General features: G+C 41.6%; 1 protein-coding gene and 1 pseudogene across 2 annotated transcripts; both read left to right on the top strand.

The window, feature by feature from the left end:
- Positions 1-8487: 8487 nt before the first annotated feature.
- Positions 8488-9372, top strand: LOC308640470 (vomeronasal type-1 receptor 90-like; the record flags this gene model as incomplete). The annotated part of the gene is made up of 1 exon (XM_081312365.1): positions 8488-9372. The coding sequence occupies one exon, from the start codon at positions 8488-8490 to the stop codon at positions 9370-9372; it is 885 nt and encodes a 294-aa protein (XP_081168491.1).
- A 13094-nt stretch (positions 9373-22466) lies between these two features.
- On the top strand, positions 22467-58124 carry LOC308640471 (vomeronasal type-1 receptor 94-like; annotated as a pseudogene). Its single transcript has 5 exons — positions 22467-23381; positions 44562-44728; positions 51276-51404; positions 51979-52098; positions 57837-58124. The product of its transcript is annotated as a vomeronasal type-1 receptor 94-like (transcript).
- Positions 58125-71348: the final 13224 nt, after the last annotated feature.

The following is a 71348-nucleotide window of genomic DNA, read 5'->3' on the forward strand; positions in this document are numbered from 1 at the left end:
TATTGATAAAGGTTCTGCCTTCCAATGTTACCTCACTATCAAGATCTGAGGGTTAGAACTTGAATGTAGAAAGTTTGAGAGTACATGAGCCAGACTGTGACACTGGGTGTCAAACCAAGAACTGACATCAAACACTACCTCTAACAAGTAAGTGTTATTTTTTGAATTTCACAATTTTTTGTGTGTGAGACATTTATTCATGCACATAGGAAAGTAAAGTCCCATTCATTCTATTGTCTTCTATATTCAGATTGCCCCTCCCTTTTCTTAATTCCCCTTTGATGAATCCAATGTACTTCCATTCTTTCCTACCCAGCACTTATTGTGAGACAGCATCCGCATACTAGAGAAAGCATTGGGATTTTTAGTTTGGAGGACTGAATAACTTCAGTTAGCATGACAGTCTCCTGTTCCATCCATTGACTGGCAATGTGTATCACTCCTATTTGTTTGGGTATATTCCATGTGTGTATGTAGCACATCTTTTTCACCCATTCATCTGCTGAAGGACACCTGTGTTGGTTCCACAGTGAGCGATTGTGAATTGAGCTGGTGTGAACATTGATGTGACTACATCACTATAGTACGCTGATTTTAAGTCCTCTGGGTGTATACTGAGGAGAGGGGTAATTGGAACACATGGTGGTTCCATTCCCAGTTTCCTGAGGAATCTCCACCCTGCTTTCCACAGTGGCTGCACCACTTTACAGTCCCACAGCCATAGATGAGTGTAACTTCTTCCCCACATCCTCACTAACACTTATTATTACTTGTATTCTTCATAATTGCCACTCTGACTGGGGTGAGATGAAATATTAGTAGAGTTTTAGTTTGCATTTCTCTAATTGCTAGAAAAACAAAAAAAAACTCAAAAATGTTGAACACTTTTTTAATATATTTGTTGAACATTGGTGTTCCTTCCTCTATGAAGTGTCTACACACTTTCTTTGCCCATTTATGGATTGGGTTATTTGTTTTTGTGGTGTTCAGTTTTTTGAGTCATATCCTGGAGATTAGTGCTCTGAGATGTGGGTGGCAAAGATGTTCTCCCATTCTGTAAACCCTCTCTCCCCATTCTTGATCATTTCTCTTGCTGTAAGCAAGTGTTTGAGTTTGGTTTCATGCCATTTATTTACTCTTGATTGAACTTTTTGCACTTTAGGAGTTTTGTTGAGGAACTTGGTTCCTAAGCCAACATGAGGTAGATTGGGGTCTCTGGGTCTCTGGTCTAATGCCTAAGTTCTTGATCCACTTAGAGTTGGGTTTTGTGCAGGTGGAGAGAAAAGGGTTTAATTGCATGTGGCTACATGTGGATTTCCTGTTTTCCTCACTTAATTTTTGGAGAAGTTATCATTTCTCCAATGTGTGTTTTTAGCACCTTGTCTAGTATGAGGTTACTGTATTTCTGTGGATTCTTCTCTGTGTCTTCTGTTCTTACCATTTGTCTATCTGTCTGCATGGTGCCCATACACCATGCCGTTTTTGATACTGTAGCTCTGTAGTGTAATTTAAGGTCTGGTATTGTGAGGTTTCCTGCTTCATTTTTCTTGCTCGGAATTGGTTTGGCTATTCTGGGCCTCTTGTTTTTCCAAATGAATTTCATGACTGATTATTTCTATTCCTGTGGAAAATATTACTGGGATTTTAATAGGAACTGCATTCAATTTGTGTAGCACTTGTGGTAGTGTGGCCATTTGGACAATGTTAATTCTGCCTCTCCAAGATCATGGAAGATCTTTCCATCTCCTAAGGTCTTCTTCAATTTTATTCTTTAGGGTTCTGTGTTTTCATTATAGAAGTCTTTTATCTCTTTTGTTAGATTGATTCCCATTTTTTTTTTGAGGCTACTGTGAATGGGGTACTTTTCCTACTTTCTTTTTCAGTCAATTCATCACTAATGTATAGGAATGCAATTGATTTATATGTGTTGATTTTACATCCCACTGCTTTGCTAAATTCATTTGTTAGTTCTAGAAGTTTTCTAGTGGAGATTTTTGTTTCTCTAAATATAGAATCATGTCATCAGCAATTAAGGATAGTTTGAGTCCTTCTTTCTCTCTTCATATTCCTTTAATTTTTTCTTTTGTTAACCTGCTATGGCTAGAGTTTCAAGATGATGTTGAATAAGAAGTGGTGACACAGGGCATCCTTATCTTGTACCAGAATTTCAAGAGAATATGCTTTCAATCATTCCATTTAGGATGATGTTGGCATTGGGTTTAGCATATATAGCTTTTACAATATATGTTCCTTATATCCCTGGTTCTTCTAGAATTTTGAACATGAATGCTTACTGTACTTTATCAAATTTTTTCTGTATCTATTGAGATAATATGATTCTTGTCTCTAAGTCTATTGATGTGATGTATTACATTTATTGATTTCCGTTACCTTGAACCAAACTTGCATCCTTTAGATGAACCCCTTTTGATCATAGTGCACTAGATTTTTTAAATGATTTTGTAGGCATTTTGCCAGAATTTTATTGAGAATTTTTGCACATAAGTTCAACAGGGATATTGGTCTGAGGATTCTTTTCTTGATGTGTCTTCATCTGGTTTTGGTATCAGGGTTATACCAGCTTTATAGATTGAGTTTGAAAAGGTTCCCTCCTCTTCTATTTCATGGAATAATTTGAGGAGTGTTGGCGTTAGTTCTTCTTTGAAAGTCTCATAGAATTGGCTAAGTCCTCTGAGAACTCAAAGATGTTAATAAGATATGATTTTATTTTCAGTCAGCTTGGTTTATTTTTGGCTTTTAATTTGAATTAGTTTGTTCTTCCCTTCCTTTGCTTGTTTTTCACTTACATTTTTTGTTTCTTCTTCATGAAATATTTTGAGTATATTTGTAATGCAGTCTTTCTAGTCTTGTGAGTTTTTTTTTTTTACCTTATGTTTGTCATGAAAGGTTTTTATTTAAGCATCAATTCTGAGAGTTTATTATGCTGGGTATTGTATTCTTGGCTAGCATGCACTTTCTTTCAGAGCTCAGCATATATTATTCCAAGACATACTAGTTTTCAAGGTCTTGGTTGAAAAAATGGCTGAGATCCAGATTGATTTCCTTCTAAATGTGACACGTCATTTTTCTCTGAAAGCCTTTAAAATTCTATCCTTATTTTGTATGTTAGGCATTTTCATAATAATATGCCTTAGTGTGCAAATGTTTTAGTTTTGCATATTTGAGGTCTTATAAGCCTCCTGTATTGATTTTCCACTTAATTAGTTAAGTTTGGGAAATTTTCTGATATTATTTCATGGAAAAATTGTGCATTCCTTTGGTTTAAATCTCTCTACCTTCATTTATCCTGATAAATCTTGAATTTGGTCTTTTTGTGTTATCGCATATTTCTTGGAAATTCTACTCACATATCTTATAACGTTTTCTCTGCAATGGTCAGATTTATTTTCAAATTTATATATTTTGTCTTCATCACCAGAATGGATATTTTAATATCTTAATATCTTTCTTAACCTGAAACAGAAATGCAAACCTGAAACTGAGTTTGGAAACCTTAGGAGACATAATACCCCAAACCACATGGTCATTATGAGAGTGGACCAGGGTTGACAGCCTCACATTTTAGGGAGATCACCCTCAGAGCCACTAGGAATGCGTGGGAGATGTCATTAACAACTCACCCCAAGGGAGAGACATTGCAAAATATGTGGAATAGGATTGAGCTGATTTGAACATGGTTTTTTTTAAAAAAAATGAGAATATGGGTATAGTTCACATGACTGGGAGCTGTGAGATCCTCACATGAGTGTGTCCAGGGACTTGAGAAAAGTTTTGAGTTCGACTCTCCCCCAGTTTCTATTATCCAGCAAAGACTAAAGTAAAAGTAAGAGACATGTTCCACTGGGGAAGCCACAGTTCTGCCTTCCCAAGTGGCATCTTGTCACCTTCTTCAGATGCTAAAATTAAAGGCCTACAGAGAGGTGAATTAAAGACATGCTTTCCTTAAAACGGTGCAGGATCCGCTCAGGTCTCCTGACTCCCCACTCTACCTGCCCAGGTAAGTGCTTTTCTATTCCTAAGATGCAGCACGAGTGTGTGAGTGGGCTTCTGTGATTGTGATGAAGAATTAAAATAGTCAAATTGTATGTTAGGTTATTTGGCAAATCTGAATTATGTCCTCAGCTCTAATCTAATCTAATCTAATCTAATCTCAACATCTCAGAGGACTGTTTTCTCTAGACTGCAAAGGGAAATTCTCTTCTTACTACAGTTAGCCCTTTACTTTGGTGACTCATGGATTTTGTTAATTTTTAATAAGAAATGACTATCTCAAGTAATTCGTTTCAGGTTCTCATCTATTTCTCAGATACAGTGAGTTTAATGCATGGCTCTATCAGATCTCAAAGTTCATGTTACTAAGTTGTCTTGCTATCTTCTGCTACAATCTTACTAGTTCATATTAATATTCACCAAGGAAGAGAATTTTATTTTACAGGCTTGATTTTCATTCTCTTGTCTCCATAAATCAGTTCAAAATATTTTTTTCAGCATTTAGTTTTACTACCTGAGATAATGACAGAGAAAGTTATACACACTGAAGTGCTTTTCAATTAATCAGAATGAAATGATGTTCTCTGTTTGGATCATTGACTTATACAGGGAGTTGAGCCTCACATTCCTACAAAACATCAAATAGCATTGTCTTATGCTGAAGTATTTTGTCTCAGTTTTGACCTCACAAAAGTAAACCCATCATGCTCTAGGAAACATCAAAGAAATATTTTGAACTGATTTATGGAGACAGGAGAACAAAAAATCAAGCCTGTCAAATAAAATTCTCTTCCTTGGTAATATTACTATGAACTAGTAAGGCTGAAGCAGAAAATAGCAAGACAACTTAGTAATATGAACTTTGAGATCTGATAGAGCCACACATTTAACTCACTGCCATCTGAGAAATAGATGGGAATCTGAAGTGATTTACTGATATAATCATTTCTTATTAAAATACTAACAATATACATGAGTCACAAGAGTAAAGGGCTAAATCCAGTGCCAGGGGGTTCGAGCTGGAGCAGAGACCAGGGGCTCCAGTTCCTTACTATTAAAGCCAAGTGGTAAGAGTAGCAATTGCCCCTTCCTGGCTTCCAAAGGTCCCACGGTGTCCCCTCAACAAGACATCAGGGAGAACAGAGATGTTAGTGCAGAAGTCATTATTAACTTGATCTGAGTGAAACAAAAACCAAATATGCACTTTTTGTAGCTAATGCACATCACTAAATGAAAACATGCATCCCAGTTGTTACAGGACACGTGAGACTGTGTTCACCTTGCACCCGAGAAAACAGATATGTTCCCCCTCCCTGCAGCCTGTGTCTCTCCACACACAGCTGTGGCAGCCCCAGCTGGTGTGGGGCTCTGCTGAGAGCCTCCTCCTCATCCACTGCTGTCCTTGCCAATGGCCAGGCTGCTCCGACTTTGTTATTGATCACTAGTGTCTGGCCCATTTGTTAAGATAGATCAATAGATGATAGATAGAGAGATAGATAGACAGACAGATAGATAGATAGTCAGACAGACAGATGCAAAATGTTTAAGTGACGTCTTCCCTGGTCAGGGCAGGAGAGGAGTCCCCACTGTGCTACGTCTCTCTCAAAGGGACCTCACTCCATCAGCTCTAAGGGACCCTAGGGATGATTTCTTAAAGAAACAAACCTCTGTTTACACTTTTTTCTCCACTTAGGTTTCATCCTCTAATCTGCCCACTAAGTTTTTCTTGTTCCTACCATGGTGAGCTCTTCAAATGAGACCTGTTTCTCAACTTCTTTTCCACATTATCTTTCTCTGATGTCTGTCACTTGTTCAGAACCTCCAGTCTGAGGATGCCTTGTTTCCTCCAGGGTTCAAGTCATGACCTGGGGCTCAGCACATCAGGGAAGCCAGGAGCTGCTGCAGCCCCTCTCTCCCTAGAGCTCTGTTTGAGGAGAGCATCCTGGGCCATCCTGATGTGGGACAGGCCCTGTCTCTGCATCCCGATTTCCTAGACTATGTGGTCCTGGCAGATGTGAAGAAACCTAAACATCTGTCTATGTCTTCTTACCTTTGTCCACTTTTAAATATCATTGTTAATGGTGGTTTTTAAAATCCTAAAATGTTATACATAAACCTCATGAAGATAGTCTATTTTATCTAAGTAAATAAAAATACCAACCTTCTATTTCTTTTTATTTTTGGATACTCCAACGTTCATTCTTTTATCATAGGAATGAATGAATGAATGAATGAATAAAGAAATAAAGAAATAATACTTGTTGACAACTAAAATTTTTTTTTAAAAAAGCAATTCTTGGGCTGGGGCTGGGGCTCAGGTTAGAGCACTTGCTTGGCACATGTGAGCACTGGGTTCAATCCTCAGCACCACACAAAGATAAGTAAAACAAAATAAAGGTTTATAGAAAAAAAGAGTTATTTTCTTTCAGAAGTTGAAAACTGTTGTGCATGTTTACTCCATCTCCATGATCTCTGAGGAGAAACCCACTGTAATTTCAGGAAATAAGGTTTCCAGCTCTAACTAGGAAGTTTCTCCTATAGAAAAAAGTCTTCCACTGGCTTTCAGGTAACGCTGCTCTGAAAACACAGCTCCCTTCCCTCCTCAATCCGTCCCTCCCTCCCACAAAGGTGCCAGCAGGGCTGCATCCCCTGGGCCATGCTGAAACCCAGTCCTGAGTCCTCCATACACAGAGAACTCCAATACGCTATTCCTCCTGGTTTTCTGATGCTGTACATTTTATTTTCTTGAACCAAATTAAAGAAAATTTATATTTCATAACATGATAGAAGGGAATCCTAGTTATTTCATTTTCTATGATTTTTAAAAGACATCTTCAAATGTTATATATCCAGTTTATGTTGTTTTAAGGGACTTTGGGGATCAAAATGTGTATTTCTTCAAATACACATCCAGAAATAGGCATTTCTATAATTAGCTACACAGAAGTCAGACAAACCATGTAGCACTGTGCCTACTAATAACCATCCGTGACTTTTAAAATGTGGACTCCTAGACCACTATATTAGCATTTTTCTTTTGTTCTCTTGAGCACACCAAGGGAGCAAATCTCATTTTGCTGAAGATGTGAATGGAGAAATATAAATACTTTTTTAATAATTTAATCATTGGGAAGAGCTGTAATTTTCCTAATATGACAACTTAATTTTAATTTTAGACAATGGCACTTCCTCAAAGATTTCAAAGCAATTATTTAACTAGGCTTGAAAGACTTAAGTTGTCTGGACCCTTTGACATTTTTGCTCACCCTTAAACTGATTTTTATCCAAATATAACTTTCTAGGTAGCTGTGAAAATAACATATACTCTTGCCCTCTTCTTTTTCAGATGATAAAATGTGGCAAGATGTTACGAGTCTCAGTGTAAACATTAAAACTGAAATAAAGTCAATACATTTTCTCTATAGGAAAATATTTCATAGGGATGTCATTACCAAATTGTCTGGTATAATTTTTCCTCTCCCTTCTTTGGATAAATATCATTCCTAACTAAGAGAAGATATGAAAACTTGCTCTCTATAGAAACTCCTCTCTCAGCGTGAGATTGGATTTCCATCTTCTAATTAAAACACTGAAAATTATGACCCCCAAACATACTGACATTGTACAGGAGATAGTGGCACAAACCTGTAATCCCAGCATTTTGGGAAGCTGAGGCAGGAGGATAACTGATTCGAGGCCAGCCTCAGCAACACAGCAAAGCCCTAAGCAATTTAGTGAGACCCTGACTCAAAATAACAAAGAAAAAAGGACTGGAATATAGCTCAGTGGATAAGCACCCTTGGGTGCAATCCCCGGTACAAAAAGAAAGTATTTAAATTGTGATTACTTTGTACCCTTTTTCCATGTACTAAAGAATGGACAGAAAAGAAATTTTAGAATACGATCCTGCTATTCACTGATGGTTCTGCTCACTTAGATGTGTTTTTTTCTGGTATAATTAAATATATGTAAAATAATATAAGTGGTTAAGCAACCTTGGGTTCAGTCTCTGGTACCAAAACATATATATCAGTCAATAAATGCAAGAAGTCGGATTGCAGAGCCAACATTTTGAAATCTGGTCTGTAAGCTGGTGACCAACAACCCAAACACTGGAGGGACAGAGCCGTACGAGGCTGTCCCCTTGACACCCTTTCCTTGAGAATTCTCTGTGAACATCCCTGCAATCTGCCGCACTGGAGTCCCCTTCAAATGCCACATACTCAGTTTGGGTCAGCTCACTCCATGTGCCCAGGCAGATCCATGGTGGCCCTGGCCATGAAAGCACAGAGACCCAGGGGAGATGCTGTGCCTGAGTGCTGAGAGGACTGGGGAGGGGGTGTAGGGACCCCCATGTTTTGAAGCGGGCAGTTTAAGGGGTCGGGATGTTGAGGCTGGTGATGGTTCTGAGGAGGAGTTGACCTTCCTTTTATTCTAAGGTCTTGACCATCTGCTTCTTCTCCCCAGAAAAAAAAGATGACCCAAAGCAGCACACTTTACATTTTTCTTGCTGTAAGAAATATCTTTTGTTTCCAAATTGTCATCGGGATCACAGCCAACGTCTTCCTGCTTCTCTTCCACGTCCTCACGTTCCTTGTCCAGTGCAGGACCAGGCCTATGGACGTGGCCATCGCTCACCTGGCCCTGATTCACCTGCTGATGCTCATACTCAGGGCGCACCTGGACCTAGGCATTTTGGGGGTTCAGGACTTTTGGAACGACATCACATGTAAAGCCGTCATCTACCTGCACAGGATGATGAGGAGCCTGTCGGTCAGCACCACCTGTCTGCTGAGTGTCCTGCAGGCCACCACCCTTAGCCTCAGAAGCTCCTATATGGCCAAGTCCAAGCACACATCCCCACAGTGCAGTGCATGGACTTTGGTTACTTTCTGGGTGTTCAACGTGTTCTTCAATGTCTGCCTCTTGGTCTCCATGGGAGGCCCCTCCGATGACACAGCAGCTTTCAGGTTTGTCTCTGAGTCCTGCACTGTTGGCCCCACGGGTCACTACTTCATGACCTTCTTCTCCCTGATGGGAATACTCCGGGACATCTTCCTCATGGGGCTCATGGCCGCCTCCAGTGGGTACATGGTGACCCTCCTGTGCAGGCATAAGAGGCAGTGCCAGCACCTCCACAGCACCAGCCTGTCCACAAGAGCCTCCCCAGAACTGAGAGCCACCAGGACCATCCTGCTGCTCATGGGACTCTTTGTGCTCATGCACTTTGTGGACTGTGTGTTCTCCTCCTCTTTGGGAGAGATGCACAGGGAGGATCCCACTCGCCTGTGGGTCCAGATGCTGGTGGGCAATGGCTATGCTACCCTCAGTGCCTTGATACTCATCTGTGCTGAGAAATGAATCATCAATTTCTTCCAATCCACACGGGGGAAGGAGAGGAAATGTTTACACAGTGCCAGATAACCACTTCTTTTCTCACCTCCCACTTTACTTCTGAATTTCCACAAATGTGTTTGAGAGGCTGAGGCAGGAGGATTGCAAGTTGTAGGCCAGCCTCAGTAACTTAGCATGGCCCAAAGCAACTCAGTGAGACCCTGTCTCTAAATAAAATAGAAAAAGGGATGGGGAAAGGTTTCCGTGGTAAAGTGGCCCTGGATTCAATCCCTGGTATGAAAATATTTTTAAAAAAAGACTAATTCACCGATTTAGTATGCATGACCTTACTAAGCATCACCAAAATAGATACCATTCACTGTCCATGGATTACAAAGTGTGCTCACTCTTGCCTGGAAAAATTCATGTTGGAAGAATTATTTTGCTTTATCATAGAAAGAGAAAAAATATGCATAAGTACAACTCTGTGTACCTTTATATAATTAGTGTTTTGATTCTTTCTTTCATTAGAGCAACAAATATCAACTAAGATCATCAATTCCCTCAATGTTAACTTCACAAGTTTTTCAAATCACAACTGTCCCTTTTTCCTCCACATATTTCTTTTCATTCACATTTTCATATATTAATTTTTTCAACATGATTTTATTTGCTCTGAACAATAAGCCCATAGTGAGCGTAGGTAATCAGGAGTCTGAGTACAGGAGAGAGTTCAGGTAGAAAACAGATCTCATTTACATCCCAGTTCTTTTTCTGTGGACCTTGCAACCTCAACCTATTGGCCTCTTTCAGCCTCATTGAAGACTTCAGAGATTAGCCTGGTGCCTGCATGATGATGATATGCAAATGTATGAAGCAAGCCATGATAAAAAATTAAAGTAACAGCTAACTTCTGTGTGCACACATATTACATGTATATATTAACTCTCAGTGACCATAGTGAGGCTCTGAAGGTATTAATATTACTGTCCCCTCTTTACATGAAGGAAATGAAGACACAGATAAATAAAGTCAGTGAATTGTAGAGGAAATAGGTGGAGAAAATCAGGATTTGATTGACAGTCAGGCCGCAGGTCCTGGGCATCAGCACCTAGCCAATGGTATTTCTGACAGAACAGTGACGTCATGTTAAAGTGGCACACGGGTATCATAGCAATTGCTACAGACAGCTGGGGACTGTAATGCCAACCCCCATCCTGCATCTGTCTAGCTTAGAAATGCAACTGGATTCCAGGTGGCCGTGTGTGACCTATGGTGACACAGCATTAACCAAAGAAATCAAGCTGTTGGATTGAACACCAAAAAGTCAACGTGAAAGCTGTTCAGTGATGTAGTTGGTCAACCCCTGGAGGAGACCCAAGCCATCACCTTCCTTCTGAAATAGCATGTGGAGATTTTAGCTACACTTCTGGGGCTGCTGTGGAGACTCCCAAGGACATGGGTCCCAAAGGCAGGAAGAGACTGCTATTTCTCCTGACTCCTGAAAAATTTACTTTAACCAAAGGAAGAAGGTATCGGGTGGATTTCTTTTTGTCTTCCTCAATATTAGCTACAAATTCTATATAGTAGATGATATTACATATTGGGTTTTTGTTTTGAGATAGAATCTTGCTGTGTTATAGAGGCTGGTCTTGAACTCCTGAGCTCAAGTGATCCTCCTGCCTCAGCCTCCTGAGTAGCTGGAACCCCAGCTCCGCAGTGCTGTGTCCAGCTCAAAGATTCAGATTAGTGCTGAGACTACAATGTTGTCTGTCTTTTCTTATTGATTTTTTTAAAAAAATAAATGACAGCAGAATGCTTTACAATCCTTATTACACATATACAGCACAATTGCTCATATCTCTGGTTGCATATAAAGTATGTTGACACCAATTCATGTTTTTATACATGGACTTTGTATTAGCAAGGATGGTGGAATGTGCTGTCTGCCTTTTGAGCAGTTTATTCTAACATAAGTTCAACAGACTGTGACACCATCAGGATGTAGGTGAAACTGTCACTATCTATGAAGACAGAAAGTGCGAGTGTCTGCATCTGGATCTTGTGTGACCTGGACAGTATTTACCCTAGGGACAAGTTAAGATCATTAAAGGAAAAAACAGCCACAATTGTCTTCCACATAGTGTTGAAAATCCTGGGCTGCGCCAAGGAATCAAGCAAGTGTTTGGAAGTAGCCGAGCAAGGTGAACTTGGCATCTCCAGAAGGGTGTGCCACCGAACACACCTGGCAGGAAACTTGCATGCCAGCCTCATGCGCTCTTGGGCAGAGGGCCCACCTGTGTTCACCCCAACACAGCACTGCCCCCATTCTGATAGGAGGGGCTCAGGCTTACCCCCCATGCAACTGGCTGATTTTGACAATGGGGAGGGCAAATGCAAAAGCTATTGTTAAACTGCCCATGACTGGACCTTACACCCCAATGAAGGCTGAATCTTGTGTTCTGAAGATAGACCCCTGACTTTATATTTCACACAAGCCCTACATTTTTGTATTTTTAGACCTATTGGTCTTCTTTTCACTTTGGCTCTTGCACCCATTCTCAATGCCAGGCACCCAAGACATATTGTTTTTATGTTGAAATGGCCCATGGTTAAGGATTCTTTCCTTCTGAGCAGTTTGGATAGCCTTTGTGGTGATCAGGAGCACCTGGTGAGGGCCTTTCCATCTCCGGTGAAGCTTGTCTCCTTCACAGGTCTTGACTAAAACCCAGTACCAGGCTGGATGTGAATTGTGAACTCCAGAGCAGGTGTCAGGGCAGCAGCTCATCATGGTCAAACCAGCCAACAAACCAAAAAATAAATCAAGTGCACCTGTGCAGGAGGTGAGGCACACCTGTAAGTCTCAAGTTGACTCAGAAGACACTTGTGACTCGAACAGAGATTTCTGTGTTATTTATGAGGCATTTCTATGTAAAAACCCATCCAGTGTACCCTCCCAGTTTCACTTACTTTGGAAATGACTGACCCAAATGTGCATCTCAAGAAACAATAAAAGGATGATTGTCTCATCTGTTAAATGCCCACGTATGGCTGAGTTTTGGTCATACTCTCCTGCCAGGTGGCTAAAACCAAGATATCCATTATAACAAATAGAAGGAGAGTCACAACTTAAATGAGAAAAGAAAAATCAACTGATACCAAAATGGACCTTTTCCCTCTCTACAGTTAGAGCCAGCAGGGGTTTATAAGGGATCAATGTCGGGAGTCTATGAGAAGTTTTGGCTCCTTAAGCTTTTCCTTGACCAGTTGTGCCACCTGCCAGGGTGGGTTAGGGTCTTGCTGACCACAGGTGGTTTCTTATGGTAGCAGGAACAGGGCTGTTTCCTTCTCCAGTGACATTTCTTTCTGCAGCATGTGCACTGGTTGGCTCCCTGTTTTCTAGGGTCCTTTTAGTCCCTGTGATTGGGCAGTCAGGTGACTCACAGGAGTGGTAGGGAACTTAAAGGATCCCATTGTTCCCTGAATCTTGCCTGACCTGAGAGGCCAAGGAACAACATATTGCTTTTCTGTCTTTAACTTTGGACTCCATGTTTTTGTTTCAAACATCTATAGCCAGGGAGTTCCACCAGTCTTGAAGTAGGAGCACTGGTGTTAACCTCCGTGTCTATAATGTTATAGTGACCCCTTCCGTTTAAGTGAGGTCACTGTTTGTGCTGGAATTCAGTTTTATATTCTGTCTGTCGGTTCTGTAGTGATGACTTATTGTCTCAACCTAACTCAGGTTGGTTTATTAGTAGTAGTGCTTCTTCCAAACACCAAGAAGTGACAGTTTCAAAATTGTACAGGGAAATTACAAAATAAAGTAAACATGAGCTAAAACGAATTCAGTTTGTATAAGAACTTGAACCAAAGGCATATTTTTTTATCCCAAACTTTACTTAGATGTATTGAATCCCTGTTTATTTTGAGATCACAGTCAACTTTACAACAACAACAAAAAAATCTCTTTTGAACATTTTAAGGGTGCTTCATTCTGGCCTGTGTTGGAGCCATCCTAACATGGAGTCAGGTGAGAGGCAGAGACTGACCTCAGATTAGCTGGGGCTCTTGATTGATTCTGAAGTTGATCTTTGCCTTTTACTTAAATATCATTTTATAAAATTCTGTCACTTCCTGAATCTATCTGAATATCAGTGAACATAATACAATCTTATATCTGAAACAGGAATCAATCTGAAAGACTAAGATGGCTCTCAACATACACAAATCAGACTCTCCTTGTTACCTCCAAAAATGCATTTAAATCATCATCCTAGTATAAACAGTTAACACAAAATTTTATATGTATATATTCATATGAATAAAACTTATGTAACATGAAATCATACATATAACATATATCCATATATATACACACATACATACATATATCTATATCTATATTTTTATCTATATCTATCTATATCTATATCTATATATATAGATATAGATATAGATAGATATAGATATATATCTTAGATTACCTTTATCCAGTTACAAAATATTAAATGACATAATTACCAACCAAATTGATTGTCTCTGTATAAATCTGAAGGTGACAACTGCTACAAACAATTTCATTTTGGAGAACTCCAACTTGGTACAAATGTTCTAAGCTCAACATTTTAAACGTCTTGTACACTTGAGCACCATGAGTACATCTAATATACAGAGAAGCCAGTAATGATTTGGGTCACAGTTAGACAGATGCCCTTATTAAGTTTATTAACGAAGTTTAAATTCTCTCTCTTTTGTGTGAGTATGCATGTGTTATGTGTGTGTGTGTGTGTGTGTGTGTGTGTGTGTGTGTAGAAATTTATTTTTTATATATTTTTTAAAATAAATAATAAAACATGAGACATCCATATAGAGTCTCCCAGAAGGAGAGAATACATGGAGAATGGCTACAAGAATATTCTAGAAAATAATGACTAAAAGCTTTGTAAATTAGGCAAAAGATTAATGGATCCCAAATTAGACCAATCAATGAAATCCATAGCCAAAACATCATAACTGAACTTCTGATAACAAAAGCAGAGAAAATTTTTAAAAAATCTTGAAATCAGACAAAGAGAAATGAACACCCTTGAAATTACAGTGGATTTCTTCTCAGAAATCAAGGAGGTGGAAGGAAATGTGCACAACAGTTTTCAACTTCTGAAAGAAAATAACTCGTTTTTTATATATACCTTTATTTTGTTTTACTTATCTTTGTGTGGTGCTGAGGATTTAACACAGGGTCTCACATGTGACAGGTAAGTGCTCTACCCTCAGCCCCAGCCCCAGCCCAAGAATTCCTTTTTTTAAATTTTTAAGTTGTCAACAAGTCTTATTTATTTATTTATTTATTTATTCATTCTTTCATTCATTCATTCATTCATTCATTCATTCATTTTTTTCCTATGATAAAAGAAGGAACGTTGGAGTATTCAAAAACAAAAAGGAACAATAGAAGATCAATATTTATATTTACTTAGATAAAACAGACTATCATCATGAGTTTATGTATAACATTTTAGGATTTTTAAAAACCACCATTAACAATGATATTTAAAAGTGTACAAGGGTAAGACAGATGTTTAGGTTTCCTCACTTCAATTACATTAGTAAAATATGGATACTGGGAGACTGTGACCAGTCACGTATTTTATAATGTGACCCTCAGAGCTAACTCTGTGAAAATGATACAAACAGAAAAATTCTTAAAGTGTAAATGCTCCTAAAACATGGAAAAGCCTTGTCTAAGTTTTGTTTGGTTGGTTGGTTCTGGGGATTGAACCCAGGAGCACTCAATCACTGAGCCCCATCCCTAGCCCTATTTTTGTGTTTTATTTAGAGACAAGGTCTCACTGAGTTGCTTAGGGCCTTGCTTTTGTAGAGGCTGTGTTTGAAATCAGAAGCCTCCTGCCTCAGCCTCCCACAGGAAGTCAAGTAAAAAGATGTAAAGGACACATATCCATCTTTACAGGAGAAACGTTTCACAACTAATGTATGTTGAAAATAAAAAAGATGAAAAAATATTTTATATACTTTTTTTCAGTTGGAGACAGACACAATATCTTTGTTTATTTGTTTATTTTTATGTGGTGCCGAAGATCGAACCCAGAGCATCACTCATAATGTAAGGCCACTGCTCTATCACTGAGCTACAACCCCAGCCCCAAAATATATTTTTTTAAGAAACTAAATTTAAGGTTTTCTATTAAAACTTAGAGCCTGGCACGATGGCCCACACTTATAATCCCAGCAGCTAGGAAGGATGAGGCGGGAGGATCACGAGTTCAAATCCAGCCTCTGCAAAAGTGAGGCACTAAGCAACTCAGTGAGACCCTGTCTCTAAATAAAACACAAAAATAGGGCTGGGGAGGGAGCTCAGTGGTCAAGTGCCCCTGGGTTCAAACCCCAGCACCCAACAACCAAACAAACAAAACTTAGACAAGGCTGACACAATTCTCAGATATACACATAAGAGTTGTTTATTTAACCACCTATGAAGTAATTATTGAAGACTTTAGGGCTGGGGCTCAGTGATAGAGCACTTGCCTCGAATGTGTGAGGCACCGGGTTCAATTCTTAGCAACACATATAAATAAATAAATGAATAAATAAATAAATAAATAAGTCCATCAACAACTAAAAAATAAACTTAAAAAAATTTTAAAAAAAACTTTAAAAGCAGCACAGAACCTAATCCCTTTCAGATGTAGTTTCCATAAGTAATGAAACCTTACTGACACAAGAAATTATCTTGACAGATAAAAGCAGATCAATATTTTAAAGAGCCCTTGTTTCTAAACATAGAGAATCAGCATATTAAAGGTTATAATCTTACTTAAAAAAAAAAAAAACCTGAGTAACTTTGTGCTTAATCACATACACGAACCTTTTGAGATTTACCGTCCACAAACCTCTTGCAACTTTTGTAGACATTCTACATCTTGTTCACATACCTAGTTTTGTCCTCTCTTTCATCTTGGAATTCATCCTGAGAAGATCACTTTATCATTCAGAAATGGGATCTCTCTGCTCTCATTCTGCAGGTTGACTTTAATTCTATTGGAAAAAATACCAAGAATTGTAGAGCTGGTCACATGGCCACTCCTTTCCTAGGCTTCTGAGGAACCTCCATGGTGATTTCCGTAATGGTCGAAGCGATTTCAAATCCCATCAGCAGTGGGTAATTCATTCCCCCTGCACCTTTGCCAGGTATTTGTTATCACTTATATTCTTGATCCCTCCTAACAGGGATGAGATGGAATCTCAATGTAATTTTGACTTGCATTTTCCTGACTGCTAAACTCTTGAATATCTTTTCATGTATTGCAGATGGTTTGAATTTCTTCTTTTTGAGAAACGTCCAATTAGTCCATTGGCCCCATTGATGGTTTGGATTTTTTTCTGGACCCTTGGACTCTGGATTTTGACCTTCTGTTAGAAGAGTAACTTGCAAAGGATTCTATTCCTTTTGGTAGGTTTCCTGTGCTTCCCAGAAGGTTTTTAACGAGAGCCATCATCCCGTTGATGAAGACGTGGTATTTTTTTTTCTGAATGTTAGAAGTCTTCCTGGGGAAGTCATTGCCCATACCGACATGATGGAGTGTTGGCCTTATGCTTTCAAAGTGTCCTGGTCTGATTTCTGGGTCTTTGATCCACTTGGAGTTGACTTTTATGCAAAGTGACAGAAGGGGACCAGTTGCCAGTGGAATCTAATTTTCTGTCCTTTTTCTCCAAGCTGTGGTTTGGGAACCTTTGTCTATCACTGAGGACTGTATTTGTCCCTGAGTCTTCTACTCTAGGACTTTGGTCCCTGTCAGCTCCTAGGCCAGTCACATGTTTTTGTGGTTGCTCTGTGGTGCAGTTTGAAACCCATGTTTTGAGGCTGTCTGCATTGCTCTTTCTGCTGAGAACTGCTTGGGCTCTTTTGGGGTCTTTTATTTTTCCATACAAATTCTAGGATCGCTTTGTATTAGTCCTGTGAGTGAGGTCACTGGGTATAACTGTTGATTCTTAAATTGACTTTTCAATTTCACTCACATCTTAAAAAACTCAGCTGAGAGTGTGCAAATCCTGGACAAAGAACTCACACTACTTCAAGGGGGAGACCTGGGAGGAGGGTGTCCCCATGCACTGCAGGGAGAGGACCCTCAGAGCCACTGGGAGGTGCCAGGAATCTCCCCCTCCACAGTAGCGAACCACACACCATTTCACTCTAAGACCAAATAAGGGACATTGGTCCTGGGTCAGTGGGACATGTCTGGTCAGTGTCATTGCTCCTCCAGATATCAGATATCTCCAGGGAAGGTAGAGAAAAGTTTTGGTCACTGATCTCCCCAGGTGGCTCTCACCCAGAAGAGCATAAAGTGAAGCTGAGAGACAGGTGGAATGTGCCACCAGGGACTCCATCTTCACCTCTCCTCAGTGGCCTCTTGTCACCTTTCTGCGGGCCCTGAAATTGCAGGCCCGCAGAGAGATGAACTAAACATGTCCTTTACTTAAAGCCGAGTAACTTCTTCTCAGGTCACCTGGTCCCCTCCGTGTCTGTCTGGGTAAGTGCTTTTGTGCCCTGTAAATGCACAAGGAGTGGAAAGGGGGTTTCTAGGAAGTGACTGGGAGGGGACAAATTGAATCCACCAGACTTGGTTGGCCCCAGGATAGCCACGCTGCAGTAACAGGCATCCACAATCAGAGGACTGTTTTCTTTAGAATACAAATAGAATGTTTGTTCTCAGTATATTTAATTTTTGGGAGGGATACCAGGGATTGAACCCAGAGTCTGTTGGCCCCTGAGCCCCGTCCCTAGCCCTTTTTGTATTTTATTTAGAGGCAGGGTCTCCCTGAGTTGCTCAGGGCCTCGTGTTGCGGAGGATGGCTTTGAACTCATGATCCTCCTGCCTCAGCCTCAGAAGCCACTGGAATTACAGGGGTGTCCCACCATCTTGCCTGGACGGTATATTTAAATTTGATAACTCAGAAGTAATTCATTACTTTTTAACCCTAAGAAATAATTTCTCATTATTTTCTGAATTAAAACACTTTGCTTGACTTGCACTCCTATGTTACCAAGGTTTATGTTATCTAAGGATTTTAAACATAAACCTTATTTAGGCAGGTCATCAGGAAAGTGATAAGTCTTGGTTTCAGATTTTAAAAACATACTCAGCTTTTCTTCTCTCATCTTCAGAACCCAAACAGAATGGTTCTGTGACTTCTATAGCTCAAAAATTGTGAAATATTATCTCAGATTCTTTAGAAGGAAATAGCACTGTTTGTTCAAAACTCCATCTCAGCTGGGTGTGGTGGTGCAGGCCGGGTATCCCAGCAGCTTGGGAGGCTGAGGTAGGAGGATGGCAAGTTGGAGGCCAGCCTCATCAACTTAGTGAGGCTCTAAGCAACTCAGTGAGACCCTGTCTCTAAATAAAATACAAAAAGGTCTGGGGACATTGGTACTGGGTCAGTGGGACCTGGCTGGTAAGTTGTCATTGCTCCTCCAGATATCAGATATCTCAAGGGAAGGCAGAGAAAAGTCTGGGGACAGGGCTCAGGGGTTAAGCGTCCCTGGGTTCAATCCCTGGTGCAAACACACACACACAAAAAAAATTCTCACCAAGGGCAGAGGGCAACCTGGCAGGCTTATATCCCTGAAAAGCAGCTACCCCTATTTTTACCCCAGTTCATCAGGAATAGCCACCATCCGTGGACCCAAGCCCTCTCCAGGGTTTTGCTCCCCCTATTCCTGGGATTCCCTTATTCCAGAACAGGTCTGCACACAGCCCTGACATCTGCATGGCAATGGCCCTGCCCTCTCTGGTGAACCCACCATTTCTCCCCAGTGCTCTTCCTAGTTTTCCTCCTTGAATTGCACCAAAAGGTAGAGCTTGGAGCCCACAGTCCCAAAGCCTCCTGCTCCTTTACCCTGTTCCGGGCATCTTCTCACTGGACGAGAGGGAGCCATGCATTCACGAAACAACCAGGACCTGTCTTGCTTCCTGCATCCCTTCTATCCATTTTATTTTGCAAAACTTTCCCCATTGTACTCACCAATAGGATTCTAGGCTTATGGTAACTGCTACCTCATGTATGTGTTTTATTGGTCCTTTTTAGTTACACAGGACAGCAGATTCTGTTGTGATATCTTCATCCAAGTATGGCATATATCTTATTCTAATTAGGACCCTAGTCCTGTGGACATACACAGTGGTGAGACTTGAGGGGGAATCAGGGACACTTACCAGGGATGAATGTCAGGGGCACACAACCCCTGAGCCCCGTCCCCAGCCCTATTTTGTATTTTATTTAGAGACAGAGTCTCACTGAGTTGCTCAGGGCTTCACTTTTGTGGAGGCTAGCTTTGAACTCACAATCCTCCTATCTCAGCCTCCTGAGCCACTGGGATTTCAGATGCACTGTGGTGTATTCACATATGTACAGGAGAGTTCTGTCACATCCATTCCACTGCCTGTTGTCCATTTTTGGCTTAGTATCCAGCAGGTGACGAGACTGAGGTTGATGGTGACAGTGAGTTAGCTAATAATGACCAAGTGAAATACTATTTATTTCCATGAAATGTATTTTATTGATATTAGCAGCCCCTCCCTAAGGTCAGAAGCACCCGAACCTGCACTGGGTTCTGCTGAGGGGTGTCCTCCTTCCAAGCCTCTCTCCATCTCTCTCCTCACCACCACGTCATGGTCCCTGATCTGAACAGGAACTTTTGATTACATCATGCGTCAGAGGATGGCTGTGATTTGGGGAACTACACACCTGTGCAACATCTAGAGTGACTGTGTCCTTGATGCAGGTAATTAAAGGTGTCCCAAAGATGTAATGCATCTTTGGAGGATGTCCCGGACTTTGCCTTCAGATTTAGCAAGTGAATGCTCAGATTTCTCTTAGATACTTTTAAAAATATTTTTTTTGTATTTGTGGACAGACAGAGGCCTTTACTTTATGTGGTGCTGAGGATCAAACCCAGGGCCTCCCGTGTGCAAGGTGAGCACTCTGCAACTGAGCCCCACCCGGCCCCCTCTTTGTAATGGATTTCTCCACATATGTTTAGCTTTTCCTTATCTGCCCACCTAATCTGTCACTCCTCTTCCCCACCATGGCCTCTCTCAATCTGAGCTGATTCAGAAATCCATGTCACTTTCCCTGGGCTCCATGTCCTTACAGACAGAATTTCAGGTCTCTTGAGAGTAGCTGGCTTGCCCTTGTGTGTAAATGCAGATAGTTTTGCATGTGAACATTGGCCACCCAGGCACTGGGTCAGCATTGGCACTGCCAAGACAGACCTTACTTGAGGAGCATCCCCAGCTCCTCCTGCTGAGGGGAGAGAGCCTCTGTCCTATCTCCTGGTCTCCAGGACAGGCTGGGTGGGCAGGTGTGTCAGGAGGCGTGGCTGAGAGAGGTCACACCCAGAACATGACTCTTGGCTTCTTTCTCTGAAGTGCTTGTAGCCACCAAAATTCCTTTCAAAAAATAACATATCACAGACATACCTATATTCCATCCTTTATAAGACATAGAGTATAATATTTAAGAAAATCTAAATTATATATATATATATATATATGTGTGTGTGTGTGTGTGTGTGTGTGTGTGTGTGTGTGTGTATCTATACACACACACACACACACACACACACACACACACACACACACATTAGTACCAGGACTTCAACCCAGGGGGACTTAACCACTGAGCCACATCCCAGCCCGTGTTGGTATTTTCTTTAGAGACAGGGCCTTGCTGAGTTGCTTAGAGCCTTGCTAAGTTTCTGAGGCTGGCCTCCAACTTGCCATCCTCCTGTCTCAGCCTCCTGAGCCACTGGGATGACAGGCATGCGTCACTGTGCCTGCCTTGTATGTATATTTCAGTGATACAGTTGTCAGTGATCTAAAAGGGGGACATGGGCTGGGGATGTGGCTCAGTGCTATCTGGGTTCCAACCCCAGCACACGTGCATGCACACACACACACACACACACACACACGAAAAAGAAAAGACCAACAAAATGGAGACCACTAGATGGCCAGAAAGATCTCTCCTGACACTACACGAAAGACACATGGTGACTGTCAATGCACTACATTGTGACCCTTTTCTGATCTGTGCCCTGGGGGTCAGGGATTAACTCAAAGAACAGCTCCATCCAGATGTATTCTGTAAGGACATCCTCACCAAATTTTCTAATATAGTTTCTATGCGTTACCTTTTAAGTGTGAGGAAATACCTTTGCTTCTACAAGGAGAGGTGACAGTTTAGAGTCCCATGGAGTCCCATCCTTCAGGGACAGTTTGGACACTTGTCCTTTTATTAAGATGTTAAAATGGAAAGACCCTGAATCTATGTAAAGTAGGTTTCTTTTTACCATCCCAGTTCCACGTGCTGAAATAGGGAGAAAAATTGAAATTTCTGCTTATATTTGGTAGACTCCACTCTCGAGGGAATTATCCTGGCATGATAATTATGAATGAGTAATATGCGTAGCTACCTTAGAGCATTCAAAGGAAACACCTGAACACCCATCAGAGTTCTCTCTACAGAGATTGCCAAAGTACTCTCTTTTGGTAATATTTTATTCTCTATGTATTAAGATGGGAGACAGCTGAGCGATTTTTACAAAGAAACACATGACCAGGTGCAGTGGTGCACACCTGTCATCCCAGCAGCTTGGGAGGATGAGGCAGGAGGATCCCAAGTTGGAGGCCAGCCTCAGCAACTTAGTGAGGTCCTAAGCAACTCAGGGAGACCCTGTCTCTAAATAAATATTAAAAGGCCTGGGGATGGGGCTCAGTTGTTCAGCACCCCTGGGTTCAATCCCTGGTACCCCCCCAAAAAAAAACCCACTGTAATCAAGACAGCACTGATGTACCCTAACCTATGCAAGTCTGATCTATATAGACTCTGATCAAGGGGCCTCCTTTCCACTGGTCTGCAATTCTCCTCATGCAAATCCACCAGAACTTGTAGAGCATGAACTACACAGTTGTGCAGATAAAAATCCACCTTTCCTTGAGGCGAGCGCTCTTGTTCTGACTGACGAAGGTCGCTGTCCTTTTCATGAGGAATCACCCTTCCATTTCTCCCCAGACCCTGACAAACTCCTTCCCCCCCCCCATAAGATGAGCAAAGGCGGCCTCTACAGAATTCCTGCCCTGAGTAATGCCTTTCTGTCTGAAATTGGCATGGGATCTTGGCCAACACCATCCTCCTCCTCTTCCATGTTTTCTTGTTCCACCTTGGACACAGGCCCAAGCCCACGGACCTGCCCATTGCTCTCCTGGCCCTGACCCACCTGCTGTTGCTGACCGTCATGGGCTTCATAGCTACAGATGTATTTATGTCTCTCTGGAGATTCTGGGACGACATCACCTGTGAAGCCGTCATCTACCTGCACAGGCTGATGAGGGGCTTCTCCATTTGCACATCCTGCATGCTGAGTGTCTTGCAGGCCATCACCCTATGCCCCAGGGGCTCCCCCTTGGCAAAGTTCAAACCCAGGTCCCCACAGGACAGCCTGAGACCCCTCCTTTTCCTGTGTGTCTTGTACATGTCCATTAGCAGCCACCACTTAGTCTCCAACGTCGCCACCCCCAATTGGACCTCAGGGTATCTGATGTATGCCACCAAATCCTATTCCATTTGGCCCATCAGTTACTGGATCCGGCAGATGGTGTCCACCCTGTTTATCTTCCGGGAAGTCTTCCTCATGGGGCTCATGGCCCTCTCCAGTGGGTACATGGTGGCCCTCCTGTGCAGGCATAAGAGGCAGTGCCAGCACCTCCACAGCACCAGCCTGTCACCAAGAGCCTCCCCAGAACTGAGGGCCACCAGGACCATCCTGCTGCTCATGGGACTCTTCATGCTCATGTCTGTGTTGGACTACATCATCTCCTCTTCGAGAATTATATGGAACAATGACCAAATTCTTTATTGCACCCAGATCTTTGTGGCTGATACCTATGCCACAAACAGTCCTTTGGTGTTCATCTGCACTGAAAAATGCATAATTAATTTTTTCAAGTCCCTATGGGGAGGTATTTAAATGCTTAATTATTCAGGCAGGAATACATTCTGGTAAGATCAGCTAATGCCACTGGCTGCAGAACAGTTCATCAGAACATGTATGTATATGCACATATTATGTGTATATATACACCATATAGAACATATGTGATGTGTATGTGTATATATCTATATGTAAATAGCAGATCACAAACACACACACACACACACTCACATACATAAATATATACCCACACACACACACACACATATATATATATATATATATATATATATATATATGTACATGCTCTTTTTGGGGAGGGATACTGGAGATTGAACTCAGAGGCACTCAACCACTGAGCCTCATCTGTAGCCTTATTCTATATTTTATTTAGAGACACGGTCTCAGTGAGTTCCTTAGGGCCTCACTAGGTTGCTGAGGCTGGCCTCAAACTTGCAATCCTCCTGCCTCAGCCTCCCAAACTGCTGGATGACAGTCATGCCCCTCCCCAATGCCCTTTCTGGACATTGTGTTTTGGTAAAATTCTGATATGGAATGTGCTGTTTGCATTTTGCTGATTTATCTCAATACATATAGATGACATAGACATCATGAGTAATGGAACCACATACTGTCACCTGTCACACAAACATTTGCATTTCTGAATGGGTCTTCAAGGGAAAACGGTGAGTTGGATCTCAACTGGGCACAGCCTGGTTTAGCACAGTGTGATACTTGGGTCTGGAATGCCCCATGCCCAGGTGTTGAAGGACTCATGTCCAGCCTGTGGCACTGTGGGGAGGAGTGCTGAGGACCATTGCCAAGTAGGAATGACGCATCGAAATTTCCTTGCCATCGTACCCCATGTTAAATGGACTTGCCTTGGAAATTTGCTGTGACATTGCATGTGTGTTTGAGAAAGTTGACCCTGCTCAAGGACGAGGGTGGATCCAGGTTTAGGGTGTATCCTGCAGGTTTTCGGAAGTATCCTGGTTTAGGATAATTTGGGTTTAGGGCGTTCCCGGTTTAGGACAATCTGGATTTAAGGCAGTTCCAGGTTTAAGGTTATTGCTGCTGGGAATAGGGCGTATCCTGCTGCCTGAGTTCCCATTGAGATCTCATGGAATGGAGAAAGTATTTGGGACGTGAATTGTTTGGCAGAACTTGGATTTCCCCAGAACGTGTGTAGAGGCTGGTGTGAGTTCAGGAATAAAGAATTGCTGTTTAAATCTACAAAGCTGTGAGTGGCTCGTGACCTTGTGCCCAGCCAAGACTGTGGCATTTGGTGGTCTGTACGTGGAATGTCTGAAACTTGGAGGTAAGTGAAATTGCTCGCCCCTGAGGGAAGGCGAGAGAATGGGTGACCATTTCAAAAAAAAATGTGTTCTTGTTTTGATTTATTTCGTTTTTGTTTCAAGCTGCCTATCCCTAGAAATTTCTCAGGCAAACTGGGAAAAATGGTTGGCTCAAGGTTTGAAGTTTGTCCGCCCTGAGGAAGAGAAATTTGATACAACGATTTTTTATTCAGTTTTTGTTTCATTCAGTTTCGGTTTTGTTTTGTGTTATCTTATTGGGTTGCATTATCTTTATAGTAGATTAGAAATTAGTAAAAAACAAACCGAAAAGGTGTTAAGTAAATTGTTGGAGGTTCAGACCATGGAGAAAGACATTTTAGATCAGCAAAAGAGAAGGTCTCTCGAGCTAGTCAGACAGAGGAAGAAAATTTAAAGGAAAAGGGGTTATTAGGAAAAAGGCCACAACAGGAGGCTGTTACTAACTCTGTTTTATTACCAGAGGGTGTAATTCAACCAACAGCCCCACCGATGGAGACAGCTGAGTGGCCCTCAAACCCCGTAGTTGATAAGTGGGATCCTGAGACAGGACCTCAAAGACTAGCATGCCCTGTACTTGAACAACTAGGAGGGCAATGAATTCACCATGCTTTAGATTTTAAAACAATGAAGCAGTTAAAGGAGGTTGTAACAACCCATGGTCCCCAAGCTCCCTTCACGGTAAGCATGGTCGAGTCCATTACTAACTTGGACATGACGCCAGCAGATTGGGCTAGCATGTGTAAATCTGTGCTCAATGGAGGACAATATTTGTTATGGAAGGTTGCCAATGAGGAATTTTGCATGGAGACAGCTAGGCGAAATGCAGCAGCCGGTTACCCTCAAAGAAATCTAGATATGTTGTTAGGAAAAGGACCTTATGAGGGTCAACGGCAACAAATTGAATATGATCCTGCTATATATGCAAAAATTGCTGCAGATGGAGTTAGGGCATGGAAGACTTTACAAGGACATGGAGATTTATACGGTCAGCTATCTAAGGTAATACAGAGAGCTAATGAACCTTACGCTGACTTTGTAGATAGGCTTATTCAAACAGCTGCCAAAATTTGGGGGGATTCAGAACAACAATGCCATTAATAAAACAACTGGCTTATGACCAAGCAAATAGTTGCTGCAGAGAGGTTATTAGACCATGGAGACATGAAGATTTAAACACATATATTAAATTATGTAGAGATATTAATGAACAAGGGCAAGTCTTAGCAGCTGCAGTACAACAGGCTTTAGATGCCAGGCCAAAAACATGCTATAATTGTGAACAAACAGGACATTTTAAAAGGAGTTGCCCCATAGGAGGAGGGTTTAACAAAGCTAGGTATCAAAGGAATAGAATACTGGGTATTTGCCCATGATGCCATAGAGGGAGACATTGGGCTAATGAATGCCGTTCTCAAACCACCATAGAGGGTACTCCCTTATCAAAGAATGGACAAGGACCAGGTATTTACCCATGATATCATGGAGAAAGACATCAGGCTCCATTGCCAAAAAACGGACTGGGGGGCCCAATGCTCCAGGGCCCACAACCACAAATATACGGGGCAGTGGAGGAACCCAGCAATACCATCAGGGTGGTGCCCAAGACACATGGTCCACTAAATCCTTCATCAGACAAACCCAAGGGAGTGCAGGGTTGGACATCTGCGCCTCTGCCAGAGCAGTACTAACTCCAGAGATGGGAGTTCAAATAATTCCTACAGGAGTAAAAGGACCTCTTCCCCAAGGAACAATAGGCTTATTATTGGGACATAGTTAATCTACATTAAAAGGACTTATGATAAGTCCTGGGGTAATCGATCCCGATTATGTAGGTGAAATAAAAATTATTCAAATTGATGAGTTAGCTAATGAGTTAAATACTTGGGCAATAATCATGTGTAAATCTAATGTTTCATTTGATAATCATTTACCATCTAATCCTTTGTTGTCTTTTTGGTCTAAGCATCCTGTAGTTTTTCCTAAAATGACAAGAAAAACACCTATCATGAATGTTCCAAATATATTCACTGATGGGTCTAATAATGGTACAGCAGCAGTAGTTACCCCTGATCAAACTTTTACATTTTTAGTACCCAAACAATCAGCTCAAAAGGTAGAGCTTAATGCAGTTTTACAAGCTTTTGTGATGTTCAAAGATTCTGTATTTAATTTATTTTCTGATAGTCAATATATAGTTAATGCTATTATATCCCTTGAAGATGCTGGTAGGATTTCCCCTTCCTCTACCGTTTTCTCTTTGTTTTCCAATATACAAAGTCTAATCTGGGACAGAAAAGATCCATTCTTTATAGGACATATTAGGGCACATACAGGATTGCCTGGAGCCCTTAGCTTGGGCAATGATTTAGCAGATAAAACGACACATGACATACATATTTTCTCTACACTAGAAGAAGCTACAAATTTTCATAAAAGGTTTCATGTTAATGCTAATACTTTACAAAAGTGTTTTAAAATAACTAAGGAACAAGCCAGACATATACTAAAACAGTGTCAAAATTGTGTGACCTTTTTACCACAAGTTAATCTTGGAGCCAATCCTAGAGGACTGATACCTAACCATATTTGGCAGATGGACGTCACACACTTGCCAGATTTGGAAAATTAAAGTATTTACATGTTACAGTTGATACTTCTTCCGGATTTTTGATGGGCTCCCTTCATGCCAGAGCAAAAAACTAAAGATGTTATAGCTCATTGCTTACAAAATTGTGCCACTGTGGGTGTTCCTAAACAGTTAAAAACAGATAATGGTCCTGGTTATACTTCTACCTCTTTTAAACAATTTTGCACATCATTTGGTATTACTCACATAACAGGAATTCCATACAATCCACAGGGACAAGGCATAGTTGAAAGAGCTCATCAAACTATTAAAACGTACCTATTAAAGCAAAAAGAGGGAATTGGAAAGGGGTATATATCCCCCAAAGATAAACTTAAAATAACCCTTTTTACTCTAAACTTTCTAAATTTGGATTCATCAGGACTTAGTGCTGCGGAAAGACATATGTATCCAAAAAATGTACATAAGCCTAAGGTACTTTGGAAAGATATTCTAACAGGACAATGGAAAGGTCCTGACCCAGTGATTGTCTGGAGTCAGGGCTCCATTTGTGTTTTGCCACAGGGAGAACAGCAGCCGATTTGGATTCCAGAGAGATTAACTAAAGCAATTTCTACAGAAAAAGAAGATGATTTGACTCAAATCCATAACAGCTGATATCCAGAGCTCCAGCTTGGCTATTCTTACATCTGCAACAGTGATTAACCAGGGTGCTATTTTCAATATCTATTTTATTATTGCATTTTTTCCACATCATAAAGTTCTATTTTATTTTTGAGCTCATATAAACCTAGGTTAATGTTTTTCTGATCAGTTTTATTTTTTGACTGTGGAGTTTTTAAACATTGCAATGGAGATTTCACCTAGGTAAAGCTATGAGGCCTTTATTGTCCTATGTGTTGTATGTTATGTGCACACTTCTGTTTTGTGTTGTGTGTCTGTATGTGTGTAGGTCCATATTTCATATATGGGAGCACTCATAAAAAAATGGATCCAATTTTTTTTTTATTCAAGTGATTTAAATGGTTTAATTTAATTTAGGTAAACAGCTGTTAAGGATTGTTTTTAAAGGTGGTTAACACATCTGTTTGCTTACTATTTAAATTAGATAAACAGCTGTTAAGGATTGTTTTTAAAGGTGGTTAACAGATCTGTTTGTTTACTTTCACCTTTCCTTTTCATTACATTTAATAATTCTGTTAAGGATAATGTCTCTTTAGCATCTTTGCCAGAATTCCCATCTCCATCCAAGTGCCGGTGAAGACTAAGATAAAACCAAACTACAGCTTCTATGATAGCTATCACAGTAAACTGTATAAACTAATGCATCAATGAATATAACTCAACAAGTAATGCTCAATCAAGGACTCAATTTACTTTGGGAGGAAATGGACATATTGATAGACTCCTCCACTTTGAATTGCTTGCAGAACTTGCCTGGACTGTATATCACTTGTATGCATTGTGAACTATCGTTTGGTGCAGTGAATTGTGGTAGTGCTGGCATATCTTTGCTGATGGAGTCACCAGTGATGCAATTTCCTTGCCAGTGCACCCCATGTTAATTGTGGTAGTGCTGGCATATCTTTGCTGATGGTGTCACCAGTGATGCAATTTTTCCAAAGGAGCCGTCAATTGGCTTGGTGTTGTGGAATTTCTGTATCCTCCTCCCTTCTACTAGTGACGGTCTAAAATTTGGTGGCCAACAGAGGTGAGGCAAGAACCTCACCCCCCCCACTGGTGCATAGGCCTATCCACAAGTATGGCTGAATGCTGGACCGGTAGTCAGTGACGGGTTGATCTGATTGCAGTGGTATCAATTTAAGACAGGAGGCTGACGCCTAGAGGTCCGTTTTCCCATGATGGGTAAGAACCATATGTTGAATTGGACAACCTAACAGGCACGATCCTTAAGTCACATTGCTTGTTGTTTAATTAATCAGAAGTGGGGAGATGCTGAGGGCCATTGCCAAGTAGGAATGACGCATCGGGATTTCCTTGCCAGCGTACCCCATGTTAAATGGACTTGCCTTGGAAATTTGCTGTGACATTGCATGTGTGTTTGAGAAAAGTGACCCTGCTCAAGGACGAGGGTGAATCCAGGTTTAGGGTGTATCCTGCAGGTTTTTGGAAGTATCCTGGTTTAGGATAATTTGGGTTTAGGGTGTTCCTGGTTTAGGACAATCTGGATTTAAGGCAGTTCCAGATTTAAGGTTATTGCTGCTGGAATAGGGCGTATCCTGCTGCCTGAGTTCCCATTGAGTTCTCATGGGAGAAAGTATTTGGGACGTGAATTGTTTGGCAGAACTTGGATTTCCCCAGAACGTGTGTAGAGGCTGGTGTGAGTTCAGGAATAAAGAATTGCTGTTTGAATCTACAAAGCTGTGAGTGGCTCGTGATCTTGTGCCCAGCCAAGACTGTGGCAGAGGAGAGGAGACCTTTAGGATGTGAGGCCTATTGGGAGGAACATAGATCATTGAAGGCTTGTGCTTGAAGCAAATACTGGACCCTGGACCCTCCCTGTCTCCCTTCTGCTTTCTGGATACCATGAGGAAAGCAACCGTGTCCCACCCCACGCTCCCCACCATGATGGACATCGATACCACAGACCCAAAGCAACAGAGCCAAGTGGCCATAGACTGCAACCTCTGTAATTGTGAACCAAAATAAAAGAATATTTCCTCCTTTTAAGTTGCTGATCTCTCTGGTATTTTTCACAGACATGAAAAATTAACCAAAAAGTTTCTGCCCAGTAGTGGTATACAGGAAGTGGTCCTTTCTGTGACTCTACCAGATCATGTGGTTCAAAAGCCCTTGCAATTGGTTTATGAAAGAAATTTGGAAGAGTTTGGCAGAGCAGGCTAGGGAAAGTCTAGAATTCTACAGGCAGAGCTTCACAGGTGATCATTGTGTGAGCTCAAAACCAAACTGGCACTGATGGGTGTGCGGACAGTAAAGACTGTGTTCATGAGGCCTCAGATAGGAGTGAGAGTTCTTCTGGGGATCAGGACGGGCCTGTTGAGAGCCACAGCCAAAGGGGCCCCAGCAAACTTCCAGCTGCCTGCAAACTTCCAGCTGCCAGCTGATGATTGGCTCACAGCAGCCCCAGTAAACTTCTAGCTGCCAACTGATTGGCTCCTCTTCGATGATGCTCATTGGGATGTTTCCCCACCCTTTCAGACCACGGAGCTACTCATTGGGGGAATTTTTTGGCTCCACCCACATGACCCAGCTAATCGGCCTCAAGAGCTGGGGGAGGTTTAGAGGCTTGTGAGAAGCCAGTGGTAGCAGTTGGGCTCTGAGGGTTTTCCTGAGGAGCTGTGTGGTGCCCTGTGTTCTAAAAAATAAAGTTTGTTTCTTTTGACAAATGGCTCTTGAATTGTGCCCGGCCAGACTGGGGCACGGGCCCCCTGTGAAATTCTGGAAAAGAACATGTTCACATTTGGCTCACGCTCCCAAGACTGTGTGGGAGGCTGAGTTTAAAGGTGTTGGGGTCATTAACTGGCAGAGGACATTTCTAGGTAACACAAGCATTCAGGCTGTGGCCTGAGCACTGCTGGCTTCTTCATGCCAGATTCATGATGAGGATTGGAAGCCAAACAAAAAAGCAGATCAGAAAGATATGGAAGCCTCCACTGTTTGGTCAGAAAGGAAGCTCTTGTAGAGTCCTGTCAAGGAGGAGAGGGTCACTAATGAGATGTCACTATTTTAAAAGAAGCCGAGTACTTTGCACAAGGACGGTAAGAAAGATGCTTTGAGGGTCTATCAGAAATCAGCAAGAAGCCATCCATGGCAGGCTCAGAGGTGTCAACTTTTCAAAGAAGACTCTCCTTGGAGAAGAAACTGCAGGTGCACTGTTCGTACAATGCTGCTTAGTGTGCACAACGTCAGAGTCCTCACTAGTAGCGGAAGAGGTGGACGCAGCTGTGTGAGGGGAGCAGGGCTGCCGAGGGGGTCTCAGGAGGGCAGAGATGCCAGGGATGAGGGCTGCCTGCTAAGGGCTGCCTGCCCAGAGGCCTGTGTGCTGCACCTAGGAGGGTCATTGTAAGGAGACCCTTAAGCCCTTTGGAGATCACACGTGCCCTGGGCAGGGAGTTGAAGATCTAGTGTTTGCTCTGCTTTTGTTTTCTGAGCTTTGGAGGTCCTACCAGAAAACCTACATGTACCCATGTCCTTCTACAGTTTCAGGTCCTACGTGTTGGTCTTTGACCCATCTTAGTGTGATTCCAGGATGGCTTGGGAGAGAGCAGGTCGCTTTTCAGTCTACCATGTTAATCCAGTGTTTCTGGTACAATCACATTTGAGCTCTTCTTTTCCTGCTTGTATCCCTTTAATTTCCTTTTCGTGCCTAATTGCTCTGACTAGCATTTCAAGGACTGTGTGTTAAATAGGCGTGGTGAAGGTGGGCATTCGTGCCTTGCTCCTGCCTTAAGAAGAGATGCTTTCAGTTTTCTCCATTCACAATTGGCTTGGGTTTTTCATACGCAGTCTTTACATTATGAGAGATCTTCCTTCTATCTCTAAATTTTCTGACATGAATGGGTGCTGTACTTTGTTAAATGCTTTTTCTGCATTTATTGAGATAATCATGTGATGATTGTCTTTAAGTCTTTTGATGTGGTGAGTCACATTGATTGATTTCTGTATGTTGAGCCAACCTTACATCCCTGGGATGAACCCCACTTGATCTTGGTGTGCTCTATCTTTCATGTGTTTTCGTATGCAGTTGGCCAATATTTTTTTTTAAGAATGTTTACATCTGTGTTCATGAAAGATATTGGTTGAAAGCTTCCTTTCCCTAAAGGGTCTTTGTCTGCTTTTGGCTTTAGGGTGATACTAGTTTCAGAATTCCCTGAAAATACTCCATGATTTTTTAATATTTTTATCGTTGGTTGATGGACTTTCATTTTATTTACTTATTTACATGTGGTGCTGAGAATTACATTGGCATATGCTATCAGTGCTATCACCTGTTTTCTATGTTATTTAGCCCTATATAAATAAACAGAGAAGTAATCATGTTCCCTGTCTCCACTTTATTAAGTATGCTCAGCTTTGTTTCTCTCATCTTCCTGAAAAAAATGGATTGCTCATTGATATCTGACTTTCTAAACATTGAAAAATTAAAAAGTGATTTTGTATAAACCTGAAAGTAACAGGGGCGACCTTATATTACCACAACCATGTGTTGTAATTTCTCATGAAATCTTCCTTGTCCTACATTTCGTCTCACAAATTAAAAATGAATGGTGCCTCTCCACATTGTGTGTTCTGCCCAGTAGCCAATTTTGAGTGAGAGGGTAGTGGTCCTGTGTCTCCTTCACATGAAAAGACAAGTGACCCTGATAGTGGCTTCTTTTTCCTTGCCCCCTAAAGATCTGGGAATATAATTTTCAATACTTGAGCAGGAAGAATATATGGTCCATTCATCTGGGCTCTTTTTTTTATTCATTTTAAAATTCTCCTTCCCATTTCCCTAAGAATCTTTGTGTCTGATTGGCATTTTGTTACAGAGAATATTTGGAAAAGTTTATCCTCATTCTATTCAGGTGCCTATGCTCACATTTATTTTTTAAGTTCATATTTGCATGCAAATGCAGTTACATAACAAATGTGAACCTATCTCCTTTCCTTCCTCTTTAAGCAAATTGAACTTGATTCATGTGATTATTGACCTCATCAGGGAAACAGATCCTCCTGCAGGTATGTTTGGGTTTCCCAGTAAGGACAGCTTAGTGTCTGTGATGAAGCTCCTTTGGAGTTTCTTGTTGCTGTTAGAAAAGTAACTTACCTTATACTGAACCTGAAGACATATTTCAAACTATTGTTATTGTGTAGTCGCAGCTGGGAACATTGAGCTTTACTGAAATCTTTACAATTTATGGGAACAATGGGTGATCATCAACCAGATGTTTCAGGAATAGCCATCACTCATTTACCCAAATATTCTACAGGCTTTTCTCATTCATATTCCTGTAGCTTGTACATTTCACAGTGGCTTTTCACATAGCATAGCACCTGGCTGGTAGTGGTTGTGCTCTCCCTGATGTGCAAGATGATTCTCCCTAGTGCTCTTCATAGTTTCCCAGCTAGAACTGTGATGCAAAGTACAGCTTGTTGCCCAATTTCCCCTCAGTCCCAAACTCACATGAAGCAGGACCAGTCCCCCTCCCAGAACTCAATTTTTAATCTTTAGTTAACATACAGTAGGTGATGGGAGCAGGGGGGAGGCTTAAGTACATGGAAAAGACAAAACAAATTATGCCCCTTTGTTGCTGCTGTTATTATATTATTATTATTATTATTATTATTATTATTATTATTATTATTGTTGTTGTTATCATTATTATTTTCATACCAAGATTTGAACCTAAGTGTACTTAACCACGGAGCCACATCCTTAATCTTTTAATATTTTATTTAGAGAGGGCTCTTGCTATAAGGCTTAGGTCCTAAGTTGCTGAGGCTAGCCTCAAAAATGCAATTCTCTTCCCTCAGACTCCCAAGCTATGAGGATTACAGATATGCACCATGATGCCCAACCCATGTTACTTTCCCTGTGATTTATGTCCCCCTCTGTGGACTGTCCAGTATTTCTTAGGATAGTTTGTGCCGCGTCCGGCAGAAATGGACCGAGTCCGGCGGGAGACGTCGGGGTTAAAAGATTTCACAGGACACCAAGGTTCTTCATCCAGGGAGAGTCTCTCTTTATTATCTCAGCTCATACTTATATATTTCTTTCAGACAGAATGGAAAGTTACTGGTAGGCGGAAGCAAGGACGGAGGGGGGCAGGTGGTCCTTGTCGACTCATACTAAGCCTTCAACCAGGAGCCTTATCAGACCCAAGCAGGTCAGGACGTTCCCACATGACCATTATAGGCTGAATATGAAAACAGACACCACAAATCTTTCAAGGCCTTGGGAGCTGGCCTCTTTGACGGGCACAACAAGAAACCAGGGCCGGCACCAAGCCCCGGGGGCCAGGGGGGATCCGAGCCAGCAGTTCCCCCTCTTTTGTTTGTTGCACGTCAAAGGGAATCAAGTAGCCCCTGTCTTAGGTCGTTCACTGCCCTTACAGTGCTTACCCGTCTCTGGGGAGGCCCCATTCCCCTGTCTTAGGTTGCAGTGCAAGCGTGAAAGTTGCCCGTCTCTGGGTACTACAAGATCAGCTCGTTGTTACCAAGGCATTAATGGTAGCGATCCAGCCAGTCATTATTGGGTCTCTAATTGGTTCCGGTTCGACAAGGCATAGAGTCAGAGGAGAAGAATAATAAAAATAAAGAAGAAAAAGGGGCAAAAGGAGAAAGGCATGAAGCAGGGATCATTGTAGAAAAATCATCTTCGAATTGGTCGGAGACAAACTTCAGCAAGATCATCCTTGGTTTGTAGGCGTTGATAATGGACCTGTATTGGCTTAGAAGTCAGAATGTTAATTTGATCTTTAATAAATTGTGTCACTCTCTTAACTAGGCAGGGGCCTACAGCAGCTATAAGGAGGAGACCGAAAAGCGGTCCCATTACAGTGGATATCAAAGGAGTTAACCATGGGGTATTTTTAAACCATTGTTCAAACCATCCTTGTTGTGCTTCAAACTCTTTTTGTCTTTTAGCCAATCTTTCCTTGACCTTTTCCATAGTTTCACGGACTACCCCAGTATGATCTAAATAAAAGCAACACTGTTCCTTTAAAGCTACACATAGTCCTCCTTCCCTTAGGAACAATAAATCTAGTCCCCTCCTATTTTGTAACACAACTTCTGAGAGGGAGGTGAGGGACTTTTCCAAGGCGGTAATTGACTTGGCCATGGCTGTTAAATCCTCATTCATAGCCATTTGTAAATTTAGTAATTGACCTCCCTGGACATAGGCGGCTGTCCCGGTTCCTATTCCAGTTGCTATTCCGCCTATGCCCAATAGGAGGGCAATAGTCATAGTTATTGGTTCTCTGGGGAGCCGAGTATGTCCCTCAAGGTGTCCCAGGACATAGTCTGATCCATGATAAGATATCCTCGGCCATAATTGTATCAGCACACAGAAATCAGTAGTTGTATTTAGGACTGCCATGGAAACACAGGGAGTTAACCCAGTAATGCAAGCAAATTAGGACCCTTTGGGACCCCACAAATAATCAGATTGGGATTGATTTATTAGTCGGGTGATGTTGCAGAGATGGCACCTTTCCCAAGCAAACCTCTTGTCCCATGACCTCCGTGATAGTTAACTTATAGCTGGGCAGAGAATAACATTTGGGATCTGCAGTGGTATTAGAGGATAATTTAGACAGTATTGCTACCCCTTCATAATAGGGCGGCCTGGAGGTCAAGCATAGCCAGCAATCTTGGGTCCTGTTAGGATTAGTGGCATTGAGAGCGAAAAAAGCTCCTCGGACCAAATTAAGAAGACGATCTCCAGTTCCAGGGTGTATGGGCTCAGGGGTATAATCAAAGGTTTGATAGCCCATAGTTATTGTTTGACCGCTGGGGGAAGGTTTTACTGTTGGGGCTATGGGCTGCTTGGGTCCAGATGGGGCCTTTTGGTCTCCGAGCACCTGATTAGGTCCTATTAGACTTCCAGTAGGCTGTTCTATGGTCAATTTGAGCCAAAAAAGCAGGCCAGGATTGTACTGTCCGGGGGTGTAAATACGCAGCCCCCAGAGATATCCTTGAGTCCAATCTGGTTGTTGTTTTCCATTGGAAGTAAACTGAATAGTAATATTTGATTCTCCCTCTATTGTTTGCCAGAAGTGGGCATAGTCATTCCTGGGTGAATTCTTAAGACAATACCCATTACTAAAGGTTTCACATCCCCACGAGGCACAATAATAGGCCTTAGGTCCCTGGCAGCATCTATATATTTCCCCCTCCTTTATTTTTTGTAGATAAATTTTTAAATGTTGATGGGCTCGTTCCACAATTGCTTGTCCCTGGGGGTTATAAGGAATACCTGTTTTGTGTTCAATCTCCCATTGGGTGCAGAACCGTTGAACTGTTTGGCTTATATATGTGGGTCCATTGTCTGTTTTGAGACAACGTGGACTGCCCATGCAAGAGAAAGCTTTTAAGAGATGTCCAATAACATCTTTGGCCTTTTCCCCAGTGTGTAATGTAACAAAGATATAGCCAAAGTATGTATCAATAGAAACATGTACAAAAGACAGCTTACCAAAACTAGGGAAGTGGGTAACATCAGTTTGCCAGATATCATTGGGGTGTAAGCCTCTAGGGTTAACACCCAAACTGGGAAAATGAAGAAATGGAGCACATACTGGGCATAGGGAAACAATTTGTAAAGCTTGATCACGCGAGCATCCTGTGCGGAAGCGTAAAGATTGTGCATTTAGATGGAATTTAGCATGGAGTTGTGAGGCCTCATCATACTTGGTTATGGTGTATACTAGGCCCATATTATGAGTGGCGGCATCTGCTTTAGCATTACCCTCCGCCAGAGGCCCAGGGAGCTCTGAGTGTCCTCGGATATGTCCAATGAATAAAGGATCTCGTCTAGCCCAAACAAGGAGCTGAACCGTTTGTAATTGTTCCATGATAGTAGATTGCCTGCCAATATAAGGGGCTGTTTCAATAACTGAGGCTAAATTAGCAACATAGAGACTATCAGTATACACATTAAGTGGGATGGAATTGTATAGTTTAAGGGCTATAATTAGAGCCTCAACTTCTGATCTTTGGGCAGACAGTTTAGGAACAGGGTGTCGAATTACTTGAGATCCATCAAAAACAACAGCAAACCCCCCTTTTGCTCCGTCTGTATAAACAGTCTGAGCTCCCGGGATAGGTTCCCCTTTAATAATTTTAGGAAAAATAATAGGACATTTTTTAAGGTCTTCTAGAAGTTTATGTCGGGGAGAGTGATTATCAATTTGACCTTTGAAATTACAAAGGAAGAGACACCAAAGATCATGTTCTTGTTGTAATTTTAAAATCATATCCTGGGTATAAGGTTGAATGAGAATGTCAAAAGTTTTTCCAAACAGTGCATCACCCAAATATTTGGCTTTCCAGATCAGATTTATCACTAGTTCATAAAAGGGAGTTATTACCCGAGAGTTAGAAGCGGGTAAATGGACCCAATAGATGGGACCTGTTTGCCAAAAGACTCCAGTCGGGGTGAGTTTTGACGACAGAACAATGAATAACAAGGACTGGGAGTAGTCCACCTGCGTTACCTGTATCTCTTGTAAGGCTGTCTCTGTCAATCTAAGTGCCTTCAAGGCTTCTGGAGTAGGTTTTCGCAGGGAGGTGGGTGAGGGGCCTCCTCTCAAAAGGTCATACAGGGGTTTAAGTTAGTAGTTCAATATACTTAATGTTTAATCAACAATGTGAATTTATTTACCAAACTTAATCTTTATCTTAAACAGTAAGAATTATTAGGCAATAAGGATCTTTCTTTAAAGAAATAAACTTACATTTTAATAGGTGTTTATCATGTCAAAATATGGACAAAATTTTTGCTCACATTAGTATAGTTAAATTAGGAAAATAACCTGAAATACCCTTAAATTAATTATTGTCAGTTTAGTATATATAAATCTCTTTTTTAATTGTTCTAACTTTTTACATCATCTGTTTAGATACCAATATAAAACCCCCTTTTTTTTTTTTTTTTTTTTTTTTTTAGGAAAATGAATATAAAGACCTTGTTTTACCCAAAGATGATTTCTTTCTTCTTTTTAGGATCCATGTGTGCTTTTTCTTTGTTGAAGCACCTTTTTCTTAAAAAAATATATACTTTGGAACAATTTCTGAAAACCTTAGAATCTATAAACAAATTATTATACTTTGATAAGGAATATCAATGAAAGTATGGTTAAAACCCTTAGATATTTTGTAGAAATAATTTATCATCTTATGAGTTTAAACAGTAACTTTGAGAATTAGAAATTACTTGGTTGTATTTTCACTTAAAAGCAAATTTACAGTAAACACATTTATCTCAAATATCTGTAACTGAAAAGGCAGAGTATCTTGATAAATGTAAATATAAAACATAAATTATGGGCTTCCTGTTGATGAAAAACAATTAGGCAAATATATATTAACTAATCAATTAGGCATGTGCTAATTAATTTATAGATTAACAAATATAGGTTATTTAAATATCTAAAAAATATATATTAAGAATAAGAACTTAACTTATAATTGTATTAACTTTATGTAACCACGTGGTCTTAAAATATTTGGATCCATTTTAATTTATTTTTAACTAGGAGTGCACTCTTTTATGTGACGTCACTTGATGTAACTGAAATAAGATCCTTGAATATACATTTTTATTTTTATAGTTAGCAATGAAAATAAGGATTTTTTGGTCATCACAGGAACTTTGCCGGCTTGTTCCTGTGGCAAGCAAATGCATCCTCATGACCTCTAAAATTAAAGGTAAAATATAAAGAAACATATTTGATATCTCTCATCAATAGAACATTATTTAGTAACACAACTATAAAGAAAAAGTCAGGTTATTTAACTTAGAACTAGCTTAAATTTAGGACTGTAATATAGAAAGCTGTGGAATTAAATTTTGTCTGAAAAAGAAATCTTTCGTTAGCATTTACAGGTAGGCATTTTTTTTTAAAAATACAGGCTCTGAGCAGCTCCAGTAGAAATCTGAAACACAGCAGTACAGGTTAGTGGCTGGAAGGTGGGACTAGAAGTCCTGTCTGAGTGACTGTGGAAGAACCAATCGGAAGCCCCCAAAAGTGTGGAAGGTGGGACCAGGAAGCCGCTCTTCGGGCCAGGCACCCCATGGTTACCATGGTGATGCAAACAACATGGAGTCCGCTGCTCATTTTGGAGGCAAAAGTTCCCCAAGTTTTCCTAACCGATTACATTTTGTTTGATTTTGTCTGCATTTTTCCCCGCCTGGCCAAGACCTTACTGCGGTAGCAGCTTGTTCTGTCTCTGTACCGCCCCGTACACTCTGGCTTTCGGGGGCCCGGGGTGGGCCCCTGTTCCCGTTTCCCGACGATATGGGGTTTCCATCAATGTCCCATCTGGACTGGCATTTACTACCCCAGTGTCTGCCTTTACGGCAGCGGGGACAAAGTCCAGGTTTATCTCCGCCAGGATTGTTATGAAATTCCGGGCAATCTCTTTGTAGGTGACCCCTTTTGCCACATTTAAAGCATTCCCTCAGGTTAACCCCTTGATTGTTAGATTTTTGAAAACCAGTCTTAAGGGCCGCGGCCAGAACTTGACCAGTGATATGGGGCCCATCTATATCCTTGCATGCTCTAATCATATCATCAACACTTTTGGCTCGTGAGGACTTTATGGCATTTTGGCAGTAGGTATTAGCATTTTCATAAGCCAATTGCTTAATCAAAGGCATGGCCTGTTCCAGGTTTGGGAATATTTTTCCCGCTGCCTGCATTAGGCGGGCTGTAAAGTCTGAATATGGCTCGGAAGGTCCTTGAGAGATTTTTGAAATTTTAGCCTCTGTTTTGGAGACGGGTAAGGCCTTCCAGGCATGCACGGCAGCTGCGGCAATCTGAGCGTAAACGCCTTGGTCAAAATTTATCTGTTGGTCAATGGTGGCATATTGCCCAGTCCCCGTCAACATTTCTGCATTCCTCTGTGGATGACCTGCATTCTGATTAATTTGGGCCAACTCACGGCATCTCTCATGATATTCACTTTTCCATAACAAAAAATCTCCTCCTGATAAGACAGCCCTACAGAGTTGTTGCCAATCACTAGGAGCCAACTGATTAGCTGAGAAAGACTCAAAGAGGGTTAATGTAAAGGGAGCATGAGGCCCATAATTTATAATTGCCTCCTTAAGTTGTTTGATATCTTTAAAGGCTAAAGGAAATGCACTCTGGCTGGCTGTCCATCGGCATCCAGGTTTTCAATTACTGGAAAAGTTTGAGCCGTCTTAGGCTGCCACTGAACCTCTCCCCCCCCACACACCTTCTGGGGTTGTCCTCGTCCCAATCGGGGTTATAAGGAGGGAGCACAACAGGGATCGGGGCTGTAGGTGCTTTAAATCTTGACTTCTTCATTCGACCCTCTAGTTCCTCTATCTCCCTTTCCAGTTCCTCCTCCTGCCAGCTGTTACCATGGAGCCCAGCTAGTAACTCCCTTATCTTAGAAATGTACTCAGCACTGTGAAGCCCAGCTCAAGGCCAGAGGCCTTGTTTACATATTTTTGTGAAAAACTAGTAAGGGAGTGTCCAGCGCCTGGAGTGCTAATTTTTTCAGACAGTAGCCAAATAAAACAGGGTAATATGAAAATAGGAAATTTATCCACATTGAACCTTTTTGTAGAGATTGTTTTGTTGAAAATCCTAAAATAAGCCATGGTGAATATTTTGGAGAAGGTCAGTTAAGACTTTTCTGTGGGCCTATTAGGGAGGGGGAAGATGAGAAGGCAGGGTTGAGAGCAGCTAGGGTGGATCTAAGAATGAAGAAGGAGATGTGAAAGAATAATGGGAAAGGGATAAGGACTCTGCCATTTGCTCTTCCTGGACCTGATCAAGGGCCTGTTCGCATTCAGCAAGCTGCTCCTTAATCTTCACTTTATCAGTTAAAAAAGCATCCTTAACCAGTCTCCATAAAGAGAAAGTGGCGATTGGAATACTTTCCGGACCTTGATCCCTCAACAATCTTTGTAAATCACATCTGACCTGATCCCAATCATTGTTATTAAGAAATCCCCCTGTCAGAAACCAAGGACATGCCTGGGCAATAACTTCAACGAATTCTGTTACAGTTTTTGTTTTTATTCCTGTTCCTTGTGTGTTCAGCAGCTCCCTGAGTTCGTTGGCCAGACGAACTTTTGCTGCTGAGTTACCCATGGTTCCTTATTTAAGTTGCAACTTTTTCCCCCTTCTCTTATGGAAGGTCTCTTTTTCTTATGGAAGGACCCCTTCTTCTAATGGAAGGCTTCCAGTCTCTTTACTTTATGGAAGGACCCCTTCTGCTTATGGAAGGCTTCCAGTCTCTTTACTTTATGGAAGGACCCCTTCTGCTTATGGAAGGCTTCCAGTCCCCCCTCTCCGTGGAGGGAGCCCCCGTCCGCTTACCTCCTCTTTCCGGTCGGCGGAACCTCCAAACTGCCGCGTCCGGCAGAAATGGACCGAGTCCGGCGGGAGACGTCGGGGTTAAAAGATTTCACAGGACACCAAGGTTCTTCATCCAGGGAGAGTCTCTCTTTATTATCTCAGCTCATACTTATATATTTCTTTCAGACAGAATGGAAAGTTACTGGTAGGCGGAAGCAAGGACGGAGGGGGGCAGGTGGTCCTTGTCGACTCATACTAAGCCTTCAACCAGGAGCCTTATCAGACCCAAGCAGGTCAGGACGTTCCCACATGACCATTATAGGCTGAATATGAAAACAGACACCACAAATCTTTCAAGGCCTTGGGAGCTGGCCTCTTTGACGGGCACAACAAGAAACCAGGGCCGGCACCAAGCCCCGGGGGCCAGGGGGGATCCGAGCCAGCAAGTTTGCTTTCTCTTGTTAAAAAAAAATGATTGTTTTTGCTTTAAACAGTATGTTTCCAAGAACCATCACTGTGTTAAGAACCTTTAGAATACTTACATATTGTATAATATTTAAGTGAATAAGGTATATGTGTCTGATGCATATGATAAACTAATACATCAGTATGTGATCTGAACTTTGGACAGAAGCTGGACACAGTCGTGCATGAGTATACTCCTAAAATTTTTAAAAAATATCATTTTGCTGTTTACCACATTTCAGAAATAAATAAACTTTTTTTTCCCTAATGGTTTATAGAATTTTCTTTTCAATCAATTACTGTATGTTCTCACTCATGTAGGGAATGTCAATATGTTGCCCACATAGCAGTGTAGCTCAGCAGAATCTGGGAAGGGTTAGGGGAAGGAGCAGTCAGAGGAAGGGTGAGGGGCACCTGGGCACAGCTTTGGGGCTGGGGTCAGCAGGTCTACTGCCTAGAGCTCAATGTGGTCACCAGAGTCTACATCAGGTGATTTCCTGTGACCAAATAAGAGTTTTGAGACTCTGCACACTTAGAAATTATACAATGTGAGAAAATCAAAATGTTAATTCCCCCATGTGTTCAGCAAGCAATGTCAACCTGTATTGAATTCTAATAGGAGACTCCCTAAGTCTAGATATTATATCAGCTAAAAGTTATTTTTTTAATAAAAACAGATCTGCATTTCAATGTTTAAACGAGACCTGTAGTTACACTCTGAATTCTCACGTGGCACCAAAAATGTTCACACATCTTTAACATGTCAGATTCCCTTAGCACTTTTGGTTTTTGTACCAGGGATTGAAGCCAGGGCTCTTCACCAATGAGGTACATCCCTAGCCCAGTTTTGATTTATTATTTTGAGACAGGGTCTCACTAATTTACTAGCCGGCCTTGAACTCGACATCCTCCTGTCTCTGCCTCCTGAGTAGTAGGGATTCCCTTAGTGTCTTTTACATCCATATGCACAAGAACTAATTTAGCCTTAAGGCTTTGATTTCAAGTATTATTATGGTTCAGTATGTGAAAACACAAATTAAATCTCAATGATTTATTATAGGAGATGCTTGGATTAAAGTAAATATATATGTTTATCAGGAAAATATTCTGCCAGTAAAATCATTTCAAAATTCTCTAGAATCAGAGCTGGAGATGTAGTTCAGTAGTAGAAAATGTATCTGGTACGTTTTAGACATCAATATAATAAACCCAAGTATCAATTTTACATGTGGACAAATTGAGTCGGGAGAAACGTCATTGCATTCTTGAAGGAAGATGGAAAACTTGGACTCCAAAAAGACTCATGTTTCAAAGATAGGTTGGATACTTACACTGTAATTAATTCCTCAAGTGGAGTAAATGTGTATCTTTTTTTCATGTGGTTCTGTTTATCACAATGATTCCATGTATTTAAGGTTTTGTTTTGTTGTTGTTTTCTTTTGCTTTGGTACTGGGGCTTGAACTCAGGGACACTGAACAAGCAAGTCCCATCCCCAGGACTATTTTGTATGATATTTATAGACAGGGTCTCACTGAGTTGCTAAGTGCATCACAGTTGCTGAGGCTGGCACTGAGCTCACAATCCTGTAGCCTCAGCCTCTCAACCTGCTGGATTACAAGAGTGTGCCATCATGCCTGGCTACTCATATTTAAGTAGAAAAATACTGAAATGTGTTTCTCCTAGTATTTGTTACTGGAGTTGGATCACATCGGTCAAATTGTGACTCGATAACAAAAATAATTAACATAAGTAGCTGTGTAGGGGAATCAAATCTGTCTAAAATCCACTCCATTTTCTCTGAATAGAGATTCCAAACAGATTATAATTCGGTTGATTTTTTAGTCTCTCTGAGTTGGTGATAGAGATGATCAACTACTAAGAGATTTCTATGAATGAGGATCTGCAGAAGTCTAGAAAATTGAACAATTCCATAGAGAGCCTTCTGCACAGCAATCCTTCCCTAAATGGCAAACGTGCTTCATGCTGTTTCATGCATGGTATCTCATGTGCAGACACGATGAGGTTTTGTTCAGCTTATAGATGAGTCGAGCCCAGAGCCCAGGCTAATGGGCTTCTCAAAGTTGAATGCTTATCCTTTAAATGGAAGATTATATAGGTATATTCAAGCCATCTGACTTCAGAGGTTGCAATACTTAGCAATTTCTCTGTGAATATATGAACAATATTACAAGTGTTCATGAACAAACCAGAATGAAGGTAACTGGAATCTAACATAAATATGCATGGCCTAAGACATTGAGGCTCTTTGTTTAGGAGGGTTTTCTTCCTAATTAAACCCCCATAATTTCAGTTGACCCAAAAGTACATAGTCCTTAGTACAGTAAGGAAACATACTCCACCCTTTCGATCAGATATCACCAAGATAAATTCAAGTTTTCATCAGGGAAAATTTTTCTATAACATCAGAGCTTGTGAATGAGAAATATATGACAGATATGATCATTTTTAATGCTCAGGAAATCCTTTGTACTTTGCATAAATTGGAATTCAGCCCTGATTGGAAAATGATGGGAAGGGAGAGAGGAAAGAATTGTTTCCAGGGTGTGTCAGCAAAACGTCAGTTAATAGGGACAGGGGCACAGGGATAGGCCAACAAATTTTCCTCCTGGCAACAGTGTTGTCTGAGAGGGATGCAATTTAATATTTGTGATAATGCATTTTCTTTTCTTTTCTCCTAAGATATGTACTCCATGATTCCTTAACCCAAAAGATGAGGGGAAAAAAAAACACATGGTGCATGGTGTTATTAACTAAAGAAGCACCTTTTACTCTGAAGTGGGAATTGGGATTGTGGCCAACACCATCCTCTTTCTGTTCCATGTCATCAAGTTCCTGTGTGACAAGAGGCTCAAGAACATGGACTGGATCATCGGTCTCTTGGCCCTTACCCACCTCCTGATCCTCAACACGGGGATCTTTGCTGCAAACACTTTTACATCTCAGGTGGGGCTTCAGGGTGATGTCACATGTAAATCAGTTTCTACTTGTACAGGTTGATGAGGGGCCTGTCCATTTCTGCCACCTGCCTGCTGAGTGTCCTTCAGGCCCTCACCCTCAGCCCCAGAAGCTTCTGCTTGGCAAAGTTCAAGCCTAAGTCCCCACAGGACAGCATGAGGTCCCTTCTCTTCCTGTGGGTCTTGTATATGTCCTTCAGTGCCCACTTCTCCATCTCTGCTGTTGACAACTCCACTGTGACCTCACAGGGCCTTATATTCCTCAGTGACTCCTGCACTATCTTACCCATGAGCTACTTCTTCAGGCATTTGTTCACCATCCTGGGTGCATTACAAGATGTCTTCCTTATAGGGCTCATGGCCCTCTCCAGTGGGTACATGGTGACCCTCTTGCATAGGCATAAGAGGCAGTGCCAGCACCTTCACTGCACCAGCCTGTCTCCAAATGCCTCCCCTGAACAGAGGGCCACTAGGACCATCATGGTTCTCCTGGGTTTCTTTGTGCTCATGTACTGTTTGGACTGCATCATCTCCTCCTCAAGAACCATGTGGAACAATGACCCTGTGTGCCGTTCTGTCTAGATCATGGTGTCCAATGGCTATGCCACCATCAGTCCTTTGGTTTTCATCTGCATAACAAGACAAGGCGTTACCTTTTTTAAATGTTTGTGGGGGAAGGACAGTCAACGTTGAATCATTGCATGATGGGTCAGTTCTCAACCTGAGCCACCACACCGCTGTGTATCAATGCATCATGGCATAGTGAGTTTGCTCTCTGTGTTGAATCAAAGCATAACGTGGTTTTTAAAAATGATTACATTGAAGCTTGTAAATGAGAAAAACATGACAGATTATTGTCCATATTTCTCCAACAAATCTAGTAATTTTATATTTCTGATTGATGTGTGAAAGGAACCCTAAGAAGTAAATATCACTTTCTTTTTCTGAATGAGTCCATACATTTATAGGTACGTGAGAGATTGCAGCAGTTTTAATAAATCAAGAGTCTCAGAAATCTCCTTTATGCCTAATAGATTGTAAACATCCCTTATCATAAACTGCCATCTCATCTATAAATTGAACTTTTATGAATATAACAAAAAACTGGATATAGGGACAACAACTATTATTTAAACACCATTGCTCAGGATACCACATTTATAATAGTGATAGAGACAGTCTGATATCCCCAAGTGTATGAATGTATGAAGATATGGTATGGATGTATCATAGAGTTCCACTCAACATTAAATAGGAGAAAGATTTTGGTGCATAGGAAGCCACGGACGAGTCTTGAATTTATTATGTCAAGAGGGTACATGGTGACCCTCTTGCATAGGCATCAGAATCAAAACTGTATACATCTACACACAGGGAGTGGAATCTTCAGTAGTACAATATGCAAAGACCAAATATTGCATTAAATACTAAACATAGCATTAAATATGAAGGTGATGCTGATATATAAGAAACCACAGATGAATCTTGAAATCATTCAGTCAAGCGACTGTCACTCACAAAAGAATCATCATGTGTATAAAATATACCTGTAAAAGATGGATGTTTGGGTCATATAACTTATAAAGACAGAATGTAGTAGTATGGCATTTTCCTGCAGCTGAGGAAGGGTGTGCCCTGGGGAATTTTTATTTAATGAATCTAGAGATATTTTAGGAATATGAAAAACTGGGGAGACAGTAGAGAGAATCCATGCACCCACATTTTAAATTGCTTAAGGCCACTGACCAGTACTCATAATCAAAGATAAATGATAAATATCATCTTTTGTGTACTTAAATAATAATAAAATGTTTCAATTACCTTATAATCAAGGGTGAGGAAAATTTTCTCTGAAATTACAAAGAAAACTGCTAGAAGCCCAGGGTTGTGGTGCCCACCTAGAATTCCCAACAGCTCGGAATCTCAGGCATCACAACGTGTGGAGTCAGGAATGGGCTAATTTGAATCTTGGATCAAAGTGACAGAACATGACGTGGTCCATATGATTAGGACACATATTATTTTTCCCAAGTTCCTGCTTGCAAAGTTCAAGCCTAAGTCCCCACTGGACAGCATGACGTCCCTTCTTTCCTGTGGGTCCTCTATATGTCCTTTAATCTCCATTCTCAATCTCTGCTGTTGACAACTTTACTGTGACCTCACACACACTCTCATATTCCTCAGTGACTCCTGTACTATCTTACGCATGAGCTACTTCCTCAGGTATTTATTTACCATAATAGGTGCATTACAGGATGTCATCCTTATAGGGCTCATGGCCCTCTCCAGTGGGTACATGGTGACCCTCTTACATAGACATAAGAGGCAGTGCCAGCACCTTCACTGCACCAGCATGTCTCCAAAAGCCTCCCCAGAACAGAGGGCCACTAGGACCATCCTGCTGCTCTTGGGTTTCTTTGTGCTCATGTACTGTTTGGACTGCATCTTCTCCTCCTCAAGAACCATGTGGAAAAACGACCCTATTTGTTATTGTATCTAGATGATCATGGCCAATGGCTATGCCACAAGTAGCCCTTTGGTTTTCATCTGTACTGAAAAACACAGCCTTAACTTTTTGAAATTCTTATGTGGGAAGGATAGTAAATGTTGGATCATTGCACGATGGATAGACTTTCATACTGAGTCACCACACGGTTGGGCAACCGTTCATCATGGCATAGTGTGTCTGCTTTCTGTGTTGAATGAACTAGCAAAGGGGGGGGGGCTTTTATGTGATTACTTTGAAACTTGTGAATGAGAAATACATGCTATATATTTTTTTCATATACCTCTGAGATAAACTAAAGTCATTATATTTTTTGGTGGGGGGAGGTAGTTACTGAGGATTGAATCAGGAACACTCGAACACTGAGCCACGTCCTCAGCCCGATCTTGTGTTTTATTTAGAGATAGGGTTTCACTGAGTTGCTTAGCACCTTGCTTTGGTTGATGCTGCCTAAACACAGGATCCTCCTGATTCCATTTCCCAAGCTGCTTGACCTCCCTCATGTATGGAGGCTAAAAATGTTGCCCATATGGAAGTTCAGCTCAACAGAGGCTGGGAAGGGGCAGGGAAAGGGACAGTGGAAGGGGCAGTCAGAGGAGGGTGAGGGGCCCCTGGGCACAGCTGCAGGGCTGGGGTCAGCAGTTCCCAGGAGTAATAACCTCTGAAGATCTCAGCTGAATCTAGCATAGATAGGAAAAAGGTCAACTTTGACCAACTTGGTCTCAGACACCTGGCGGGAGAGTATAACCAAAACACAGCCATACATGGACTTTTAAAAGATAAGACAATCGTTTTTTATTGTTACTGCAGATGGACATCATGTCCGTCCTTCCAACAGTCAAGTGAAACTGGTAGGTTATGAAGCAAGCGTTTTGATCTAGGAGGACCTGATAAATATCACAAAAAAGTTCCATCAGCCCCAAGTCTGTTCTGAGCCAATCTGAGACCTACAAACCTTCCTGACCTCCTGCCAGGGAAGACTTGATCTGTGCATGTTTTTGATTATTTGTCTGTTTGCTAAAATCATTATGATGAAACCCCAGGGTTTCCACAACTAACTGGAAGACACAGTGGCTGTTTTTCTTTAATGATCTTATCTGGTCCCTTTGGTAAATGACTCTACAGGTCACATAAGATTCAAAAGCATACATATCCACTCTCTTTCCTAACAGGGAACACAATTTCTCCCATATCCTGAGGATGTTACAGAGAATGGATTTAGTTGACCATGAACTGCTTGAGGGGACAGGAAAAGTCATAGCCTCAGCACTAATTCGATCCTCTGTAATATTTGAGCTGAGCACCACATTGTGCAGCTGCAGTTTCAGCGACTCAGGAGGCTGAGGCAGGAGGATCTTTTGAGCGCAGGAAGTTCAAGACCAGTCCCTGCAATAGAGTGAGACTCCATCTCAGAAATGAAACAATAACAATATTTAAATATTTTCTGCTACAAAGTATTAATAAATTACAGTGAGGGAGGCCAACAATGCACCCCATGCCTAACCTTCTTCCTCTGGTTCAAGTAGACTTTTCAAGAGTCAGGAGAACAAGTAGCCTTCTACCTTTCCAACCAGTGCCCTTGGAATATCCCTCCACTGCACCCCAGAAGTGCATTTGGATCCTCCACATGCTGCTCCAGAAGGAAGGTGATGGCTTGGGTCCCCTCCAAGGTTTGAAAATTCTGCCACTGAACAGCTTTTACACTGGCCTCTTAGAGTTCAATCCAGCAGCCTGACTTCTTTGTTTCAGGCCACATTACTGTAGGTCAAACCATAGCCACCTGCCATCCAGCTGTATTTCTGGGTTGAAAGAATGCAAAACAGGGGTGGGACTTTTAGTGCCAGGTTGTCTGTTTCATTGGCTGGGACCCCTGTGTGCCACTTTCCGATAGATGTCATTGGTCTAATAAGAAAGTCGGACCATTGGTTAGGCTTAGGACCTGTAACTTGGGCTTGAGAGTTCAAATCCTGACTTTCCTCACCTATTTCCTCTGCAATCCACTGACTTAATTTATCTGGGTTTTGATTTCTTCACTGTAAAGTGGGGTATCATAATACTACTGTATCCAGAGAATCACTACTGAAATTAAGAGTTAATACATGATGTCTGTGTACACAGAGGTGAGCTGCTATTCTTGCTTTTTCAATGTCAAATGATTTATAAATTGCATGCCATCCTTGGTCAGGGGACATGTTAGTAATCTTCTTTGCATCCTTCCAATCTCAGGACACATGATGCCAAATGTGTGCTATTATTTGTTCTCATCTCCTTGATAACCCTAAAACAGATACGGTCTATATTTTACACTGAGGGTGAAAGACCTAGGCCACTACTTCAAGGCTGCAAGGGGATATGGATTAGATCTGTGTTTTTCCAAGACATCTGAGCTCTCTCCTGCACTCTGATTCCTGATTACCTATTGCCTACTATTTTTCCCACTCTCTATTGGTTTAGCATTCAGATGAAAATAAAATAACATTTAAAAAGTTAAATGATGGGGCTGGGGATGTGGCTCAAGTGGTAGCGTGCTCGCCTGGCATGCATGCGGCCCGGGTTTGATCCTCAGCACCACATACAAACAAAGATGTTGTGTCCAACAAATACTAAAAAATAAATATTAAAAAAGTCTCTCTCTCTCTTTCTCTCCCTCTCACTCTTTCTTTAAAAAAAAAGTTAAATGATGAAATCAGAAAAAAAATACGTGGAGAAATAATGTTACAGGTATATTAGGAAAACAACTGGAGTTAACACGGAGGGGATTTCATTATTCTTATTGATGTTTGTTGCTCTAATAAAAAAAAAACCCTTCAATAGATGAATGGATAAAAAAATGTGGCATCTATACACAATGAAGTACTATGCAGCAATAAAAAATGACAAAATCATAGAATTTGCAGGGAAATGGATGGCACTAGAGCAGATTATGCTTAGTGAAGCTAGCCAATCCCTAAAAAACAAATACCAAATGTCTTCTTTGATAGAATGAGAGCAATTATGAACAGAGCAGGGAGGATGTGCAGGAAGAAAAGATTAACATTAAACAGAGACATGAGATGGGAGGAAAGGGAGAGAAAAGAGAAATTGCATGGAAATGAAGGGAGACACTCATTGCTATACAAAATTACATATAAGAGGTTGTGAGGGGAATGGGAAAATAAACAAAGAGAGAAATGAATTACAGTAGATGGGGTAGAGAGAGAAGATGGGAGGGGAGGGGAGGGGGGATAGTAGGGGATAGGAAAGGTAGCAGAATACAACAATTACTAATAGGGCATTATGTAAAATTGTGGATGTGTAACCGACGTGATTCTGCAATCTGCATTTGGGGTAAAATTGGGGATTCATAACCCACTTCAATCTAATGTATGAAATATGATATGTCAAGAGCTTTGTAATGTTGTGAACAAGCAATAAAAAAATATAAAAAAAGATACATAAAAAAAAGAAAAAAAAATACATCAAAACACCTGTTGCCTCAGGCACCTCAAGAGAGTTGTACATAGGCAAGATATTTCTTTTTCTAAGACTAAACAAAACTATTCTTCCAAAATTCATTTTTCCAGCAAAGGGTTCACAGTCATGGTCTACTTATGGACAATGGAAGGTATCTGCTTTAGGCAAGTTCAGTAAGAAAACAGCCCATATATCATTTAACACTATTTTTTGCAACTAGGAATTGAACCCAGGTGCATGTGACCACTGAGCCACATCCCCAGAACTTTGTATTTTTAAAAAAATTTACACACGGAGTCCCAGTAAGATGCTCAGGGACTCACACAGTTGCTGAGGCTAGCCTTCAACTTGAGATCTTTCTGCCTCAGCGTCCTGAGTTGGTAGCATGACAGGTGTGCACCACCTCACCTGGTGTGATAAACATCTTACAAAGAACAACAAAAGATTCATCTCCCTCCTCCTCATTTAGTTTTTTTCCCAACATCAACTAATTTTTGGAAACTCAGGAGGAAACAACGTGTGATGACACTGTGAGGGGTTATCTGACCCTGTGTAAACATGTCCTCATCCTCCCCAGTGTGGATTGGAAGAACTGGGTTATTTGTTTTTCGGTACAAATGAGCATCAAAGCACTGACGGTCGAGTAGCCATTGCCCACCAGCATCTGGAAGACAAGGCGAACCGGATCCTTCTTCTGCATTTTACTGTAAGAGGAGGAGATCACACAGTCCATAAAGTACATGACCACAAAGGAACCCATGAGGAGCAGGATGGTCCTAGTGGCCCTCTGCTCTGGGGAGGCTTGTGGAATCCTGCTGGTGGTGTGGAGGTGCTGGCACTGCCTCTTATGCCTCCATAGGAGAGCCAGCATATACCCACTGGAGAGGGCCATGAGCCCAAGAAGGAGGACATCCCGGAGTATTCCTACCAAGGAAAATAAGACCCTGAGGTGGTGACCTGTGGGGGAAACCCTGCAGGATTCAGTGGAAAACCAAATATCTGATGTGTTATTGGAGGGGCCTCCAATAGAGACTAAAATACGAATATTAATGAACATGTTGAAAACCCAGAGAGTGAGAAAGTACCAGACTGTGCTGTGGGGCTGTGTGGTTGAACTTGGCCAGAAAGGAGCTTATGGGGCTGAGTGTGGTGGCCTGAAAGACACTCAGCAGGCAGGTGGTGCTGACCGACAGGCTCCTCATCAGCCTGTACAGGTAGATGGTGGCTTTACATGACATGTCGTTCCAAATATCCTGAACCCCCAAAATGTCTATATCCAGGAACACCCTGATTATGAGCATCAGCAGATGAATCAGGGAGAGGTGAGCGATGGCCATTTCCGTGGGCCTGGTCCTGCACTGGATAAGGAACATGAGGATGTGAAAGAGGAGGAGGAAGACGTTGGCTGTGATCCCAAGGACGATTTGGGAAGAAAAGACATTTCTTACAGCAAGAAAAATGGAAAGGGTGGGGCTGGGGATGTGGCTCAAGCGGTAGCGCGCTCGCCTGGCATGCGTGCGGCCCGGGTTCGATCCTCAGCACCACATACCAACAAAGATGTTGTGTCCGCCGAGAACTAAAAAATAAATATTGAAAAATTCTCTCTCTCTCTCTCTCTCTCTCTCTCTCTCTCCCCTCTCTCACTCTCTCTTTAAAAAAATGGAAAGGGTGCTGCTCTTGGTCATTTTCTTTTTTTTCTGGTGAAAAGACATATAGAGTCCATGTCTGAGGATCAAATAAAGATAAAATTTTCATCATCACACTGGTTTCAACCTCTCCAACCACCAAGTCGGTCCACCTCAAAGTATTTGGGCTCTTTTTTAATGCACCCTTTGCAAACTCTCAGTACACAAGCATAACATCATTTCTGTTTATCTCCACTGGTAGGGCCATGATTAATTTGTCTTGGCATGTGCAGCAACCTGATAAAAAAGCTCAGTAGGTAGCACCCAAAGTGAGTTCAAGTGGGTCAGATGGCTGGAATGTCCACATAGATCTCTCAAAGAAAGAGTGTGGATGCTGGATGAAGCCCCATACAATTCTATATTTTCAGTGTTCTCTGTTCTGGATTGCTCATCACAGTTTAGAGACAAAATATAAAGAATGTTAACTCTGAACGCAGACTACTTGAATTTGTATATATATATATTTGGTACCAGATATTGAACCCAGGTTTACATAACCACTGATATTGTTTTATATATATTTGATTATGCCAGAAAAAAAAACATATCTAAGTGGGCAGAACCATCCATTTTTAGCAGGATTTAATTCCAAAATTTCTTTTCTGCCCACTCTTTAGCATATGAAGAAATGGGGAAAAGTAATCATGATTTAAGTGTGTGTGTGTGTGTGTGTGTGTGTGTGTGTGTGTGTGTGTTTTAACCAGGAATTAAACCCAAAGGTGGTTAACCACTGAGCCACATCCCTATTTTATTTTTTAAGATTTATTTTTTTAGTTGTAGTTGGACACAATATCTTTATTTTTTTTAATTTTTATGTGGTGCTAAGGACAGAACCCAGGACCTTGCATGTGCTAGGCAAGCGCTCTAGTGCTGAGCCACAACCCCAGCCCCTTATTTTTATTTTGAGACAGGGCCTCACTAAGTTGATGAGGCTGGCCTTGAACCTGAAAATCTCCTGCATCAGCTTCCCAAGCTGCTGGGGTAACAGGCACACAATGCACCAGCACACCAGGAAAATCCAATTATTTGGGGGGGGGTCATAGCTTTCAGTGTTTTAATTAAAGGAAAGGAATCCATACTCACTCGGATAATGGAGTTTACATAAGAGAAAAAAGATTTCTTATCTTCTTTTAGGAAGCAATAATATTTCTCCAGAGGACAGAGAGAAAATTGTGTAATAGAAAATTTGATGGTGACAATCTCATGGTATAGCTCCCTATAGAATGAAGGTATTTTCTTTATTTCCATCTTAATTCTGCTTCATAGCTATGAAGCATGTAACATTTACAATGAGGTGAGCAACATATCCCCACATTCTATCATCTAAAAAACAAGTTAATAAGACTAGCAATCTCTCCCACATCTACCTAGAAAATTATAATTTGATAACATGAGTTACAAAGTGTGAGAAAAAACAACCAGGAGTCCATACAATTTAAATGTTTTAGCCTAGTTAAATAATTGCTTTGAAATCTTTGCAGAAGTGTCATTGTAAGTAGTGGAAATTAATTCATGACATTAGAAAAATGTAATCTCTTCCAAATGATTCATTTATTAAGAAATGTTTTGTTTTTTTCTTCATTCACACATTCGGGTAAAGAAGATTCTTTCCCTTGTTCTGCTCAAGAAAAACAAAAAGAAAAATGGTAATATAATGGTCTAGGAGTCTCCACATTTGATGAGTCACAGATGGTTATTAGTAGGCACAGCGCTACAGGTAGCTATGGATACATGATGCCTATTCCTGTGTGTACACTTGAAGTGAGTTGTAAGATGTACACTCACATTTTGACCCCAAAACACCTCTACAGCAACGTAAACTGGGTATGTAACACTTGAAGAGGCCTTTAAAAAATTACAGAAAATGAAATAATGATGATTCCCTTCTATCATGTTATAAAATACAGGTTTGTCTTCAATTCAGTTAAATGCAGATTAGAAAATAAAATGGAGAGCATCGGAAAAAAAAAAAAAACAGGAGAAACAGGCTACCTGATAAATCTGTGAATGGAGGGCACAGGATTTTGGTTTCAGCCCTGCCAGGGGGGGATGGCCACCATGCATGCATTGTCATGGGAGGGAGGGACAGAGCCAGGAGGGGCCATGGACTTGCAAACACAGGTAGAGAACTGGGTTTTCTGGGGAACATTGCCTGAAAACAACTGAAAAATTACTCTTTTTTTCTATAGAAGAAAGTTCCTAGTTACAGCTGGAAAACCTTATCATTTTAGTAAAGTGCTGATCATGGGAAGTGGCAGAGTCAGATGCTCTCATGGGTCCCCCACAGGCATTAGCTCCCTGCAGCCCCGGGACACAGCAGGCAGAGAAGCAGCTGGCCCTCTGCACACTGTGCAGGTCACACACGTATGTATCAGTGAGACCCACAGGGCCCTCCATGGTTCACAGGTAGATGTTTTATAAAGAATGCAGTGTTTCTACTTCTGTGCTAATTTATCAGTTTTCTTAGAAAAAGTCCTGAAAATGTGGACATTTCATAAAAGCAAGTTAAAAGAAATCCTCTGAGCATGTCCCCTCCTGGCTGTGCCTCACCCCACTCACACCTGCCAGGACTAGTCTGACCATGTGATCAGGGTGCAGACAGAAGCCTGTCCTAGAGCTGGATGCATAATTTAGAGCTATGTTAGAACCTATCATACAATTTGGTTATTCTGATTGTTCATCACAATCACAGAAGCCCAATCACACACTGGTGCTGCATCTCAGGAAGAGAAAGGCACTTACCTGGGCAGGTCTCATGGGGAGTCAGGGGACCTTAGTGGATCCTGCACTGTTTTAAGGAAAAGACGTCTTTAACTCACCTCTCTGTAGGGCTTTAATATTAGCTTCTGCAAGAAGGTGACAAGATCCCTCTGGAGATCAAAGAACCGTGGCTCCCCCCAGGGGAACATGTCGCCTGACTCTTACTTTTACTTTAGTCTCTGGTGGATAGGAGCAACCTGGGGAGAATCGAACTCACAACTTTTCTCTTAATTCCCTGGACACATCTGTGTGAGGGATCTGAAGACTCTCAATCATGTAGCCCACAAGCATTCTCTCATTTTTTATATCCCATATTCAAGTTAGGTCAAACCCATGTCATATATTATAACACGTTTACTCTGGGACAGGTGGTTCCTGGCTCCTCCCATGGATTCCAAGTGGCTTTGGGGGGGCATCCTCTCTCTAAAATGGGAGACCATCTTCCTTGGTCCACTCTCACACTGACCATGTGGTTGGGGTAATATGTCTTCTGGGATTTTTAAGCTCAGCCCCAGGATTTAACTTCTGTTTCAGGTTGATAAAAATAACAAAATAACCATTATTCTGATAGCAAAGGAACCAAAAAAAATTAAGCCAATTTCTTTTCATTGTTCAGGAATTCTTCAGGGTCAACTCTTCAAAAAAAATATGGTGCAGGGAATACTGGCCATCCATATGTAGTACAATAAAATTTAACCTCTATGCCTCCTCACCCTGCATAAAACTCAACTCAAAAATGACCAAAGACCAAGGTATTAGACCAGAAACCTTGTGTCCACTGGAAGAAAATATAGGCCCAACTCAGTATCATGTTGGTATAGGAACAGATTCCATTAGCAAGATCCCTAAAGAGCAAAAGGAAAATCAAGAATCAATAAATGGGAAACAATCAAGAATGTTGGGCTGGGGTTGTGGCTCAGTGGTAGAGCACTCATCTAGCACTTGTGAAGCCCTGGGTTCGGTCCTCAGCACCACATAAAAATAAATAACAAAATAAAGGTGTTTTGTACAACTAAAAATAAATATTTTTAAGAAAACAAGAATGTAAAGAGAGATCCAACAGGATGGGAGAATGTCTTTGCCATCTGCCCCTCAAATAGACACATTCATCTCCAGGATATGCAAAGAACTCATCTATTTGACACCAAACAAATGGGCAAGGCAACTGAACAGGCACTTCACAGGAGAATAAATACCAATGGTCAGCAAACATGGAAAGATGATCAACATCTCTAGCAATTGGAGAAATGTACATTAAAACTACATGGATAGTCCAGCAATCCAGTGAGAATGGCAATTATCAATGTTAGCAAGGATGCAGGGGGAAATTTTCACTCATACATTGCTGGTGTTTTTTTTAAATTTTTGCAACTCCTACAGAGTGCTATATGGAGATTATTCAGAAAATGAGGAATGGAACCATCATTTGAATTAGTTATCTCACACCTCAGTATATACCCAAAGGACTTAAAATCCACATACTATAGAGAGCTGGAGTTGTGGCTCAGTGGTAGAGCACTTGCCTAGCATATGTAAGGCGCAGGGTTCAATCCTCAGCACCACATAAAAAATAAAAAAAAATTAAGTTATTGTGTCCAACTACAATTAAAAAATATATTTTTTTAAAAAAAAATCCACTATAATACAGTAATGCAGCCACATCCATGTTTAGAGCAGCTCAATTCACAACATTTAAGCTGTGGAACCAACCGAACTTCCTTCCAACAGATGAATGGATAAAGAAAATGTGGTATATATATACACCATAGAATATTACTCAGTCAAAATAAAATAAGAAAATTATGGGGCTGGGGTTGTGGCTCAGTGGTAGAGCACTTCCCTAGCATGCGTGAGGCACTGGGTTCAATTCTCAGCACTGAATATAAATAAATTGTTAAAAGGTCCATAGACAACTAAAATACTTTTACCTGATTTTTATTTTTTAAATATATGACAGTGTAATGTATTACAATTCTTATTACACATATAGAGCACAATTTTCCATAACTCTGTGTATAAAGTCACCAATTCCTGTCTTCATACATGTACTTTGGATAATGATGTCCACCACATTCAACCATCCTTGCTAACCCCCTGCCTCCTCCCTTCACCTCCCACCCCTCTACCCATAATAGTTCATCTATTCCTCCCATGCTCCCCCTCCCTACCCCACTATGAGTGAGTTACCTCATATCAGAGAAAACATTCTGCTTGTATTTTCGGGATTGCCTGACTACACTTAGCATTATCTTCTCCAACACCATCCATTTACCTGCAACATTACCTCCCTACAGTGCTGAGCTCTGGCTTTGAACTTGTGATCCTCCTGCATTAACCTCCCCCGCCACCAAAGTTACCGGTCAGGGCCAGCATGCCCAGCTTCTGTCCAAATTTTCTATCACAGAGCAAGGATCATACCTGAGTCCCCTTATGCCATAAGGAGTCTAGACCCTGGTGCTTCCTATGTGAAACCTCACATGCACCCAGGAAGCACCTGGGGGACCACAGCTGCAGTCTTCACTCCTGCTTTGGGGATGCAAACTGGCAGCAGAAGACAGGCAGGCTCCCACCAGCCTCATCTCCCATCTCTACCAGGTGACCTTGAGCAGGGGACTCCTCTCCAAGTTCCTTCTGGGGTGGAAGTGTCACTGAGAAGTCATTGATAAGCATTGTTGTCCACCTGTCAGGTTTAGCAAAAGGAGCTAGGCGGAGCCGAAGTGCTGGGCGGAGCGGTCCTGGGAGGCCAACACTTAGGGCAGTGGGCGGGTGGGCCCAGCGAATGGGCAGAGCTGGGGGAAGAACCGAGCAGAGTGAGTGGAGCCTCACCCCAGCAGGAGGGGCGGAGCGGGGCCTATGGAATCAGGTGGGGCGCAGAGGAGCAACAGGAGCCCAGCGAATGGGTAGAGCTGGGGGCGGAGCTAGAAGGTCTGAGTGGAGCCAGAGTAGTGGGCACAGCTGGGGGCGGAGCCGAGCGGGGCTGAGTGGAGCCCCACCCCTAAGAGCAGAGGGGGCGGGGCCAGCGGAATCGCGTGGGAGGCACGGCCTGCCCAGGGGTCCCCAGGAAAGCGCCTCCAGGGGAGCTGAGGGCGAGGCGGGCGCATGCGCACATGGTGAAGGAACAGGAGAGGCGCGTGTGTATAGAAATCCCCTCAGAGGTCGCCTTGGACCCAGCGAGGAGAGGGCCCTGGGGCTCCCGCAGCCCAAGATGTGACCCCAGAGTCCGCTCCGCTGGCGCAGTTCCCCCCTCACAGGGGAGGCCACCGAGGGAGGCTGAGGACCCGCAGCGCAGCCTCCTTCGTCCCTCCTCACGGACGTGGGGGACTCTCCGTGTGTGCAGGTGGGTTGGGGCCGGGGGGTCTCTGGGAGGGTACTGGGACGTCGCCTTGGAGACTTTGTTTCTGGGCGAGAAACTGGTCCTAGCCTGGCCCCCGCGGTCCTCCGCACTGACCCGGGCAGGGCGTCCTGGCCCTGGGCAGGGGGAGAAGCGCGGACTGGAGCGGCATCGACCCCGCCAGGGCGACTTTGGGGACTCCCTGCAGCTGTGATCAGGACACGGGCGACACCGCCTCTCAGGCTGGACAGAGGCCAGCGCAGCCCTGGGGTCTCTAAGGGACGGTATGGGGGGGGGGCGCAGGGGTGACGGCGACGTGGTGGAGACGGACAGGTGGACAGTTTTGTCCTCTATAAAACAGTAAACACTCCGTGTCGCAGGCTCCGCCCTGGACAGTGAGGACACAGGTGAAGACCCCTGGCCAGGAGTCCCCTCCTGTTCCTGGTCTGGCCCGAGAGTTCAGGCGCTGAGCAGGCGTCGGACACTAGGTGGCGCCAGAGCTGCGCAGGCGCCGAACAGGCATGGGCTCTTTTAGGTCCCTGATGTCCTGACACCCTCCATGGGGACGTTTCCACTGCTGAGTTGTCACACTGTCACCTCTCACTGTGTCACTCAGCTGCCCCGAGACCCTCCTACCTGAGATAAAGGCCTCCTTCAGGAGCTGGCCCTCGCCGCCTTCTGTAGTTGCGTCCCCATGAGTCCCCCCAAACTTCAAGGACAGCTGTCAAACCATCCCACGTGGTGCTCCCTGGGATTAGTGTCATTTCCCCCGTTAGACGTGCTGAGCTGCACATTGGACACCAGGTGGCGCCAGAGCTGCGGGTAAACTCTCCCTGAAGAAACAGCCTTGGGCTCTGTGCTCTTGAGCCTGGTTCCTGGAAAGCCTTCAGGATTCCTCTTAAGAGCAGCGACTAGTTTTAGTGTAACTAAGTGAAGTTGATGCATGGAATAAATTTTCCCGCCAGGAAAGAGAGGAATATTACACTCTGCCCAGAGTGTTTTGGGTCCATCTTCTTAGAAAGCAAAATACACAATTAGATCCCCAAGTGAGACGAGGGTCTGAATTCAGCCTTGACCTCTCCCTATAACTGTCATTACTGAGAGGCTTCTGGAATCCCTGCCAATGTTGGGGACATTTTTTTTGGAGGGGGTTCTAATTTTCATAAGCCATGAAATAGAATTCAATCAGAAGCATCCCCACGCGATGAGTTCCATTAGTGTTCTACTGAACTAATACTACATAAAGATCAAGTAATGTCCTCTGGTTTCTAGAATACAGTTTCAATTCAAATGTGTGAGACTGTGTATTTCTTGCTATCTGAGAAGAGATCATAAAATAAAATTGCATCCAAAATCATAATAGTGGATGACACCTTTTTTTCTTTATTTCATTTTGGGAGGTGGGTGGCATTGGGGATTGTACCCACAAATGCTTAACCACTGACCCACATATCCAGCCATTTGTCTGTATATTATTTTGAGACAGGGTCTTCCTAAGTTGGTGAAACTGGGTTTGAACTTGCAATTCTCCTGCCTCAACTTTCTGAGCTGCTGAGATTACAGGCTTGCAAGGTTCCACCTGGCTTACCTCTTTTAAAAAATACATTTTAAAGTATACATTTAAAGTATACATTTGTGGCATGTAATGTACATATACATAATAAATCACTTGCTTCTATAAAGCCTTCGTTTTGCAAGATGCCTTTAAGAATGTCATAGGGCAAATGCCTATAAGTCTTGTTGGGTTTTTTACAAACCTTGGGCCCAAAGAAAATCTGTGGGACCTGAGAGTTCCTTTTAGGAGTGTCTCCTGCAGGGTTTTGACTTTTTCCATGTCTCAGCTTCAGTTTCTTCATTTGTAAAATGGGGCTCTTGATCTCTGCTTTGTGGTGTTGGGAGAATTCAGCCAGATGTTGGTAGGAGATAGCTGCCTTAGAAGGTCCCTTAGGTTCTGAACCCATAGAACATGTGCTGTCAATCCCTCATCCCCTCTTACAGTCTGTGGCAGTGAGATTGAGTGGGACATTTATATAAAGAACATCATGGGGACTTGAATAGGAATTAAAGATCCTTGCATTGGATCTGTAGAGTGCTTTCAGTAGTATGGTGTTTTAACAATATGAATTCTGCTTATCCAAAAACGTGGGAGGTCTTGCCCTCTTCTGATGTCTTCTACAATTTAGGGATGAGGGTCAGAAAAAAAGAAAGACAGCCACATGAACCTGACCTGACTTTGCTCTGCACATATATGAATACACCACAGTAAATCTCCACATCATGTACAAATACAGGGCTGGAACCTAATTAGAATAATACCTATTTCATGGTTGTATAAATATGTCAAAGTTGACGCTATTGTCATGTATAAATTAAAAGAACAAAAAAATAAAATAAATATGAGCCGGGCACAGTGGCATACTCATGTATCTCAGCAGTTCAGGATGCTGAGGCAGGAGGATCATGAGTTCAAAGACAGCCTCACTAAGAGTGAGGACCTAAGCAACTCAGTGAGACCCTGTGTGTAAATAAAACACAAAATAGAGCTGGGGTGGGGCTGGGTCGGGTGCTCCTGAGTTCAATCCCTGATAGCCCTCCCCAAAATAATTAATTAATAACAAGTGTGCATAAGCTATAAACAGTCAAACATTTGCATAATTACAGATCCAAAACTAAAAGAAAAAAACGGAGTAATAGGTAGAAAAATAATGGACTAAATTTTTTTTACAAGCTTGATGAAAGAATATTAACCAAAAAAAAAAAAATTAGAAGGAATCCTAGATCAAAATATAGTCAAAATGAATGGAAATCCTCTTGCTGAGACCAGGTTAAAAATTATACAAAATTCCTTGTAAACTTTAAAAAGTTGTAAGTATAGTTTCTGTTTCAGAATATTGACATTACTGATACTTTAGCATAAGTCACCAGCAGTTCTGGGAGAAAAGATAATGTTTTTTTTAAAGTAAAGAAATGGGGGACATTCATAGTGGTGCACACCCATAACCCCAGCAAAAATCCTGACATCCCAAAAATCTGAGTTTAATGGGCATAAATATTATTTTCCCAAGTTTTAGGAACTTGTATTCCTGGATATTTTGTCACCAGGAATGGGAAACCACCACCACCTTTTCTCTTTAAATATCCTTGCAACCTCACTGTCATGCACCTAAGTGGTTGAGTACAGGTGACTCTATTAGCTTCTAATTTGTGAAATTAGTTTTGGACAAGAAATGCTTTGTGAGAAAATGCTAGCAGATATTTTTCAGTAATGCAGGGTTACCCTGTGTAAGCTGAGGTTTTGATATAGAACCCAACTTCCTTCTAAGGCCTTTGAAACTTGGAAAAATTACACAGAGTACAGAGTCACTTATATCCATAGTATTTCTATTTGAGTCATGATATGGTCAAAATATACACAAATGACAATGGCACTTTGCATTTAAACTGCCAGAAAGCAGGAGGTTGTCTTAAAGGAAGATGATGCCCTCCAAAATCAGCTCATCAGAGGCCATGGATAACAATGAAAGCACGTTGCTCTCAGAGACCCTGGAACCCAGAAGACAACGAGACCATATTTTAAAAAAATTAATTTGTTTTAATTAGTTACACATGACAGTAGAAAGCATTTATGCACTTTGGTATATTCTACATAGATGGGATACATTTTTTTCCTCATTTTTTCTGAGTGTACATGTTGCAGAATCGTATTGGCCGTACAATCACATATATACATACAGTAATAATGTCAGTTTCATTCTACTATCTTTCTACCCTCACATCCCCTCCATATCTTAAAAGTGTAAACAAAAACAAATAAACAACTTTTTTTCCCTCCAAATGTTATACATGAAGACCACATCATATTTCAATAATAGAGTTGAAAATCACATTTTCCAGATACAGAACCCTGGATGTATTCATCCACAGGGCATACACAAATAGAATATGTCCAGGATCCAGATAAATAAAAACAGAAGTTGTTTAGGATTCAGATAAATGAGAAATGATGGGAACCTGGACCTGTATATTGAAAGGAAGAATCAAATGCATGAGAAATGCCCAGGAGAACCCAAGACAGTATGTTTGATCTTGGTGGCAAAGAAAGGCAGCAGATATGTGTCCATCCCTCCCTCCTGCTCAGATCCCATTCTTTATTGCACTTTGCTTACAAAACACAAGTACAATGGTGATATTTATCAGAATTTCTCTAGGGCCGTGACAGGCACCCAACCAGGCACAGGGCACCTTCCACAGTCATGTTGACTTTTCCTTTCACATCATCCTGACTGCTGTGACAGGACACCTCATGACTGCTGTGACAGGACACCTCATGGTGGCTCTGATTGGCATTTCCTTGAGAATTGATGGATGTTGAGCATCTTTCCTTTGCTTGTTGGCCACATATGTGTTTTTGCTTTGGTGGGATATCTATTCATATCTTGTGCTATTTTTATTGAGGATATTTTTTTTACTAAGTTCTGAGGTTTTAATAAAGGTTCATATTTTCTGTGTGGTGCTGGGGACTGAACCCAGGGCCTTGTGCTTGTCAGGCAAATACTCTACCAACTGAGCTCCATCCCCAGCCCCAAACGTTGAAAATCAAGCTCTTTCCTGATATATGATCTGAACATATAGCCTTCATTTGTATGTTGTCTGATTTTTCACCTTTCTGTACAGAAGATTTTTGGTTTCATGTCATCATGTGGCTGACTTTGTTGCCTATACTTTGGGTGTGATATCCCAGAAAATAGTTTCCTATTCCAATATCATAAAGATTTCAAACTGTTTTTTTTTTGGGGGGGGGGCGGGAGGTTGGCAGGTTCACAGATTCAGGTCTCACATCTACGTCTTCAATTCATCTCGAGTTGATCCTTGTGTGTGCCGTAGGACAAGGGTCCATCATTTTTCTTTTGCATACAAATATCTGTTGAAAAGACTATTCATACTACATTGACTATATTTGGCAGCGCTTTGAAAGATTACTTCATGATGTTGTATGAGGACGTTTATCAATACACCCCATTTGTTCCACTAGTTATAGGTTTACTATTATTCCACTATACCATAATTTTTTTTCTTTCTTCTTTTTTTTTATTTCTTTTGCATGGATGTGTGGTTTTCAAGTGTTGCTGATGAACCCCAGGATCTGTGCATTTACACTAGGCAAGGGCTACATCTCCAAGATCCATCCCCAACCATAAAAGACTGTTTTAATTACTATAGCTTCATAATATATATTTTAAAATTGGGTGTTGTTCTGTTAGATTTTTTTGTTTATCAGGGTTGATTTACCTATTCAGGATCTTGTAGTGTCACATGTGGATTTTAGCTACCTTGTTTCCTAGTTCTGTAAAATATCCTCCTGAGATTTGGATAAGGGATTGCATCTGATCTGTACATAACTCTGATAATATGGACATTTTGATATTGATTTTTTGTATCATGAATACGATGCATGGTTCCTATGATTCATATTTGCTTTAATTTTTTGCATCATTATAGTTTTCAGGGTACAAGTGTTTTCTTTCTCTGGCCAAGTTCATGCCTCAGTATTTTGCTCTTTATAATGGTTTATTGTGGGGATTGTCTTCTGAATTTTCTTTTCACCTATTTTGTGGCAATTGTAAAGAAACAAAACAGAATTATTGGAATGTTGCCTTTGTGTTCTGCTGAATGCCTGTCAGAATCCTGAAAGGAATTCTGTGGGATCTTTAGTGTTTGTACATATGTGAACATGTCACTCATGAGACAGTGTCTCTCTTTCCTTGGAATCTGTATGCTATTGGGTGTCCTTATAATTGATCTGCATGTACTGAGCCACCTGTGTCCCATGGGTTAAACCCCAGGCCTTCACCATGGATGATGCTTTCAATGTGTTGAATTTGGAGATCAAGATGGATTGGTGCTAATTGTTCAATGTGTAGCCCTCCATCCTGAAATCCCATGTCTCTGGGCTCCTTTTTGGAGGGGTGGGGTGTCTTGTGTTACTGGTTCACTCTCCTCCATCAATAGTTGCTTTGTTCCACTTTCCAACCTCAGTGTTCCGAGGTTGTGTGTGTCTAGGGTTCTCTTTTTCAACCTGGTTGTGAATGGAGATGTGTTGCTTCATGTCTATGCAACATCCTCCTGATGCACCCCCAAGTTCTAGAAGGTGGTACTTTGATCCTTGTTTTTTTCTCAAGGAAATTTCTGATTCCACTTGTGAGTTCTCCGTGCGTGACTGGTTAAATTGTGTTGTTTAATTTCCATGTTAGTTGGGATGGACAGTTTTCAGTCTTTAATTTTATCTTTACTCTATGGTGCTTGTTGATATACTTGATAGGATACCAGTGTCCTTAAGATCGAGGAGGCTTGTTTGTGACCTGGTGTGTGTCCTCTTGTGAGCGCTGCTCTGAGCACATCAGAGTAGTGTATTCTACCCTTGCTGGGATGTTCTGCATGTCTCTTGGGTCCTTTTTCCTGGTTTACAGCTACACCTTGGTGTGCAGCCTTAAGATTGTGTTGCTGTTATTGTGATCTCAGCCGCCCAACATCAACTGATTGAGGAGTTTCATTGATTCAGACTTAACACCTATTCATGATAACTTAAACAGCCACTTTGTTCTGTCCTGTAATCCTTTGGACCCCTTTTCTCCTCTTTTCTATGTTCCTTTTCCCATTTTTAAAATGTTTAATCTCATATTCTTTGCTTCCTTTACTACTTACATTTTTATAAAGACCTTTGATTTGAGAGTATTTTATATTTGGCTAATTTTTCTAATTAAATAGAATATGTGACAAGTGCGTAATTTTTGCAGCACTGCTGTCATGATTGGTAAGCTCCCACGTGTGACTTACTGTCTAAACCTAGTATTTTGACTGCATGCACCTCTCACCCAGGAAGCCTCAACATGGGAGCTACCCACTGCGATGCTGAAAGTCTTTGGAAGGCTGAGCAGCCCAGAGTGGCGCATAACAGCATCCGCATGGAGAACACCTCTCCTGGGAGAAGCTGAGATCAGAAGTGAGCCTCTCAAAGCCAATCTTCACATCACTGTAACAAATCAGCGCTGATGTTTCAAAGCTCACCAAATGACCCTGTGGCACGTTTAGAGTCTTATCCCTTACTTTATAGTTTCAGAAATAATGTTTTCCACAACTGAGTTGATAATTAAAAACACTTTTATGAGGATAAAATATATATAACATAAACATTCTGACCACTTTTCAGCATTTAGGCAAATGGCCTGGAATCTATTCACATTATTGCACAACAGTCACCACCACCCACGACAGCACTCACTTCCTAACTGAATAGAGGTTCTCCACGTACCAAGGGACAGCTCCCCGCTGCCTCCTGTCTTGGTCTCCGGACACCCTTGTGTTCCTGCTCTGTCACTCTGCCCACTCCAACTCCCACCTTCTTTAAGTACATTTATACAATGTTTGTTCTTTTACAACTAAACCGGCTTCACTGAGTAGAGTAACTTGAGGACTCAGCTATGCGTCCAATTGTTCCAGAATTTTCTTCTGGTTGTAGGTGTTGATTTGTTTCTATGTTTGAATATTTAAAGCATGGTTTTAGGAGCAGTGATGTGGAGATGACTGTTTGACTCCCTGCATGTAGAACGTGTGTGTGTGTGAGTGTGTAGTGTGTGTGCTGGATCATGTAATATTTCATGGTAAAATATGTTTACAAAGGTAGTTTGGAAAAATACAGATAATGGAGATGATGCAATATTTGAGAAGCATTGGAACTGTTCTGTATCTAAAAAGAGTTTGGAATAACCCAGGTTATGAAAAGTGACATCTAACTCACAGGGCCCCATTGGATCCAGGAGAAACATGACATCCCCGTAATATCTTGGAGAGGCACATGGTTTGGCTTTCTTTTATGTAATTGTCATCCACACATGTCCAACTGGATGGTTCAACAGAGGGAGTGAGACTTTGCATTGCATTTAAACCAAAGACTCTACACACACTGTCATCATAAATCACTCCAAATTCAGCACAGTTTCTCACCTTAACAGAACTTATCCACCACTGGCTACTGAAACGTTTACTGTCTTCTCCCACATGTATCTGAAAATAACAATTATACGTTTTTCAGTACAAATAAACACCAAAGGGCTGAATGAGCCATAGCTATGGGTCAAGAGGATCTGGATACAGTAAAATACTGGATCATCTTTCAGTGTGATTCTTGCATAGGAGACAATGCTGTCCAAGATGCACATGACCATGAAGCAACTCATGAGCAGGAAGATTGTCTGGGTGGCCCTCAGTTCTGGGCATGACACTGGAGACAGGCTGCTGCTGTGGAGATACCGGGACTGCCTCTTGTGCCTGTACAGGAGAGCCACCATGTATCCATTGGAGAGGGCCATTATTCCTATAAAGGAGACTTCCCTGAAGGTCAGCAGGGTGGACAAGCTGTGCCGGAGGAAGAAGGTCATGGGAATGAAGGAGCAGGATTCTGTGACATACATAAAGTTGTCTGAGGTCCAATTAGGGGTAGCAGCAATGGAGATGAAGAGGTGGCTACTGAAGGATGAGTAGATGACCCACAGGAAGAGAAGGAAACACACGTTGTGACATGAGGATTTACGCTTGAACCTTGCCAAGCAGGAGCCCATGGGGCTGAGGGTGATGGCTTGGAGGACACTCAGAAGGCAGGTGGCACAGATGGAGAAGCCCCTCATCAACCTGTACAGGTAGATGAGCAATTTACATGTCAGGTCATCCCACCTTTCCCCCTGAGGTATAAAAATGTCCGAAGCTATGAAGCCATTGATGAGCAGAATTACCAGGTGGATTAAGGCCAGGAGACCAATGGGCAGGTCAGTGGGCTTAGGTCTGTGTCCAGTAATGTGCAAGTAGATGTGGACGAGAAGAAGAAGGGCATTGGCCATGACCCCAACGCCAGTCACGGTGTACACGGTGTTTCTTATGTGAATATTACTGTACAGTCTGTTGGCTTTGTTCATCTTATAAGGAAAAGAAAAATATTGTGACCACAGTAACACACAAAAATGTCTTTTTTTTCCAAATCTGACTTCCTTCATTAATCTCAAATGAACACCACTTCCATGAAGGAAAAAAAGAAGATTCATCCAACTGTATTTTTATTCCACATGAAAATTCAATTCTAGTGCTGGGCACAGTGGTGTCTACCTGAATTCCCAGTGACCCAGGATGCTGAGGCAGGAGAATTATGAAGGGTGAAGCCAGTCTGGGCATCTTAATCAGACCCTGTTTCAAAATACAGAGTCAAAAGGACCAGGTATAACTTGGTGCTGGTGCACTTACCCACCTGGCAGCCCCCAAGACAAAATTTTTAAAAATACTATGTTCTATTCACACCCTGGAGAAAGCATCTCCACGCACTGCCTTATCTCAGTATTTTCCAATCTCACTGGGACCTCCACAGCGGCATACACATTGATACTTCAGTTTTCTTGTACATTAAGAATTGTCAGCCAGGTGCCGTGGTGCACTCATGTAATCCCAGTGGCTCGGGAGGCTGAGATGGGACAATGGCAAGTTCAATGCTGATGTCACCAAGTTAGCAAGGACCTAAGAAACTTCCTGAGACCTTGTTGTCTCTAAATTAAAAATTAAAAGTACCAGGGATTTTTAAAAAGTGGGGTCATGTCACGGCTCAAAAGAATATATTTTCTTCCTATTACCTCATATCTGAGGTTGTCTGGGGCAAGATAGAAACTTACTTGATTTTCCTTTTTCTGATCTTGTTGGTCAATTCCATAATAGGAGGTCTACAAATTGGGCCAAATTTCAGGGGGGTTGATTGCAAGAAACTGGAAGCAAGACCCTCCCAAACATGAGTGTCCACAGATTAGACCTGCATGAAGTTACTTCATGTCAGCACCATCTTAACTCTGGTTTATTTCCCACCAGACCAAATGTTTGTAATATATAAACAAGAAAATATTGGTGTGAACTCAGATGTTGGACTGGTTGAAGTTGCGAGTTGGAGCTACCATTTACGATAGCTTCTTCTTACGCACCCTAGGATGCTTTGGTCCAGTCATCTCATCTGTCCACATAAAGAGTCCTGTTGTGTGAATCCTGCAGAGACTATGTGGGAAAAAGGAAAGTGTGCCTACCAACCTTGGAAGTGTCATGGCACATAATGAACTCTCTAGAAATGTTGGCTTCTAATCTTATTATCATATAGTTCTTCATGCACAAGACTTGGGAGAATCAATGCAGTCCTTTTAATAACAGATCAGCTGTGTCCCTGCCTGAAAAGAAAGAGAAGAAAGAAATTACTGCAGGACATGGGGGTGCACACCTGTAATCTCAGCAGGTCAGGAGCCTGAGGCAGGAGGATGTGAGTTCAAAGAGAGCCTCAGCAACTTACACAGGCTCTGAGCAACTCAGCAAGACCCTGTGTCTAAATAAAGTATATAAATAGGGTGGAGATGTGGCTCAGTGGTTAATTGCTCCTGTGTTCAAACTCCAGTAAAAATTAGAAAAACCAACATAGTAGAACATTTTCACAATCCTGTTCTGAGAACTCGAAATTTTATATCTGTCCTTGGAATTTTCTGAGGTGGCTACACATGTCACATTGTTGTTAATCCTCTAGCCGGAATAACTAGCCTATGTTAGAACATTCTGAAAATATTACCAAGTTCTTAGTTATTTTTTTTCCTTTTCAAGACTTTATAATCAATTTAGTAGATGGAACTACATTTTAAACAGACTTGGTGCTGTTTTAAAACAGAGTTGGTGTTTTAAGGTTTTAATTAAAGGACACATGTCCAGCCCATTCCTTAAAGATGAGCTCTACAAGATGTTATCTCTATTACAAGTTCAAGGTGACATTTCTCTGAAATCAAATGCCCAAGACTGAAATTTATGCTGGAGAATTTGTTGAATGATCTGCTGGAACAACATTTCTTGGAGAGTGTGTGCAATGCTTTTTAGGTCTCGTACATGAGTAAGAACATGCAGTGTTTGTCTAAAAGGGAAATTCTCTACACCATTAGGGAAAAGTTCTTTTTTTCCCAGATGTGGTGATCAGAAAAAATACAATTTTTTTTTCTTTCACTTATTCAGTATATTCAGATTTTCTACCATGACAAGCCCAGAAATGACACTAGGAAGATCTTCCACAAGGCATATATGATGACAGGCACAGATGTTATTCCCTGACATCTTTATACATAAAATTACATACATCTGTTCTTATAACAACTGTTTCATGTAGGTAAAATATATACTGATGAAGCTTTAAAGAATAACTTAAACATCTATGTTTAACTATAATCGTTTATGTACAATATTTTAAAATAAAAAATTTAAATTTTAGTTTTAAAATTGCATTCTCTTATACCATTTGTGTGAAATGGCAACTTTGCTTTCGTTGTGTTTAATTCATGTTAAAAACGTGTGCAAGGCAAGCACACAACATTGTAAAACTTTCAGTAACATGTTTAAATCTGCAAATCAGAGCATTCAAGGAATGATTTTCAGTGTCACTTCAAAATATATAGTTGTGCAAACATGAAAGTTTTAGAAAAAGTAGGAATGAGAGGAAATCAGGAGTTTTCAAAAATATTCAGAAATTAAGACCCCAGTTCAGTGTTAATTTAAAATGACCAGAAAGTCTTATTTGTCTGAAGGCAAAACTGCATAGTAGCAGCATGAAAAAAATGAGTCTCCTTTTTCCAGAGCATGAAGGAGAGTGAGCAAACACTTTCTACAACAAAAAGAGTGTAGACCCAGGAGCAATTACGTATTTCTGAATCTATCCAGCTGTGAACAAAGAGTTTATTTTTCCTACCAGGATCTGAACCCAGGACTTAACAACCATTGATACACATCACAAGGCCACCCCCTCTTTTTTTATTTTGAGACAGGGTCTCACTAAGTTGCCCAGGGCCTTCCTAATTTCCTGAGGCTGGCTTTGAATTCACAATCCTCCTGCCTCAGCCTCCGATACCCTGGTATTCCTGTGCCTATCCTCCATCTAAATTTCAGATCACATCATAATGAATCAGCAAATCATACATCCAATACAGAAAACTGATTCACTTAAGTATCATACAATATGTAAGTGACTTAAAAAGTATGTAGCTACATCTGTGTTAATAGCTCATTGACATTAGAATGAGTTCTGGTGAATAAGAACACTTTATAAAAATGAGCTAATAGAAATTGTCCAGCATGTCCTCTCCCAGCCATTGCACCTGCCACTCACACCTGTCTATCACAGAAGAGCCCAGAGGCTCAGGACCAGGATGAAACTGTATGCTTCCCTGCAGTGTAATGAAGGGGCCTCCTAAGCTGTGACTCTTAGCAATGTGATGGTATTTGGTTAACACGCTGTTCAAAGAAAACTACATTAGAAAGACTGCACCTTTCATAGAGAAGGACATAAGTCACAGGGGAAGTAATGTGGACCAGGTGCAGTGGTCACACCTGTAATGCCAGCAGTTTGGGAAGCTGAGATAGAAGGATCACAAGTTTGAGGCCAGCCTCAGCAACTTAAAGAGGCCCTAAGCACCTTAGGGAGACCCTGTCTCTAAATAAAATGTGAAAAGTGCTAGGGTTTTGGTTCAAGGGTCAAGCACTCCACTGGGCTTCATCCCTGATACCAAAATAAAATAATAATACCAGCAGCAGCAAAGGAGCACACTTTGATTCACGGTTGCCACCTAGTTCAACTTTACCATGATTCCCATCGCTAAAGTAAGATGGACAATTGAAATCTGGGAGGAGGATTCATCCTGCTTTAAGTTGGTTTCAATGTCAGGAAAAATTGGGCAGGAAGTTCTTCTCTATGGCAGAGATATAGCTGGGAAACTCTGAAGAGCACTAAGGAGAAACAGCTTGCACATCAGGGAGGGCCCAGCCACCCACACCA

Source organism: Spermophilus citellus (genome assembly GCF_964194105.1).
Source record: "Spermophilus citellus genome assembly, contig: SCAFFOLD_383, whole genome shotgun sequence".
Classification (NCBI taxonomy): Eukaryota; Metazoa; Chordata; class Mammalia; order Rodentia; family Sciuridae; genus Spermophilus; species Spermophilus citellus.